The sequence below is a fragment of the Lactuca serriola genome, chromosome 8 (genome assembly GCF_051521515.1).
Source record: "Lactuca serriola cultivar US96UC23 chromosome 8, Lser_US96UC23_V15, whole genome shotgun sequence".
NCBI classification, from domain to species: domain Eukaryota; kingdom Viridiplantae; phylum Streptophyta; class Magnoliopsida; order Asterales; family Asteraceae; genus Lactuca; species Lactuca serriola.
Window position 1 is genome coordinate 113,709,413 of NC_136415.1, and position 70,612 is coordinate 113,780,024.

The 70,612-nt window shown below is 36.2% G+C and overlaps 7 protein-coding genes, 2 non-coding genes and 1 pseudogene across 21 annotated transcripts; 6 read left to right on the top strand and 4 right to left on the bottom strand.

Annotated features, from left to right (window-relative positions):
* Positions 1 to 12,060: 12,060 nt before the first annotated feature.
* On the top strand, positions 12,061 to 14,908 carry LOC145069429 (SEC14 cytosolic factor family protein / phosphoglyceride transfer family protein). Of its 8 annotated transcripts, none has more exons than XM_079016356.1 (7): positions 12,061 to 12,232; positions 12,373 to 12,493; positions 12,910 to 13,312; positions 13,402 to 13,655; positions 13,731 to 13,984; positions 14,074 to 14,291; positions 14,364 to 14,908. In XM_079016356.1, exons 3-7 carry the CDS (start codon positions 12,977 to 12,979, stop codon positions 14,721 to 14,723), a joined length of 1,422 nt encoding a protein of 473 aa, XP_078872482.1. In that variant the 5' UTR covers positions 12,061 to 12,232; positions 12,373 to 12,493; positions 12,910 to 12,976; the 3' UTR covers positions 14,724 to 14,908. The 8 variants fall into 8 exon arrangements, with proteins under 8 accessions (XP_078872482.1, XP_078872483.1, XP_078872484.1 ...); XM_079016357.1 differs by having other exon boundaries at positions 12,913 to 13,312; XM_079016358.1 differs by having other exon boundaries at positions 12,385 to 12,493.
* A 1,824-nt stretch (positions 14,909 to 16,732) lies between these two features.
* TRNAH-GUG (transfer RNA histidin (anticodon GUG)) lies at positions 16,733 to 16,804 on the bottom strand. The gene has a single exon. It is a non-coding gene; the product is annotated as a tRNA-His (tRNA).
* Positions 16,805 to 18,804: 2,000 nt separating this feature from the next.
* LOC145066018 (UDP-glucuronic acid decarboxylase 5) lies at positions 18,805 to 21,996 on the top strand. 4 transcript variants are annotated; one of them, XM_079013163.1, is made up of 14 exons: positions 18,805 to 19,003; positions 19,089 to 19,127; positions 19,245 to 19,303; positions 19,691 to 19,793; positions 19,918 to 20,004; positions 20,112 to 20,199; positions 20,300 to 20,391; positions 20,493 to 20,557; positions 20,647 to 20,735; positions 20,849 to 20,926; positions 21,018 to 21,111; positions 21,220 to 21,286; positions 21,354 to 21,458; positions 21,607 to 21,996. In XM_079013163.1, the coding sequence occupies exons 4-14, from the start codon at positions 19,707 to 19,709 to the stop codon at positions 21,790 to 21,792; spliced, it is 1,038 nt and encodes a 345-aa protein (XP_078869289.1). In that variant the 5' UTR covers positions 18,805 to 19,003; positions 19,089 to 19,127; positions 19,245 to 19,303; positions 19,691 to 19,706; the 3' UTR covers positions 21,793 to 21,996. The 4 variants fall into 4 exon arrangements, with proteins under 4 accessions (XP_078869289.1, XP_078869287.1, XP_078869286.1 ...); XM_079013162.1 differs by having other exon boundaries at positions 18,881 to 19,003; positions 19,076 to 19,127; XM_079013161.1 differs by lacking the exon at positions 19,089 to 19,127 and having other exon boundaries at positions 18,864 to 19,003.
* Positions 21,997 to 27,811: 5,815 nt separating this feature from the next.
* LOC145070251 (ATP synthase small subunit 6, mitochondrial-like) lies at positions 27,812 to 29,653 on the bottom strand. Of its 3 annotated transcripts, XM_079017185.1 has the most exons (6): positions 29,260 to 29,652; positions 29,127 to 29,180; positions 28,926 to 29,008; positions 28,420 to 28,600; positions 28,264 to 28,306; positions 27,812 to 28,015 (listed from the first exon to the last, which is right to left on the bottom strand). In XM_079017185.1, exons 4-6 carry the CDS (start codon positions 28,538 to 28,540, stop codon positions 28,012 to 28,014), a joined length of 168 nt encoding a protein of 55 aa, XP_078873311.1. In that variant the 5' UTR covers positions 28,541 to 28,600; positions 28,926 to 29,008; positions 29,127 to 29,180; positions 29,260 to 29,652; the 3' UTR covers positions 27,812 to 28,011. The 3 variants fall into 3 exon arrangements, with proteins under 3 accessions (XP_078873311.1, XP_078873313.1, XP_078873312.1); XM_079017187.1 differs by having other exon boundaries at positions 28,420 to 28,593; positions 29,127 to 29,653; XM_079017186.1 differs by having other exon boundaries at positions 28,918 to 29,008; positions 29,127 to 29,653.
* Positions 29,654 to 34,939: 5,286 nt separating this feature from the next.
* Positions 34,940 to 35,474, top strand: LOC145066006 (histone H4). The gene has a single exon (XM_079013147.1). It carries the CDS (start codon positions 35,018 to 35,020, stop codon positions 35,327 to 35,329), a length of 312 nt encoding a protein of 103 aa, XP_078869273.1. The 5' UTR covers positions 34,940 to 35,017; the 3' UTR covers positions 35,330 to 35,474.
* Positions 35,475 to 35,858: 384 nt separating this feature from the next.
* LOC145066005 (ACT domain-containing protein ACR9-like) lies at positions 35,859 to 38,302 on the top strand. Its single transcript, XM_079013145.1, has 6 exons — positions 35,859 to 36,228; positions 36,500 to 36,718; positions 36,804 to 36,909; positions 37,217 to 37,568; positions 37,672 to 37,956; positions 38,052 to 38,302. Exons 1-6 carry the CDS (start codon positions 36,075 to 36,077, stop codon positions 38,193 to 38,195), a joined length of 1,260 nt encoding a protein of 419 aa, XP_078869271.1. The 5' UTR covers positions 35,859 to 36,074; the 3' UTR covers positions 38,196 to 38,302.
* Positions 38,303 to 42,255: 3,953 nt separating this feature from the next.
* On the top strand, positions 42,256 to 44,600 carry LOC145071155 (uncharacterized). Its single transcript, XM_079018069.1, has 10 exons — positions 42,256 to 42,686; positions 42,812 to 42,896; positions 42,997 to 43,169; positions 43,248 to 43,330; positions 43,412 to 43,457; positions 43,544 to 43,600; positions 43,716 to 43,770; positions 43,861 to 43,961; positions 44,048 to 44,245; positions 44,356 to 44,600. The coding sequence occupies exons 1-10, from the start codon at positions 42,606 to 42,608 to the stop codon at positions 44,521 to 44,523; spliced, it is 1,047 nt and encodes a 348-aa protein (XP_078874195.1). The 5' UTR covers positions 42,256 to 42,605; the 3' UTR covers positions 44,524 to 44,600.
* Positions 44,601 to 44,882: 282 nt separating this feature from the next.
* LOC145071156 (THO complex subunit 4A-like) lies at positions 44,883 to 47,399 on the bottom strand. The gene is made up of 5 exons (XM_079018071.1): positions 47,093 to 47,399; positions 46,827 to 46,979; positions 46,214 to 46,282; positions 45,955 to 46,139; positions 44,883 to 45,300 (listed from the first exon to the last, which is right to left on the bottom strand). Exons 1-5 carry the CDS (start codon positions 47,267 to 47,269, stop codon positions 45,096 to 45,098), a joined length of 789 nt encoding a protein of 262 aa, XP_078874197.1. The 5' UTR covers positions 47,270 to 47,399; the 3' UTR covers positions 44,883 to 45,095.
* Positions 47,400 to 47,473: 74 nt separating this feature from the next.
* TRNAV-AAC (transfer RNA valine (anticodon AAC)) lies at positions 47,474 to 47,547 on the top strand. The gene has a single exon. It is a non-coding gene; the product is annotated as a tRNA-Val (tRNA).
* A 22,751-nt stretch (positions 47,548 to 70,298) lies between these two features.
* Positions 70,299 to 70,612, bottom strand: part of LOC145067301 (uncharacterized) — a 1,705-nt pseudogene continuing 1,391 nt past the window's right edge.

A 70,612-nucleotide genomic window follows, 5' to 3' on the forward strand; every position in this document is an offset into this window, starting at 1 on the left:
GATAATCTTTTGATAATAGTATATTAATATATTATAAGTTCTAATATATTAATATGGAATCATATTATTTAATTAGTATTGATCAAGAATTAATTAAGTGATCAAAATGAACTAATTAAATATGGACTCTTAGATATATGTGTGTGATGGGCCAAGTTCATTTAGGTTGGGCTAAGCTTTCATGGATAGTCCATGGAGTGTTTAACCCATGGATTATATGAAATGAAAGGTCATGGGTTTAACCCTAGTCTCCACACTATATAAAGACGTCCTTGGTCGGTGAAATTGGCACTAGTGTGGGTACACTAAGAGGGCTAGACAATTTCACTAGAGAGAACCAAAGCATTCTTATTCTCAAGTTCTTCCAAGGTGTTTTGGTGATTTGTGATTCCACTTGAGGCTTCCACACTATTGGGGCTAAGCTCTTAAAGCTTGAAGACATCAAGCTACACCAAAAGGTATGTCATCTAACTAGTCTTTGTAGTATAGTTGCCTAATAGTATGCTAGTTAGGATTAAAGCCTTGGAAAGTTCTTATTTGCATGTATAATATAGAAAACATAGATCCAAGGTTTATAGGGTTGCATGCACACCATAAGAGTGTTAGAATGCTCAAAACCTAACAGCAGGCTCCATCACTCAGTTCCAGGATTTGCTATCATTGCGAACAGATTGGCCATGTGAAGGCCAACTGTCCATTGCTCGCTGCCAGGTCGGCACAGGCTCTAGCGCCAACTACATTGAGAATCACTGACGTGAGTCAGGGCAGGTGTAACGCCCTGATTCTCAGGTATTGATTTAAGTAAGAATTTCTATGGTTTTAAGTCCTACTCGACGATTTAAGGGTGCCTTACTCGTCGAGTAGCAGCGAGGTGGGATCGCACATTTAGTGACCTACTTGCCGAGTCCATAAAGGGACTTGGCGAGTGGGAGCTGGCAGATGAAACCCTAAATTTCGGGGTATTTCACCCTATTTAAAGGATCATTGGCCATCCCCCAGCCTCCCCTTCATTGCTTCTTTCCCCTCTAAAACCCTAATCGTGTGTGAGCTCATTTTGTGCATTCTTAAGCTTGGAGGAGGATTTTCTTGGAGAAAAGTGCTTGGAGATCAAGCATTCAGAAGCAAGGAGCTTGAAGGACCTGAGATCTATTGTAGTTAGCATCTTCTGGAGGGTATAAATCATTAACCTAACCTCATTCATTCTAGATCACCTCTTTGGACACATTTTAGGGTTTTCATAGTGTGATTGGAAGCTATTCTTCCTTGCAACCTCAGATCTGAAGTTGTAACTTCAGAACTAAGCTCCTTTGGGCTTCTTAGTACATAAAGTTTCCAGCTTGTGCAAGAATGAGACTCTCCCAAGGTGTAAAGCTCCATTGGAAGCATAGATTGGTCATTTAGGGCCTTTAGAACCTTACATGCACGTAAAGTTTGCAATTTTACATGATAACCATGCCCTAGAAGCCTGGATCTGTGATTTGGAGCCGCTGCATGGCTCAAAACAAGTCTTTATGGAAAAAGGATTGAATGGACTCGGCGAGTCGCGAGGTTGACTCGGCGAGTCACATGAAGATGGCTGAGAACTCGACGAATTGGATGGACAACTCGCCGAGTCCGATGAAGATTGCCATAAGACTCGACGAGTTGAAGAACAACTCGGTGAGTCGGATGAGTTTTCTCTAGGATATGTATACGTGTGTATTCGTCGAGTTGCAAGGAGGAAACTCGACAGGTGGCGTTAAAGTTTTTTCGAGAATCGAAGGAACTCGATGAGTCACCCCTATGACTCGGCGAGTTGGAATGTGCTTCAAGGAACTCGGCGAGTTGAGGTCAACATGGACTGTTGACCTTGACTGAGGACTTTGACTTTGACCAGGGGGTTAACTAGTTGTTTATGGAGTACTTTGTAAGGATGAGGGCTTATGATTATATTTGTACTATGGTAATAGGTGATGGAGTCCTTGACAAGTGATCGGAGGGTTGGGATTTATCTACCGAGTTGACATCTACGAGGTGAGTTATCCTCACTATACTAAGGGGTCTAAGGCACCAAGGCCGGCCCATCTGATATGTTATCTTGAGTTGTGTTAGATGTTGAGTATGACTTAGTGTTGCATGCTAGTGGTTATGCCTGTTAGGTAGGTCTGTAGGACTACCTGTGATGTTATATGTTTATTGCATGCTTGATTCTTATGATTTATTTGTTTGTTATATGGGATGGGTTGAGGTTGTACTGCTTCGTGCGGTAGCCAACAAACCCTAGGAGCATTCCAGTTACGGGCTAAGGAAGACTCGTACTGTGGGCTCGGGAGAATTCCAGTTACGGGCTAAGGAAGACTCGTACTGTGGGCTCGGGAGAATTCCAGTTACGGGCTAAGGGAGACTCGTACTGTGGGCTCGGGGGCATTCCGGTTACGGGCTAAGGGAGACTCGTACAGTGGGATCATGGGTATTGCAGTCTGTAGGGTTGTGGACCTGTTATGTGCTGTTATGTTTAGTTCGTTATGATATGTTATTGATGACATGGTTATGTGGACTGTATGTGTATCGGTACTTTGGGGGTAACTCACTAAGCTTTCGCGCTTACAGTTTCAGTTTATTGTTTCAGGTACATCAGGGGATCGCGGCAAGGCAAAGGCGTGATCGTACACCTCCTCCTATTATGTTTATGTTTTTGGGAAAACTTTGATAATTAGTATTTTGAAAAAAAAAAGTTGTAATGTTTCAATGAACTTGACATGTCTTTTTAAAGTTTAAATTGGTTTGAAATTTTGGGTGTTACAGTAGGGGGAGGCCCCCTAGGGCTCGAGGTCGCACTTTCCAGCTTACTGCCAAGGAGCCCAAAGCAGCACCATATGTTGTGACGGGTATGTTACTATCTCTTATCTTTTTGATTATGATTGTTTTATGCTCATATGTTTGTACCTCTTTTAGGCACGTTCTTAGTGAACTCTTTGCCTGCTCTTGTATTGTTTGACTCGAGTGCGAGTCATTCTTTCGTCTCTGTGTCCTTTAGTAGGGAGTTTTCTTTGCCCATAGGAGAGTTGGAGTGTTCGTTGTGAGTTTCTATCGCCAACGAACACGGGGTTTCTGTTGTTTCGGTTTATCAGGGTTGCATGTTGGAGATTTTCGGAGTATCTTTCTCGATCGATTTGATTCCTATTCCTATGGTTAAACGCGAAACATCGACAAATCACAACTTCTTTGTTCTAAGTCCGATTTGAGCATTCCTTATATCCTCGGAACCCTCGTTGCGACTACTTCAACTTTAATCAAGGCAATTTATCTTGATTAATATTTTATTTTAATATTTGTTTTAGCCATATTTATTACGTTCTCGCCTAATATTATATATACATAATATAAGCACATAAATCACATATATTTCAAACAATTTCCTTTTATTTATTCATCATATAATTACAAATGTTGACCAACGTCGGTTACATATTCTAATAATGTCTAGCGAGAAACGCTGACACTATAATTCTCCCCCCCCTTAGGATGATTCCATCCCCGAATCATACATCATCAAATAGATGTGGATAGCAACTCCTCATTTTGCTTTTTGTTTCTTAGGTGAGCTTCTGCCCAGACGCATGTTTCCATCACGCGAGCACTAATTCGACCATCTTATGTCGTAACTTCTTTGTTTTTCATTCAACAATGGTTTCAGGTTCTTTAATCAACCGCTTGTTCTCATCAATCCCCATCTCCGAAAGTGGAATCATATCGGGAATGTCTCCCATGAACTTCCTTAAATAACACACATGAAAGGTGTTATGAATACCTTCTAGTTCTTCCGACAACTCCAGCTTGTAAGCTTTGTTTCCAATCCTCTAAAGAACTTTGAATGGTACAATGAACCGTGGACTCAGTTTCCCTCACTTCCCAACCCTTCCATGGAAAGACCTTAAGCAACACTTGATCTCAAACTTCAAACATAATCGGTTGTCTCTTTTTATCTGCACAACTCTTTTGATGATTTTAAGGTGTTAGCATCCTTTCTCTAATCACTTTCAACCTCTCAACAGTCTGATGGATGATCTAAGTGTTGGGTTTTGAGCACTATAACACTCCTATGGTTCACATGCAATCCTAAATGCTTTAGATCTATGTTTGCTCTAATTATACATGCATTTTGTTTTTCCAAAGCATTCTCCCTATCTAGCGTACAATTGAAGCTATATAATATAAAACTTTAGTTTGGATGCTTACCTCTTGAGTAGGGTAGAGTTCTTGACCTTTAAAAGCTTGAGCACCTCAAGTGTGATTCCTTTAATGGTTCACAAACATCAATACGCAAGAGGAGGCTTTAAGAGAATAAGATACTTGACTCCAAGGAGTGTGTAGCTGATTTTGGCTTATGGGGTCACTATTTATAATTTGGCAAATGTTAGGGTTACACTTTGTAACCCCTAATGCTCCATGACTTTTCACATTCTTATGCTCCGTGGGTTAACCTCCATGGACTATCCATGGATTATCTTATTGGTTTAGCCCAACTATATAGTCATGGATCATTAGCCCACATTACAAGAATCATTGATTTACATAATCAATCCTCATATATTTAATTGGTCTCTTTTGATCACAAAATTAATTCCAAATAATTCTTGATCAATACTAACTAAATAATATTAATATATTATACTTGTAATATATTAATAAATTACAAATAACCTTATTCTCAAAAAACTATCCTATCAAATTGCACTGGTGAAGGCAACCTAAAAGGATCATGCTACAATCGGGTCAAGTACATCCCAGTTATAGTTATGGGCTTAGACACCAAATCCAACAGTCTCCCACTTGGATAAGTCTAATAACTATAGCTGCCAATGTAACTTCCTGATCCAACTCAGCAATCGTAAGCTTTCAAAAGTCATTGTCAACTCTGACCTAGATAGTGATGCATCCTTTAGATAAGGGATCATATAATTCTCTGTTCTCAAGATACCAGCCGAAAAAATACACGGAACAATGTCATACTTATTGTCTAGCAGTTTGTTTCCCGATTTCCTATTCGTCTAACAAAGAACATAACTAAACACATCAATTTAGTTCTAACTGGACCTGACACAAAGTCAAAACAGAATCATCGAGGGGCCCAAGATATGGCTTTTAATCCTCTTAGGATAAAAGGGAACATATAAACTTCGACATTATATGTTTGTACTAACTACTCGTTAAATCATGCACAACGATACGTTTTATAACATCGAATTACTGATGCGTTTTTGTATCATCAATGCACAACCAACTTGTAGTCAACAACTCATATATCATGGTTTGGAGACTTCTGTGATATTATCATCCCACAATCACTTGAGATAAATTCCATGAAGTGATTCAAGTGAGCGCGGGTTGATCCAATACTCCAAATCTTATTTCAGAAGTACTCATGAATGGTGCAGCAAACCTGTTGTTATGCCTAACTCCTTAGACAAATCTACAAGCGAACTCATGACAGTCTTCTTTCATACCTACTTCCAAAGTATGATTGACTGTGGATAGTTTGAATAAATCTTATTATTCTGGAAGTCAAAACATGCAAAGTGAAACAATAGTAAATGATTGACATAAGACAGTAACTCTACTTATAAATAAAACTCCTTTTATTCATCCTCAAATGTCAATTACAATTTATCTATTACACGTTTCGGTTTATCGAAGTGCTTAACCCTAGTCAGTCCCTTTGTGAGGGGATCTGTTGGGTTGTCCTCTGACGATATCCTCTTCACCACGAGGTGTCCTTCTTCTACTTGATGTCTTATGAAGTGGTACTTTCTGTCGATATGTCTGGATCTTCCATGTCACACCCCAAAACCATGAATGGCGGAAACATTCTGGGGCGGAGGACGTCATGTACAGTATCACAACAATGAATAGTAGTAAACAAGCAACAACATCATCCATTGCATTAATAATATAATTTCATACATGTGTGTTCTGTCAAAGTTATAGACACCAAAAATATACATATCAAAATAAAAGATGAGTCTTGAACGAACTCCATCTTCTCAAAAGCCTGGCACCTGTACCTGTCTAGTGGTGACCTGAGAATACAAGTTAGTTTGAAAGCGAGTATCAAATTAATGTTGGTGAGATCATAAGTATATTAATGTCTGTCTTTGTATGAAAGCATTTGTAAGATGTTTTGTACAATGTTTTGTAAAATGTTTGAACTCTCCTAGAAAACCCTATGTTTCCTACTAACTGTGGCCTTCTACCAAGGCATCTAGTAACTGTGTGTGTCTCTTGTTAGAGTATGTGTTTTCCCAAGTCTAATATCATCAACCAAAATATAGTTACTACATTTCCATGCATCGTGTGAATATTCACGAAGTGAATGTAATGGGAAAATATCAAAGTACTGTAGTATTTGTAATAAGTGACTACCGTTGTACTAACTACCTTTAAAACAAAAGGTATTCAATGTAACATGTGATCGACCTGTATGCTGCTACCGACTCTAGTAAAACAACGATGTAAGACGCCGTAAGAAATGACATTTGGCACCCGTAGACTTGCAAGTCCCACTGTAGCGAGCAACAAGGTGTAGGATAGTCAATTCAGTATAGATCTATACGCAAACTCATACGCTCCCCAATTAAGGAGATTCGGGATACAAAAACGGTCATGGCAGGAAGTGCCATGCCCCGCTTAATGGTTCACATAACTGCATAAATGTACATGTAATGAAGGTGCTAACTGAAAGGTGTACTCTTTCTCTGTCTAGCTTGTATGTACTGAAATGTTCTACGTGTACTAGCTGTAATGTATGTTCTCTCTATCTAGCATGTATAGTAATGTACTGTGCGTACTAGCTGTAATGTACTGTATGTATTACTAGTACTGACTCCTGAATGAACTGACTCATTGTATGTTTCATTGTTCTAGTAATAGTAATAGTATCCTCCTGTGCTACCCCTATGGTAACTTACTAGTGATGTAACTGGTACGTATGAACATGGAAGTATACCCTTGCTACCCAAGGGTATTCAATGAACTTGAAGAACCTTTATGACTATATATGTACACATGATATATAACTAATATTTAAACGACCTTCGGACGGATACCCGATACCCCACCAGACCACATCTCAACGGCGAAAAGGAAATAAGGCGGGCAACCTTCCTAAGCTTTTTAAACATTGCTTATATAACTATAAATACATAGACATGCAATTGATAATAAGTATAACAGAGCTTAGGTAAATGTATTTGATAAGTATAAGAATTTGTAAAACAGTTTGAAGCAAAACAGTTTGATAAACAGTTTGAACAGTAAGAAAATCATTGGTTTTGTAGTTATTAATCACATGTGATTGATGTAATAACTATAAGTATTTGACTTGTATTCCCCCCCCCCCCATAAAAGCATTTAAAAACATTTAAACCATTGATTAAGGGGTATGAACTCACCTGTAGTGAGTGATACGGATGTACTGAAGATGTAGGATTACTAGGTGTCAAGTGAAGTCTTGAACACACTCTATGATCCTAGTTAACATATAATCACACATATATGTACCCAATTAGCTTTAAACTACTAATTGAAATTTTTTAGACCTCCTAGAACATGTTAAACACCTATAATAATTGTTATTAGCCCTAAGGATTGCATCTAAGTTGTTGTAGGGCACGGCTAGTGAATTTAGGGTTCCAAAGGACCCCATCCTTGAGTTTACTCTCCAAGAATCATCACACAAGGAGTTTACGGTCGTAAAATATTGAGTTTACGGCCGTAAGCTCCTAAGCCTTAGGTTATTTGGTGTTTTGAAGTTCTAAATGTTCCATAGAAGCATTCCTACTTGGTGGTTTAGTCTATGGAAGAGATTAGGTCACCTTTCAACTCCTTAGAGGAGTTTACGGCCCTGGGACCAATTCCATTAGAGATTACGGCCGTAATCTCTCATGTGGATGGGTTTTTGGTGATTTCAAGTCCCTAATTCAACTAGAATTGAATCTAGGCTAGTGTCCAAGGCTTTTGGAGTGTTTAAGGCACCTTTTGGCCCTTGAGTTTGGAGTTCACGGTCCAAGAACTTATTGGGCTGTGAACACCTTACTCTTGGTGTTATTGGGTGTTTTCTAGTCCAACACACACTAAGATACAAGCCTAACATAGTTCCATTGCACAAGGAAAGGACTAGGCACTCATTTGCCTATTAAAGAAGGGTTTACGGTCCAAGAACATCTTGGGCCGTAAACTCTTAAATCTTGATGTTTTGACATGATTTCTAGGTTATTAAGAACTTAATAAGCTATATAATACAACTAGATAGAAGTACTCATGTTTTGGGACGAAAGTCCGAAGATCCGTGAGAGAGAATCTGCTTTTCTCTAGTTGGAAATGGAACTAATGAATAAATATGGCTCAGAATCATATATATACACTCCTGGGATTTTTGGCAGAAAATATTTTATTCAAGAAATGAACTCTAATATCATAGAGTTTTGAAATAACATAGTTGCACATAACCCTAGTGCATCCTCTTTCCTGATATCTCTTTAAGTGTAAATCCTGAAATACTCAAACTTATACTAAAAAGTCTGAAAATTTACTGCAACTGTTCTGACTTCTATTGAAGTGCTATTGTTTGTACAGAATAGAATTTCGGGTTGTCACATCATCCTCTCCTTAGAAGGAATTTCGTCCCGAAATTAGAATTTAAGCAAATAAGTAGTTACAAATAACTAAGTAAAAAGACGAGGATATTTCAGTTTTCATCTGATCCTCACGCTCCCAAGTGAATTCCGGTCCTCGCTTGGCGTTCCAGCGAACCTTCACTATCGGGATACGGCTTTGTTTCGTTTTCTTGACCTCTCGGTCCATGATCTCTACTGGTTCCTCCACGAAGTTGAGGCTCTCGTTGATCTCGATCTCGTCGAGTGGAATAACAAGAGTCTCTTCGGACAGACACTTTTTCAAGTTCGATACGTGGAAGGTAAAATGTACGTTATTGAGTTCGCGCGGTAAGTTAAGTTTGTAAGCTACTGGGCCGATTCTTGTGAGAATCTCGAAAGGCCCTATGTACCTTGGATTTAGCTTTCCACACTTTCCGAAGCGTATCAAGCCCTTCCAGGGTGAGACCTTCAATAGAACACGGTTGCCCACCTGGAATTCCAACGATTTCCTACATTTATCAGCGTAGCTTTTCTGTCGGTCTCTAGAGGCTTTCAATCGCTCACGGATCTGAACGATCTTCTCTGTCGTTTCCCGTATGATTTCCGGACCTATGAGAGTGCTTTCAGGAATTCGTCCTTTAGCTAACTGGGTATCACCTACCTCAGCCCAGCACAGAGGGGATCAGCACTTTCGGCCATAGAGGGCCTCGAATGGAGCAGTCTTTATGCTCGTGTGATAACTGTTGTTGTAGGAAAATTCGACAGGGGGTAAATGACTATCCCATGCTTTCCCGAAGTCTATCACACAGGCTCGCAACATATCTTCCAAGGTTTGGATAGTTCTCTCACTTTTCCCGTCGGTCTGTGGATGGTAGGCTGTACTCATGTCCAGCCTAGTTCCTAGGAAACTTTGTAACAACTGCTAGAACCTCGAAGTGAATCTACTATCTATGTCCGAGATAATGGATAAGGGAACACCGTGCACCCAACTGTCTTTCGACCTGGTACATTGTCAACCAAGTTCCAAACTTGATTTTCATACATGGACTGAATTTCGCTGTATATAGCCTCTTTCCATTTAGCAGACTCGGGGCATGCCATGGCTTCCTTGTAGTTCTTAGGTTCATCCAGATTTACCAATGTGTTATCACTGATAAATGTATCACCTTCTGCAGTAATATGGAAACCATAAAACTCAGGTGGAACTCTAACTCTACTGGAATGCCTCAGAGGTACGGACTCGTCAATTGGCTCAACCGAAGTTTCCTCCTTGGGTTAAGTGCTAGTGTTTGAGGTTCCTTCACCGCTTGAATCTTGAAGCTCTTCAAGGTCAATTTGCCTCCCATTGTCCCTTTGGCATATGAGTTCTCTCTCACTAAAGACTCCTCTCCTCGTGATGAAGACAGCATTGTCACTCGGTCTGTAGAACAAATACCCAAAGGACTTTTGCAGGTATCCGATGAAAATACATCGCTCACTCTGATGTTCAAGCTTGTCATGAGTCTCGCTTATCATGAAAGCCTCGTAAAAAACCTTGATGTGGTTTAATGTGGGAACCTTCCCAATCCACATCTCGTGATGTGTTTTAGAAACCTTTTTTTGTAGGGACTAGATTAAGGATATGGGCGACAGTCTCTAAGGCATACCCCTATAATGAGATAGGTAACGAAGCTCGACTCATCATGGAACGAACCATGTCTAGCAAGTATCTATTGCGCCTCTCAGCCACATAATTAAGTTGTGGTGTCCTAGGTGGCGTTAATTGTGAAACAATTCCACATTCCTTAAGATAGTCAAAGAACTTGATACTAAGATACTCTCTTCCTCGATCGGATCGCAACATCTTTATCTTCCTGCCTAATTGATTCTCCGCTTCTTTTTTAAACTCTTTGGACTTTTCAAAGGTTTCTGACTTATGCTTGATTAAGTAGACATAGCCATATCTACTGTAATCATCAGTAAAAGTCACATATAAGCGATTAACATCCCTTGTGGCGGTTCTGAATGGTCCACATACATCAGTGTGTATGCGATCCAACAGACCTTCACCCCTTTCACAAGTACCAATGAAGGGTGACTTGGTCATCTTTCCAAGTAAACAAGATTCGAAAGTGTCATCCAACTTTAAGTCGAATGACATGTCCAAGACGACAATGCCACAAGCATGTTTTATCCAAATCATTGGAAGAATCAATGTAACACATTATTGAGCAACAAAGCGTGAACCGAAAGCATCGTCGGTAGCGACCCCGAATCTATAAAACTTAAGCTGATCAAATTCACCGATGGATCGGAAACGAATGCAAGAAAGAGGATAGTTTTGGGAAAACAACATACCTGATTAGGACCCTTAAATATTGAGTCATTGACTGCAATTGAAGGTTTGTTGTTGAAAGCCCTAATTTCATAAAGAGGAAGAGGCGACTAATCCGTAAATCGAAGCCTTTGGTCTTGTAGCATCCTAAATATGTTGTTGGTGAAAGCAGATGTAGAGGAAGATGAAGCAGTTTAGTGTTCAGTCCACCTTGATGTAGGTGAGAGAGATGACGAAGAGGTGGGAGCATAACCGAGGAGATTGAGTTACTGAAGCGAGAAATCTTCGATATCTGTGGGGATGAGGGGGAATCAGATGATTGAGGTAAGGGGCCTGATTGGGCGTGGTCAGGTAAGTAGATAAGTAAAAGGAGAAGGCAATTGAGGGAGAAAAGCGGTGGAGGAGGAATAAGCGAAAGAAAAAACGGTGACATCAATCTAATCCCTATTGGGTTACACAGTCGGTGCCATTAAACCATCGTCGGTGGAATAACGTGTGATGTCAATACAAAAGCAACAGAGAAGGACACGTAGATGGTAAGGCCACACTTAACTACACGTGTAATCCACAATAGAATAAAAAAATAGATAAATAAAATAAAACATAGCAGAAAAGAAAAAAAATAATAAATAAAGCCAATGAGAAACGGGTACTCTTAACTAAGGGTCCTCATGATTAATATTTATATAAATGGTATAAGCATCAATTTTTTTTTTATCTAAAACGAACAATCCAACAAACATTTATATATTTGATGAGTTATATTGTATCAAACCCAAAAACATATTCGTTTTAACGAGTCGTATCAAACCTAAAAACATATTAAAATACTAAACCCAAAAACGTATTTATTATAACGAGTTGTATCATATACACTTAAAGTTATAACGGTCCAACAGATACATGAAACGAAAATTTTGGATCTAGACCGATAAGCCTCTTATCAGTCCACTCGAAGATCAATAAAATTCTCTGAAACCCATCCGATCCAAGAGTCCATCCGATCCGATCCAAATTCTCACCCCTAGTTAAAAGTAAAGGTACATGAACCTGGTATTTTTAATAAAATTAACCGAAATAAATAGAACGGTGGTCACCTCCAAGTTTCGAACTGACGTGGATGACTTAACAAACGGACAGCGCCGACACAAATAAACCAAATCCTAACTAATTTGAACACCAAAATCTCTCAGATCAAACTAATGTGATTACGATATCTGTTTCCATTTTTGCAATTGAAGATCGAGTGTTTCGATGGAGGATTCGAGTTGTTCATCAGTTCCAGGTGAACTTTGTGTTTTTTCCGTTTTCGACTTCCGATATCTTTTTTCATATTGTTTGTTGAGCTGAATGTTGTAATGGAAGCTCTTTTCGTAAGAATATTGCTTAGATTTACGATGTTGATACGGAATTTTATGTTTCTAGCATGATTATCAGGTGATTCGGATGGCTTTTAGCTGTGATGATTTAGGGTTTTGCTGTAGCTTCACCTGTATGATTAAGATTTATGACTAAGAATCTAAGATTTATGACACTTATCAATCAGGTTTGTCGTACATACGTGTTCTTTCTTTGTTTCGTCTTCTTGTTATTCCATAATCCAGAAGGCTGCTGCCTACAATTTGGCGTTTATGATTACCCGATCTAATTTTAAAATTCACCTCCATCGAAAATTCTATTATATCACAACTTGCTTTCCTATAACTGGGAAATTTCATATTTCTCCAATGTTTTGTGATCTTTTATTCGGTATAATCAGATAAACAAGTACTACTGAAAAATATTTGTTTTCTGAAAACCTTGTAATCACCATCCAAAACCAGTATATGTATGATAGTTTGTGTTCCTCCATGTGGTTGCTATCAATATCATACCATATAGACGTATATACATACAGTTATACACTACAAGCTACATTCTAATAATTGCTCTTTGCAAATTTTCTTTTCTTTTCCATTTCAGTAGGTTCTACACCTCATATATTGTATAAAAAGTTCTCTAAAGATCAAGCTTGGTAGCTTAAAAAATAATGGGAGACTCATTTCACAATCATGTTCCATGTCCAACAAGCTCTGAACCATCAAATTCCAAATTAACTTTGGTTGCTTCTTGCTCCAAGTCTCTTTCCCACAAATCATTAAAACAAATACCTGTTTTTAACAATGGGAGAATCAGAAAATCACACGTGAATGACATGGCATTGTTTTTACTTAAAGTTGGTGCCCTAGAGACAGTAAGGAGATTATCAAAGCACAGGTGTCCTTTTATATGGTCCAGTTTGCAAACTTTACAAGTTTTCTGCTACCCACCACTTAAATGGCTCCAAAGATGGAAACTTTTTGGGAATTTGATTAAAGGGATGCAGGTTTGTTTTTATATAACATGATCTAAGTTTTCATTTACATTTCTTGAATGTTGATGATGATGGATATGATATGGTTTCCTTGGTTGTAGATGTTGTCAAGACCATTACTAGTGCTCTCTATTGCAACAACTTTCTCAAATCATTCAGAACAAAACAATCTTGATTCAGATGATATAGAAATAGTAGATTCAGATGGAAGCGATTATCATGGTGTTCAAGATTCACATCCTGAATTGCCTCCTCCACAATCCATTAGGGTTGATGATGAAGTTCCATCATCTACAAATTGGTTAATTGATCTTTATAAAGAGCTTGACAACCAGGGTCTTCATTTACCTGAAAGGTATTTAACTATTTATGACTATGATATTAATGCATAAAATAAAACCATTAAACACACAGACTTATGTTTATGCAGAATAAACGAGGATGAGCTTCATAGGTTCCATTATGCAGCAAATGGTGATTTTTCAAGTTTGGTTACATCAGTCAAGAAGTCAATACAATGGAGAAAAACATATAAAATTCTTTCACAAGAAGAACTCGAGGCATGGGCAAATATGGTATTTTGGCATGGAACTGATGTTAAAAACCGCCCATGTCTCATTGTTCGTCTAGTTGCGTGCATCCACTTGCCACCCAGTGAAAGACCCCGTTTCTCACAAGCAATCAGTATGTTCATTTTTCCATTAGTTTTCTCAACATTTTTATTAAAAAAAAAGTAATAATATTTTAACTTTTTTTACTTTTTACCATGTCAGTATCTCAGGTAGAACATGGGATGCTAAATCTAGTAAATGCTGAAAATCCTGAGGTAACAGTATTGGTGGATTGTGAAGGATTATCTCTAAGATTCCCAATGCAACTACTTAGATCATGTTCAATTACTCTTCAAGAAAACTACCCAAATCGTTTGGGCTGTTTGTTTATTATTCGACTTCCTCCTGTTGCTAGAGTTATTGCACAGACTTTCATTCAAGTAAGCTTTTTCTTTTCAAAACTAAATTACATTTTTGGTCCCTGAGCTTACCGAATTATTATTGTTTATTAGGTTTTGAAACCCGCAACGAGACAAAAACTTAAAATAATAGGGCGAATGTACAAAAATGCCCTTGAGGAGTACCTGAGGACATTTCCATCGTATCTAGGTGGCGAATGTGGGTGTTGTAGATGTGTAAAGGTTGGGAACTCGCATTTGGAGATTAATGAATTTAATGAAGAAGGGTTAAATGTGGAGAGAGTGAGAAGTGAAGGGGGGTTTGAGAATAATTATTATGAGTTTGGTGATGTGAATGAAGGTTGTGAGAGGGTGTTGAGATCTGCTGTGGTCGGGATTTTGATGGTGTGGGCGTTAATTGCTCTTATTGCTGGAATACTTGACCCTGAAACTCGTCCTGGTTTACAAGTTTGAGGAATTTGTATTTTTATTAGATGTGAATAAATTGTATTAACTTATAGTATGATTTATATATGTCCTTATTGTAGATTTATGTATACCAATCGAGTGTATCTTCTCAACGAATGTATGTATCCTAACTACAGTTCTTGTTTTGTAAGTGTGTTTATTTAAAATTTAGTATATGGTTTTATCAACAATTCTTATATTTTTGTTATTAGAATGACCAAATTTTAAAATATTTTCATAACGTTTAAGTGTAAAGATTTATATTTGGATGCAAGTAATTTTATACGTTCATGGATATTTATGTTTTGATTACAACTTTAGGGCACGTTTGACAAAAAAAGTATATATATTACAGTGAAAAGTTGTAACTTTTATTTGCTGCAAAAAGTTTAGTCTTTATCTGAAGTTAGAAGTTGTATACTTCTTTTTTTTTTTTTTTTTTTTTTACTTCTAGTTTTTTTGGAAGCTCCTAAGTCCATTTTATATGTTCATGGATATTTATGTTTTGATTACAGTCTTACGGGCACGTTTGATAAAAAAAAATATTATAATGAAAAATTGTAACTTTTATTTGCTGCCAAAAGTTTAGGGGCTGTTTGTTTTTTTTGTGAAGAGCTACGCAACCACTTTTGTCTGCGCCGCGCAGACAACGCGTAGACATATGCCCTCGCAGAGTGTTTGTTTTTTGGAAGTGCGCAGACAAAAAAACGTCTGCGCGAGGTCTTCCTGGCGCAGACATGGGTCATTGTCTTCAAAGGTCTTCAGACCTCATTTTAACCTAAAAAAAAAAAGACCACCCGTTTTTTTTTTCTTTCTCTTTTTACTGAAAATGCATTTTTAATGTTAATGACATGGAATTAAGTTTGAAAAATTAATTTATTTCAACAGCTACAGACGTTAAAAACAAACAGTCTTTTTATTGCAGACTGCAGACATTTGATCCACCTCTTCTGCCGCAGAGACTTGCAGATATGGTCCGCAGACTGCAGACATTTTGGCTTCAAAAAAACAAACAGCACCTAGTCTTTATCTGAAGTTAAAGTTGTATACTTTTTTTTTTCAATTCTAGTTTTTTTGGAAGCTCCAAACTCCTTAAAGACTATTAAAATTCTGATTATGCAAATTTTGGCCCGGAGAATTTTTATTTTTTTATTCTTATTTATTTATTTTATTTTATTTTTTGTGTTAGCATAAATGTCCTCAGCAAATGTAAAAGGGAAAAGTAATTAATTGGGACCAATGTTTTAAAAACCGGTTTTTTAGTTGAACCGGTATGGTGACCGGTTCCCGGTTCAACCGGTTTAACCGGTTCGACCGTCGGGTGAACCGGTTTCTATATTTTTCATGTATTTTTCTATTTTCCTACACATGCATACATATAGAAATTATGAATTTGATATTTACAAGTTCAAACATTAAAAATACATATAAAAATAAGTTGTAGATGAATCCAAATATATTAAAATAATACTTAACCATAAGTTTTAGTGTTTTACATCAATCCATATACGTCAAAAAGAAAATAAAGTATAATACCGAAACGAAATATAGTTTTTGATGAATACAAACACATCAAAAAAATTTATAACATTTACCATATGTTTTTATTTAGAGAAAGCTAAATAGATTTGAAAAAAATTACCAAAGTTTATTATGTAAATGTTTTTTTTTTCATGTGTTTTGATTCGGTTTAACCGGTTTATTTTGACCGGTTCAGAAATCAATGTAAAACCGGTGATAGTTGAACCGCTCCCTCTCCCGGTTCCCGGTCTAACCAGCCGGTTCAAACCGGTTTTTAAAACATTCATTGGGACACAGTGAAACTACCCAATAATGAAAACTTGAAAGTGAATTTCTCTTGTGATGGGACGAAAATTGCACAACTGTTACAAGAAAAGAGAGACGACTTATGTATTTTACTATTTTATCAAAAAAGCAATGTGAAAACAGTTTTTTTCAAGGGACCAAAATGGCACAATTGACAAAAATTAAACAGACAACTTAAAAGGGAAAAGTGTGGCTGCTGGGATTCGAGCCCAGGTCTCCACGGCCACAACGTGGAATTCTTACCACTAAACTACAGCCACTTTTGTTTTATATTTATCAATATAACTATAAAACTACTATTTCAACAAAGTAAACATATATGTAAACGAAGGGAATAATAAATCAACATGGATTTACAAGTAAAATAGTATAAGTTACAGGATAATACAAGCACGTATTTATATTTTTTTTTATCAAAAATATGATTTTTTGATGATTGACAAACGAATGTGGATCATAAATTCCCAAAACGATTTAGTTGGAAAAAAACTTGTTTTCAGGACTACTTTTGAATCATACTAGACTATTTATGCATATCGCTGGTTGAAATTTTGCATAACAGTGAAAAAAATAATCATTTGGAAAATCAAAGGTTATTTTGGCCCTGACATGTTTAATTTTTTTTTTGTACAATGCTTAAATTTCTACGCAATGAACACCTTTTTAAACCATAATGTTGGGACATTTTCATGGAAGCCCATAATATTATTGTTAGTTTTTAATGATATATCCCTATTCAATTTCAGCCCAAAACAATATAGTCCAATCTGTCACGTAGTCCACGAAGGCAGCATCGATCGATCGCAGCAGAAGCAGATCGATCATCGATCATTCACGCTTCAGCGACAACATCGACTAGCGAGGGCCGAGGGTTACTGTGATTCTGTGAAGGGTCGATTTGTGCACTCCTGCAGTCCTGCTATTCTGTTATTGCTAATCAGGTAAGTAATCGGTTAGTTGATGTTATCCAAATCTTCAACTCCTGCGTTGGATAAATTGAATGTCGAAATCAGAATGTCGATTACTGAGTTGAATTATCAGTTTGTAATTGAAATATTGAATGTCGATTATCACTTATCAGTTTGTAATTGAATGTCAATTATCATTATCAGATACAGAAATCACTCAATCAGAATGTCGATTATCAGTTTCTATTTGAATACTTGAGTTGAATTGAACACTTAATGTAATAATGTTGAATCGTTGATTGTTGATTTGTTGAAATCGTCTAATCGATCGTTCATGTATGATGTATTTATGTTATCAGATCAGAATTCAGAAATTCCACTTATCATATTTCTAGTTTTCTTTTTGTTCCTTCCACTGATCAAACAAGGTCAGAAAAGGGTTTAAGGTTAGAAAAAGGATTTCAATAGAATGATAATCAAGGTAGATCACAACTTAATCAACCCAAATTTTATTCCACCTGATTGACAAAGCTTGGATGTCTTATAGCATATACGTTTTCCAAAATTCCAAGTTTCACAAAATCAATAACAGAATAATCCGAAAAGAACACTTCTAGTTTAGGCACAAAACTAAGAAAAAATACATTCATCTAAACATGTTTGTTCTAGGTTCTAGGTTCTAGGTTCTAAGAGAGACTAAAATAACTTAGTGTACACTCATAAATAATGAAAGATCATAAATTTTAACATCCCAAATTTCAGTTTCAAAAGCTCCAAATTGTTGAACATACACAACAAAGAACACCGAGGGGCTGAAACATACATTGATTAAAATAGAAAACATTGCTCAACTTCAACAAGACATTTAAGGTGCATATAACATACATGGATGACTAGTTATCGTCATTTCATTTTTTTTTAAAAACTTTATTTTATATAATTTAACTCATTACACGTTGGTGTGCTATATATTTCACAAAAAAAACTTTATTTTATGTAATTTAACTCATTACACGTTGGTGTGCTATATATTTCACAAAATCTGTTAATAACTAAAACTAATACTTCGTTACTTTTATGTGTAAAATATTACGGAGTATTTGGTAAATATAAATGTAAGTTTCTAAAAGCTATAAAATTTTTGAAATAATGTATTTTTAAGTTGTTCTACAATCTACATCTAAATAAAGTCACGTATTTATTTTTACATATATTTGAAATAATATCTAAATTTAAATCTTTAAAAATAATTTTTATTGAAAATGATATCACAAAAAATAAAGAAAAAAAACAAATTTGGTCCTACCTGAAAAAGAAAAAAGGTCGACCGAAGACGAATACAGTAGTTTCCAAATTCCAAGTCCACGAAACGTCTTTGAATTCACAAGGATCGACTATCGATCGAAAAGCCCAAACAACGAAACTCCTTAAATCCTACGCAATTGCAAACTACAAATTGCCCTTCCATGGCTACCAACTTCATCCAAGAATCCCTCTGGTATCGTCTTCGTTGACTTATTATCCTAAAACCTTGAAGATTTTCAAGTTTGAGTAAGTCTTACTTCTTCACTGAATAATCAATTGTTAATTTAATAATTTATTTTATGTTGTTTTGTTATTGAGGACCCATCATTAGGTTCCTCTGCGTTACCTTGGTTTTGAAGCATTTGATTAGGTGGTATTCCATTTTTTTAATATTAATTTTAATTCGAGTTGGCATCGTTTGGTGAGATTTTGAATTTTTCTCCTTCTTTATATGATTGTTTGTTTGCGTCTGTAAATTCGCACACAGACACAGAAGTAATAGCTCCAACAGCGGCACGTAAACTAGGGTTTTTCTCTAAATCTCAGGTTTCCCTTTCCCCTGATCTTCTTCTGCTTCTTCTCATCTGATCTGATTCGTCTCCGATTTTGATCTTGCGTTTGATTTGCATTGCTTTGATTCTTAGTTGTTGTTAATTTGTTATTGATGCTTGAATCTTACATTGTTAGTCTGCTCTAGAATTTCACTCTTTGAGCTACAAAAGATTTCCATTTGCTTTCGAAATCTCAAACTAATAGCATTCAAATTCATAATCAAAAGTCAAAACCTACACACACACACTTTTAGGTTTGTACATTTGATGATCATCATCTATTATTTTACAATTCTCAATGTCATCTTTAATTAAATTGCCTTGATTTTGATTCAAATTTGTTAAATCATTTGGTTCAATAAATTATCAACACTTGTTATAGATTTCGCCTTTTAACAATGGCAAGTAGTGCTTCAAATGGAGAACACAAGTCTACAAAACCACCTCCAACCCCTTCTCCATTGCGAAACTCCAAATTCTTTCAGGTATTGTGGCTTCATTGATTAATTTATATTTGTTTTATACCCAAAATGCCACTTAACGTTATGTTTTCTTTCTTGTATATATAATCTTTTTTCAAAGTATCCAAACTTATTTCTGGCATTGCAGTCAAATATGAGGATCTTGGTTACTGGTGGTGCTGGATTTATTGGCTCTCACTTAGTCGATAAACTAATGGAAAATGAAAAGAATGAGGTAAATTTTTTTTAACTCATTGTACCAAATCTTTTAGTAGTAGACATTTATGATTTACACCAAAATGACCTTGATATTTTCCTAATGTTTTTTTAATTATTAAATAGGTGATTGTTGCTGATAATTATTTCACTGGATCAAAGGACAATCTTAGAAAATGGATTGGCCATCCAAGATTCGAGCTTATTCGCCATGGTAATTTCTTAACACATTAAAAAAATAGTTTTTGAGTTTTTTTCATATTTATTTTCTGAAATATGTTCATAAATTATATTATATGTATATACTTTTGTAGATGTGACAGAGGCGTTGCTAGTTGAGGTTGATCAAATATACCATCTTGCATGCCCTGCTTCACCAATCTTTTACAAATACAACCCTGTAAAGGTATGTATAAATCAATAAATTATAATTCTATTTATTTATATTTTCTTATCATGACACAATAATTATAAACGGGAACTTATAAAATGTGTAATGTGTAACAGACAATAAAGACAAATGTGATTGGCACGCTAAATATGCTTGGTCTTGCAAAGCGAGTAGGAGCAAGGTTGAAATTTTTACTTTTTCTATTTATAAGAGCTTTTAATTACCTTCATATTATATAATTTAGTATATTAAATTTATTTTTACTTTCAGAATTTTGCTTACATCTACCTCTGAGGTATATGGTGATCCTCTTGTGCATCCACAACCAGAGAGCTACTGGGGTAATGTCAACCCAATTGGTAAGCCCAAATCATTATATAACAACATTTATTTATTTTACCAATATAGGCAATATACTTGAAATTTTTTACCAATAATACTTTCAAATTTTTACCATTTGATGTTTTTACAGGAGTTCGGAGTTGCTATGATGAAGGAAAACGTGTGGCAGAGACTTTGATGTTTGATTATCACAGGCAACATGGCATTGGTAAAATAATAGTTGACCAAGTCAACATAAAATGAGGATTTTTTTTTAAATCTCTAATTCTTTATTTTGTTTATTATGATTGTTATTATAGAAATAAGAATTGCCCGGATTTTCAACACGTATGGACCCCGGATGAATATTGATGATGGGCGTGTTGTGAGTAATTTTATAGCTCAAGCACTTCGGTAAGTCGTAAAAAATTGAAAAGTATATGTATATATTTATTTGAAACTTAGAGTTAATTATTGAAATATAAAGTTACTAATTTTAATTAATGTCATAAATTGTTGCAGTGATGAACCTTTGACTGTTCAATCCCCTGGAACCCAGACTCGCAGTTTTTGTTATGTTTCTGATATGGTAATGTGGCAATTGTTTTAATTTAATTATGTAATGGTGGTGGTCAAACGTTGACTTTTTATTGCAGGTGGATGGGCTTATTAGGCTGATGGAAGGGGAGAATACTGGACCGATTAATATTGGTAATCCAGGTGAATTTACAATGATTGAACTTGCAGAGACAGTCAAGGAGGTTAGTCTTATTTATTTTATTTTTTTTCTGTTTGGAATCACAAAGGGTTGGAATGGAATGGAATGGGTGATTACATTCCATTTCATGTATTATGAGTATGACTTGGAAATTGGAATAGAAAGATTAAAAATGGGGGGTTAAATTGCAGCTTATTAATCCGGGTATAGAGATTAAAATGGTGGAAAATACACCTGATGATCCAAGGCAAAGAAAACCGGATATCACAAATGCAAAGAAGTTGCTCGGGTGGGAGCCCAAGATTAAACTGCGCGATGGTCTTCCTCTTATGGAGGCTGATTTTAGGCTAAGGCTTGGAGTTGCTAAGAAGGTGTAAACAAGAACGACTTTTTTTTTTTTTGTTGTTTTTTAAGGTTGTTGGAAACCTATTGTCACGTGTGTGTTATGTTTTTTGAAGTGTTTACTTTACACTACTCCCGTATAAGTGAAAATAAATGGGGCGAGTCGGAGTCTTTGTGTCGTTTACAACTTTTTTTATAAACTTGTTTATGAATGAAAAGTATTGTTTTTTTTTTTTTAATTTGAAGCTCTTCTACTTGTAATTTTGCCATGTGTTTGTCGTCTTGAATATTTGTTGATTACCTTTATTGTGGTATTCTAATATGAATCGTAAAACTAACTTGTCTTGTGTACCTTGGCTTCAAATTTCAAAACCACATGAACATTATGTAATTTTCTAGCTCCTTATTAGTTTTGGTATATAAATTTTTCAACAGTTAAAAAAAATGTATCGGTTATGCTCTTACAATGTCACCAAAAAGCAAAACAAAAAACTTTGTCTGTGTTCGGCGTCAGGTTTTTAGAGCTTTTAGCTTTTAATTTTCCAAAAAAAAGCCTCAAATTTTTAAAATAAAAATAAAAAAGAGCTTCATTTGGGTACACGTTTAAAGATTTTATTTAAACAAAATAATCATATTCCAAAAGTTAATTATAAGTTTTTCGGAGTATTTAACTTTTAACTTTTATATAATTTTATATTTTTAAAAGTTTTCAACTAGTTTGCGTAATATTTGTATAGAAATAAAAATTATAGCTACTAACTTCTAAACTACAGTTAGTTTTGTCAAACATGTCTTAACTCTCTTTACACTTAATTAATTAAAGGACATTGTAGTGTCGTGGAGGGTAGTATTTTGTGTGGTTATTCATAATTTGCACACACCAATAGTTTAGTGAAATAAATTACAAATGAAATGTTATTGTAAGGGAACAACTGATTTCATATTTCTTACGAAATGAATGGTTATTAGGTGATAGTTTTTTTTGAAATTGAATTCTTGATGGGTGTTTGGGATTGTTTATATAAACCAGTTGGAGGGGGAGGGGAAGGAGGAGGAGGGGGAATATTTACCTTCATCAAATGGATGGAATCAATTCCTTACTAATAAGGACCGTGAACAATTATTATACCTACAAAACACTATCTCACGTGTTAAGCCATCTTTGTCAAAATAGAATTGCAACCAACAACAACAGGACCTCGTCTTCTCCATTTCTTCCCCAACTTTTCATGCTTTCTTCTGCCAAGTAAATCAATCTCGCTATCTCTCACTATCACTCTCTCTCCCCCTCTTAATTTCTTCCATTTCTTCCTCGTCTTTTCTTGTGAAATGCGATGGTTAGTTAAAATCCTTGTTGATGTCAATATATGTTAAAATCAAATCCTATGAAATGCATTTATCTTCCTATAAAATTGATTTATGTGAAAATCGAATTTGTTATGTTTATCAATTTATATTAAAAACGCATGCTTGTTAAAATCAATGTTGGTGTCCATCTCAATCTATGCTTGTTATAATCAAATTTGGTGTTAATCAATGTGATATGAATTGATTGTGATATCTTTCAAAAAATGAATTGAGTGTGTTGTTTACATTCTTCTTTTTCTTGCGTGTTCATAATAGTAGCAACTGTTTTCTATTCTTGTTTTTTTTTCATAGCAGCAAATGTGATCTCTTTCGTATGTTTTATGTTTTGTTCTTGTGTTGTTTTAGATTTACTTGCTGAGAAATACATTACATTCTCAATGTGATATGAACTTCTATGAATTGGAAAATGCCATAGTTTAACAACATACAATCGTGGACAAAGACAAACTTCATTGATTTTGACATGGTGGAACGTGGTGTTGTATATGGTTGTACTCTTGTTGTTAATGATGTTCAAAAACCATATAGACAAACGGTGTATTAAATGGATTTCTTCAAATATACAGCGATACCCGATACTACATAAAATAGTTTATGAGAGTGACACCATGTCTTTATCATGTTGGTAAATAGGTTCATAAAGAAGCAACTAGATGGAAACACAAATCATTTCCTTACTATGAAGATATTTGCATTGATTTTGGAAAAGACGGGGCTCAAGGAAATAGAGCTAGAGATTTCATTGATATGGAGCAAGATGTGAACTTAGAAGAAGAAATCCAAGAGTCGAATGATGATTTCCTTGAATCTGAGGAAATTAGCCATAATACAATGGTGCAAAATAAGGAAACTTTACCAAGTGTTCGCTCTAATAAGAGGAAACGTCATACCGATGATGTTTTCCATAATGTGGTTGGTTTGATTGCCGAAAGTCTTATAGAAATATTAAAGGAATTGAATCAAGGTATTAGATTTAACATGAAGATCAACGAACTGAGCGACAAAATTCATCAGAAGATTTTAAAGATGAATTCATTAAGTCAAATCGAGAAGTTCAAAGCTTTGACCAAGATAAGAAGTGTGACAACCCGAAATTTATTCCGTCACGATATTCCATTTCCGTTAGTAAAACCGTTCGTATTTCAATTTTTCCGTTAACTTTCGATTTAAATTAATTAAAGTGGGACTTTTATTATGACCTCATGAGTATCCAAACCCATTAGAAACACATGAAAACATCCTAAATTATTATTTAGAAAATTTTTAGTTACGACTACGTCGGGTTACAACAATTAAATCGGGTACGACCAAAAACCTCGTTTAACGTCGGTATCGGGTAGATTTCCATCGGGACATAAACTCAACCCATATATAAGGGATTGAGTGACCACATTTTGAAGCTTTTCACTCTCTTAAAACACTTTCTCTCTCTACTCTCTCTCTAAAACTCGACTTTGATCCAAAATCATCCATTTCAAGCTCCAATTTGGTAAGAAATCCATCCTAGCTCATAGTATAACATGTTTGGTTTTCAAATTCGTGTTTAAATCATGAATTAGGACCAAGAATTTGTGTTTGCGGTCTAGGAACCCTCCCAAAACCGTGAACTCCTTTAAATGGGGTTTTGAAGCCCCAAAACTCTTCCAAACCACTTCTAGTGCTTAGTAATGACCTTTGGACTTGCAGGAATGGACTTAGAGCACCAAAATCTTACCATTTAGGGGGTAAACTTGAGTTTACGGTCCAAGAACATGCTTGTACCATAAACCCTCATTCATAGACCATAAACACCTTTTAAGGTGTTAAATTGCCCCTTAAACACCTCCAAAAGCTTCTATGAGCTTCCATGAGTGCATAGAACCTCATATTCCTTCATGAGATGCACCAAAACATACACAAATGAATCACACTTGAGTTTACAGCCCAAGAACATTCTTGGACCATAAACACCCCTTCTTATACCATAAACTCCTCCAAAGGGTGTTAAAGTGCCCATAACACCTTGTATGGCTTAGAATTGGACCTAGAACTTTGTATGCTTAACCTACAACCACCAAAACACATGATTCATGGAAAAACATGAGTTTACGGTTGTAAAATCATGTGTTTAAGGTATTAAACTCACCAAGAACATCTTCTTAGACCGTAAACTCCTTTTCCAAGGTCAATTCAAGTCCCGGTCACTTCCTAAGCCATGGAATCAACCCTAGAACCTTCCTTTGTGCATTGTAAGACCATTTAGCACCCAAGAACACACCACCCATGAGTTTACGGCCGTAAACTCATGGGGATATGGTCATTGGACCGTAAACTCCTCTAAGAGTTTACTATTGAAGAGTAAACTCCATGCCTAAGCCATACACCCCCTTAGATGCCACCTGGGTCACTCCAAACACTTGAATTGAAGTGTTTTCACATCTCGAAGTGTTTATCCATATTTGATTAGTGGTTCAGGGTCTAATTAGATACAAATGTGTATCTCTTCATATTACATAGGAACCTCGCGTGCATTCAAGCCCCGAACTGATGTTTAACATCCAAACCGACACAATTCTCGTCCGGTGAGTTCATACCCCTACACCTTTTTCCGTGTTTTTCAATGTTTTTAGGGGGGAATACAAGCAAAAGTACAAGGATATCTTGTACTCAAACTTATTATTTCATTTGAAATGTTTCATATTCCACATGCTTTTAACAATCGAAAACGTATTAACCAACAGTTTGACTTGCAGAGTTAGTTTTCAAATATTATTATATATTGTTATAATATATGTTTCTCACCTGATTTTCCACTTTATTATTGTTAAAGGCATTAATTTAGTACTTTTGATTTGTCCTCTGTAACACTCCACAAAGATACGCGAGTGGAGGGCCGCCCTTTGTAATTAGAATCTAAAACAGGATTTTCCGCATTATTACTTATAAATTCGTTAATCTTAATAATTGGAGACACGTGCTCTGTAACAATCCACAAAGATACGCGAGTGGAGGACCGCCCCCGTAACCAGAATCTCCTGGAGGGAGAGCGTGATTTGAGTGTATAGATCTATATGGGGCTGACTACCCCGCATCCGGCTGCTAGCTACAGCTGAACCGAAAGGTTCAAGGGTGACGAAAGTCATAAAATGATTTGGACTTCTTATTGCCATATCTAGTCTATCGTATGGTTATGGAACTCGCAATTTAGATAACGGATATTTACTTGTTGGTAATAATGAATTTAGTAAGCTAATAACCTTAAGAATTAGTTTACTTTTCACACAATAGTTTTATATACGTGTTAAAACTAACATACATTTCAAGGATAACCAGGCTTTCAGGAAACTTCACACAAACATTTTAAGTATGGTAGATACTTGTACATTACACTTGGATTCGATAACCAAACACAATCTTTTAGGAAAATAAGGGTTTTTTCCTGGGATAACTGAATTGTTCTTAACTAGACCGTGTAACTAATGGATAGCTAAACTTTACTTATAAGAAAATATGGGATTTTCTTGAATTCATAACTTTTTCAGAAACCCAAAGGAAACTAGTTCATTTTCAGAAAAACAAATCGCTTATGAACTCACCAGCTTTATGCTGATTTTTAAACTGCTTGTATTCTCAGGTTCTCCTTAGACAAGTATCATGCGTTCTTTTGCAAAAGACAGAGTGTATGGAAGTCTTGTCTTACTTTTGATTAAACTTATGTATCTACAAAACTTGTATTACTTTACTTTCAAGCAAATGTAATGAATTTATGTAATGTAATGTTTTGTGTTTACTATGTACATTGGTTGCGATACTTCATGACGTCCTCCGCCCCATAACGTTTCCGCCTTTCGGTTTCGGGATGTGATAAGAAGTGATCCTATAAACGTACAAAAGTTTTGGCAAATTGAAGAAGACGATAGAGAGATTTTGGTTTTGGAAGGGTGATATTATTAATTTGGATGTTTATTAGGATGTAATATGTATTTTGGATTTTTAAGTTCTTTTGGTTTGTTTATTAGGATGTTACTTGGTATTTTGGATTTGTAAGTTTTTGGTATATTCAATAGGAATGTATCAAAATATTGTTATGCTTTTTGGTAACGTTGTTATGATGAGAAATGGAATGACTTAAAGTTATGATGTTTATTAACATGATTTTCGTAATATGTTGACATGAATGTTCCATCAATAAATTAATTTTTTACTATTTTAATAATTTATGTAATACATGTTTACATATAACTTAGAAAACAAAGTAAAGTTAAAGAAAACAGACAAAATGACAATTATATCATTTTATATGAATTCTAATTTCATTTCCTGTGAACCAAACAGAGTCTCAAACTAATTTCAATTTCATTTTCTGCCACCCAAACAACACATAGAATTAAATTCAAATTCTTGACATATTTTTTTTTCCAATTCAAATTCCTGCAAACCAAACAACACCTAGGTTTTCGGACTACATAATGTGTTTGTTTGTGGAATACACCACAAAATTCATATGTGGAATCTAAAAACCGAAAAAGAACACCTAAAAGCCTTCATAAACTTTGTCCATAAGTTACAATAAAAACAATAGAATGGAAATCATTATTTGGACTTTTGTAATTTGTAATTTATATTTTACAATACATGATGTTTCATTTTTATAAAATTTTTCAAGGAAGACGTAACAACTTTATGTTAAGCGAAGAACAAACCAAATTTAAATTAAACTCAGATACTTTTATAGCTTTACAGCAATTGGTGTACTCAAAACTTTGTTATCTTTCAGCACAGTTTACATCTCGAACAAAGCCTTCCAACAAAAAGCTCAACGAAATAGAAATATTGTATCTTTCAACAATTTCAACAATCCTTTATTACTATTGAAAAACACTTCACCTCTATAGATTAGAGCATCTTCAACTGCAAGACACAAACAACACAAACACAGAAAGATTACATCATTACTCGACCCTTTCCAATGTTGGAATCCATTATACAATATTTGATTTTAGTTAAAATTCTATAATGGAGATCTAAGTATATGGATCAGAGAAAGTATAGTAAAATACAAGGCTAAACATAAATACAGAAACCATGGAGCAATTATTCGAATCTAGGGTTACGAAGGTTGAATAGAATTAGGTCAGATTGAAGGTGTTGTGACGTACCTCTTGTGTCTTTGGGCAAAAACTGAGTTTTTCCTGTTTTCCTCTGTCGCATAAGGAAAAACGTACGATTAGTATATCGGAATTTAAGGGTGACTGATCGGATCAACATTGAATGTGTTAGAAATAAGAAATTAAAAAGGAAAAAAGCATACGAACCAGTGAGACCAAGGGAAAACTTTGTGATCAAGGTTCCGGTGATGGCAAATCCGACGAGGAAGGGCCAGTTACGGTTGAACTCCCTCTTGAAGAAAACGGGCCACGGATCGAACTTCCTCATTCTTATGTATCTGTTTTTTTAGCTACGGTGCTTCAAAATTCAAATCTTCTGTGCTGCAATCTTTTTCAACCAGTGAAATATAAGATGGGAATTTGGGGCTTCAAATTTTTTTATTTTGTTATGAATTTGATTCAATTTTGAACTTTTTTATAATCACGTATTTTTCTTTTATTATTTTATTTTTCATTTTTGTTTTATTATAACAATTAAAAACACTTAAAAATAAAATTTTTCTCTCCAGATGAACACACCTTCTCTCCAGATGAACACACAAACAATAAATCTAACATACAAAATAAAAATTTCCTAAATCCTAAACTTGTAACCATGAAAGAGATCGAATTCAGTGGTTTAGAATGGAACCAAGATATACACACATCATCACCTGAACACATGAAATCTCTCTTTCTCCGTCTTCGAGATCTGATGAATCGTCCAATGTGTCTCTCCTTCTCCGGCGACACCAATCTGATGAGCATCAAGGGGTGACTATAAGAAAACTCTAAATGTTCAGATGAACACACACACACACGAAAAATGTTGAACACTCAAACCCATATTTGAAGGCATGAAGGGGTTAAGAAACCTTAGGGTCACCATCTCCATTTTTTTTCGTCTTCAAGATCTGAGGGTAGTGACGCTGGAGAAGAAGGGTAAACCAACAAATAAAGAGAGATGACGGATCCTCAAACCACAGATCTGAAAATCGAGCCATATACCTGAACAATATGAAGACGACAGGCATGGTAACGGGGTGTAGCAGTGGTCGGAGGTGAGGGTCTAGCAGTGATCGGAGACGGGTGAAGACGACGATGACTAGATGGAGTTGTGTGTTTATCTACTTGCAGACCAAGGACACACATGATATCATTTTTCGATTTTTAGAACACAAGAACACACACAAACTCAAATTTTTTCAAGAAAAAAACTAGAAATCTAAAACCCATAAATCGATTTCTAACGAACAAATCTATAAACAAAATGAGTTTTGTGTGTTACGAGTATGTGTTCCAAAAAATAAATTGGTTGTTTTTTGTATGTTTCATAGTGGATGTTGTGTTCTCTCTCTCTCTCTCTCTCTCTTCTCTCTCTCTCTCTCTCTCTTCTCTCTCTCTCTCTCTCTCTCTCTCTCTCTCTCTCTCTATATATATATATATATATATATATATATATATATATATATATATATATATAAGCTAGTTCAAATGTTTCTAACAACTATTGTGTGCATGAATGCACCAATAGGAATTTACGAATAAATTAATAAGGGTAAATTAGTAAATCATGACTCTAAATTTATGGTAATCGAGATAAATTGGGGATTTGATTTTAAAATCACCAAAATAAAAGGAGGAATAATGACCTGCTTTCATCTTCTGCTCCGCTTCTTCACAACCCAACCCTAAATCACGAAAGTCATCGGACACCACGACCATCACAGCGACAATAAACCCTAAAATCACCATCTGATTATGAAGATTCTAAGTTCAAACGATTATGAAGATTGACTGCTAATCATAATGAAGGAGATGATGAATAGGTTTCACAAGCGCAATTCCTCTTCAGCATCGTATGTTGATTTTAAATCAAGCGAAAAACTCGATTTCAAGTTCTCTACCCTTCAAGCTCTTCGGGTTTATCTCTTTCATTTTTCATACACATAATTGTTATCTGTCCCTCTTTGTCACTTTAGATGGATTGTCAAACGATTCTTCAATTGGTGTTGTTTAATTTAGATTTTTTTTTCTTTATTTGTGATTGAAAGCCAAACCACACTCATAGTACATAGAAATCTTTCACTTGTTGGATGTTTGTTTTTTTATACTTTGAGCTTTGATTCTCTATTATTTATATATGTTGCACGAAAGGTGTTTGTGGAAATGCCTACAAAATAATGTATTCTGTCAAAAATCTTATAATGACTATTATTCTGACATAATTCAATTTCAATCTCTCTTTATTTGTCAATATAAGAAAAGTAAAAAACATTGCAAGATATGAAAAATGAAACAAATTTTGTTAGAATCTGGTCATGTGGTATGTATTATGTCAAAACTCTTAGAATGTCTATTATTCTGACAGAATTCAATTTCAATCTCCTTATTTGTCAAGATAGGAAAAGTAAAAAACATTGCAAAATAGGAAAAATGAAATACATTCTGTTAGAATATGCTATCATTCTCTATTATATAGTTTCTATTAAATAAGTAATGCTTGTATTCTGTCATAATTTATTTGTATAAATGCATTATGTTAAAATGTCTTTGAGAATGTTTGTTAACAACAAGTACATTAGCTTCACTGGTAATACTAACGAATAATGCATCTTATTTTTTCGGAATGGCTTGAAGAAGGAATTCAATATTGATCATACAAGGGAAAGATTTGGAATCGAGTTCAACAACAAGTATATTTTGCGAATAATTATATTCTTACGATGATATATCACACTTTCATCATAGTTTGAATCAAGTGCATTATTTGGACCATTGATGAAGATCATGTGTATTTGCTTAGTAATTGTATATTTAAAAATGTTATTTCTTAATATTTTTATTCATTTTGATGATATTTTGTTAAAATATGTATAACTATATTAAATTGTATAAGACTACTAGTTTGTAAGAATATGTATGATTTTGTATTCACGTTATAATGTATATGAAGAATATATGTTGAATTATTAAATCAGGTTAATTATCAAAAATATATGCATTGGAAATATATTCCGCAAGAATAAAATCGAAAATATCTTTACTAATTGATGTCTGATGACATTCTGATAGAATATAATCAGATTTTTAAATTTGAATTAATTTAAAATATTCATATTTTAAAAACAAAGGAATTAATTATCCCTAAAAATCATAAAATTTCCTTTTTTAATATAGGTTAATTGACTAAATTGCCCTTATATTGGAATTTGTGTGATTATATGGTACATGTTATCCTATTGTGATATCATAGACCCCCAGATCATGATCTTTGATTCTATTCCATCTGGTGGTCCAGATTTGTGCATTCTGACACACAATAGTTAGTAAAAACAAAATAACTTAAGCCATATATATATATATATATATATATATATATATATATATAGAGAGAGAGAGAGAGAGAGGGAGAGAGAGTTAAAGTTTCTCCTCCGGATAGATTGCAAAAGAAGATAAACTTCTGGATCTACAAGCTCCCCTCCGGGTGGTGATCCTTCAATAAGCTCCAAACTCTTCAAGGTACACAAGAATACTCGAAGATTACTCACAATGGCTTAAAGGCTCCAAGATAAAAGGTCAGGGTCAACTACTAGGGTGTAGAAGGCTTAGAGGCTGATAAACGACAAGGCTCATGAAGGAAATGAGGTTTAAATAGGGTCAAGGTCCAAAAGCTAGGGTTTCGTGGCTGAAGGGAGTACGCCCTGCATACCCCTTTAGTATGCTCGGCGTACTCAAAAGAACCTGCGACCAAAATAGCTCATTACGCCCAGCGTACTTGGTGGGTACGCCCCGCTTACTCGGCCAAACTCCAAAATGTTGAAACCTTGTTTGGCCATAACTCCTTCGATCCAAGCCCATTTCCGACAAACTTTATATCCACGAAAAGGTGACGAGAATACTTACACTTCTAACAACTCATTTTTTCCTTAAAACTCCCCGAACCAAACCCAAAATTCATAAAGGACTGAGTTAACAAATGACAATTATACCCTTGGGCTCCGAAACACCATCGAGCACACAAATCTCTTAAACTACAACACCCACATCCAAAAATGGCCAAATCCTTTCTCCCTTATCGGGCACTCAGATCTCTTAAACTACATCCATTTTTGTCAACCCCTTATTCAGACCAATCTCTATTTATCACGGGTTTAATAATCGGTGTGGTGATTTCTCTTCTATCTCCTTGGAGTAATTGTATGGTTCCTTCTGCTGGTATTACCCGAATCATAGCTTGAACTCTTGTCGTTATGATGGGTTCAGCTACTGGTACAACTTCTGGTGTCCACTAAATCACACGAGGCTCTGTCTATTGGTTTCCATTACCATTCCCCAATCTGTTACTCGTTCTCACCATGACGTTCCTTACATCAAATTAGACATTCAGTGTACTGAAAGGCGAGTTTATTATGATATGAAAGGTTTTATTATTGTTTAGATGTGTAGATCCGCTTTATTTTCCCGAAACGTTACATGCCAATTCTAATACAGTAAGTATTGTTTAGAAGCATGAACACATAAAATTTACTTTCTTACATCCAAGGTTGGCAATAGACCTTAAGTTTCCATTAGTAGCAACCTAGGTAAGCATTTAAGGCATATTATGTCATATATTAGTTAACATATAAGACATCTCTTCCTAAAGTATGTCAGGGCATACTGTAGCAGGTAGGATATTCAACCTAAGTTATTCTATATAAATATTTCATATTTAGCATATAATGTTATTTAAGGCATCTACCCTAAATTATTCTAGTACGTGTGTCTATTTAGGTATACAATCTAAGATGTTTTAGACAACTTTTTTACCATCATCGCTTAACATTCTAAGTTTAAGTCTATAAATAAATCGTTATTCATAGTTCACTTAAACTAATGCTCTTATACCAACCGTGACATCCTCTAATTTTCAGAACCAAATAATTTTTTTTCACTCTTATATTATCATTAATGCAGAATTTCCCAGTACATTTGATAACTTTTGAGTACAAGTGATTGTCTCAGTTTAATAAAACATTAAGGATATCATAATCGATACATAACTAAGTTACAACGTAAATACATATTGGTCCTGAACTTTATTGCATATTGTCTTATAATCACTCAACATCCTAATCAAGTTTTACTTGCTTAAGTCTCGATACATATAAACTGAGTGAGTCAGGCTAGTAAACCTGGTGAGATCCACAAAGATTTCAATCCCATATTTTTGTTATGACAATATTCCTTAATTACCATACTTGTAAAATCAACCGTAGCCATACAATATCCATATAGGTTTATATTCCTACATATTTGTTCCTACCGATCCTTACAAATTATCAGGGATAAATTATCTCACCTGATGAACAATTAAAAAGCTTCACTACTCAGATAAGGGCTTCCTTGCATGGGACAATCATAAATGCATATGAGTCACTAGAGTATTTGATGAATATGATATCCCATTTCATTTACGTCTGTGCGTAATAAGCTAACTCCACCAACGTAATTTACAAGACTATGTAGAATGATCAAATGTTGTCACAAACTCTTGGAGGTGACCTGACATACCGTTACAATTGTTTGATATGTACCCACCATTCTTGGTCATCTAAGAGGAATATTATAATATACTTCTGTACAAAACTACAATACATCGACACCTGAAAGTGTCACCGCAGGGTTCGAAACTCGGGAGTAAAAATGACTAATGGTGGAAAGCGTTCCAAATAGAATATGGGAAAATGGTGTGAGGAAATATATGATTTTCGAAGGTTTATACAGGTTAAATTGGAGTGCGCGCCGCGCATAGATAAGGTGAGGACCGCACATCTAGCCGGAAGAGAGTGACATGACGCTTTCTGCATGGTGCCACATGTCGCATTTTGGTGTGACAGTGCGCATTGAGCATGCTGTCGTGCGCGCGGGAATTTATGTTTTTTTAGAAAATTTATATGTTTATCACATAAATATATTAAAAAAAGAATTTTATAATTAGACTAAAAATTAAAAACTCTTATAAACTTGTAGAAGAAAAAAAGAATGTTAAAAAAGCAACAAGACACCAACACATAAAGACTTTACACACATTAGGAAAAAATATGAATAATGCAAGTTTAAATAAACAATTTTTTACTAGTCCATCTATAAAGATGAAAAAAATACGAATAATGCAAGTTTAAATAAACAATTTTTTACCAGTCCACTTGATAAAAATGAATTTTTTTTAGATTGATTGTCTGAGATTCAAAACATAGGAGTAAACAAATTAAATAACCTGATGAATTTAACTTTGTAACCACTAATCAGTATTATTTTGTTTACTGTTAATTATTTTTCATTCTTCTACACATCTATCTCACATATGTTAAAAGTTATTTTGGATAATGTAGTTTGTAAAATAACAACCGTAAAAATATACTACTATTTTTCTTTCCACGAGGTTAACTTAACTCACTATTAAATAAAGATAACTAATTTAAATTTCGAAAATTAACATGCGCCAATGGTCAATGGACACTTAGGCAGAAAGCACATCACACGGATCGGGATCCGCAATATGCATCACCGTCCATTTGATTCACAATCAAACGGCTCCAATTATCTCACAACATTTCATCCGCCAACGCTCGCTCCATCACCACTAACTCAAAACTTTCAAATCCCGCCCTTCTTCAAAACCCACATCTATAAACTCCCCCATCATTCATCAACAAAGTCATCTCATTCCTCACTCAATCACAACTCAAATTCAGCATCTCTCCTTGAGCTTGTTCCAACAATGTCAGGACGTGGAAAGGGAGGCAAGGGACTCGGAAAGGGAGGAGCAAAGAGACACAGGAAGGTTCTTCGTGATAACATCCAGGGAATCACCAAGCCCGCCATCCGAAGATTGGCTCGTCGAGGAGGTGTCAAGCGTATCAGTGGCTTGATCTATGAAGAGACTCGTGGTGTTCTCAAGATCTTTCTTGAGAATGTCATCAGAGATGCCGTAACCTACACTGAACACGCTCGCCGCAAGACTGTTACTGCAATGGATGTCGTCTATGCTTTGAAACGACAGGGCCGTACCCTATATGGGTTTGGTGGTTAGGTCTAGGGTTTTGGTTGTGTGTTAGTGTGTATTCACTGTAGATCGTATCTAATTTCCCCTTTCGTTGTATCCTGTTTCAATATCGTTGTCAAACCCCATCTCGGGGTTTGAATTTATGTTATGAAAATCCTCCTATTTTATACAATCGTCTGAGTTTCATCGTCTAAATCTATAATCTTTGATTTACTGTTTGTGTTTGAATTTATGATCGTCTGAGTTTCATTCATCATCTAAATCTATAAGCTTTTAATTACTGTTTGTATTTTACATACAATTAATTTCACCATATGTGACAAATCTCAGGAGGCTCTGAATATTCATTATCTTTCAAGTTTGTTCTAAGGTTTGTTGTCTTTTTTGAGTGGTTTGTAATTATTGAAAGGATATTGTTTACAATTCCAATCAATTTTAATATTGAAAGTGGCAATGAGTGATTGGTACTTTGTTCTTCCATCAACGGTAGATCTAGTTTCTCTCCATGTGGGTCCAAAACATCATCAAATAATATATCAGTTTGCTGGGGCACGTGTAGATTCTTACAAACATACATATTACATAGCATTAGCTTTGTATATTTTACCAGATTCCTCTGCGAGCTCCAGAACAAAAACCCTTTTCTGAGCGAGTTGGGTTTTGAATTTCATTCAAGCTGGCGAAGTATTTCACTCAACGCGACGTAACTCCGGCCAACGGCCGAGGGGATTCCGGATGCTGGTCGTTTCAGGCTGCCGGTGCCGTCCCCGACATGGGTATGCCGAGTGATGATGCGGTGGTGATTCAGAAAGGGAAGAAACAAGGGGACCCATTTGTAATTACGGTCAATTGCCCCGATAAAACTGGCCTCGGTTGCGATATCTGTTGGATTATTCTTGATTTCGGGCTATATATCGTTAAAGGAGGTTAGTACTTTTCCTTAACATATCTTATACGATTTCTCATATATATATATCATCCCCCAAAATCCAATGTGTATTTCTCATTCAATCAATTTGTGTATGTTCTATAGGATTCGGGTATTGCTGAATCTATCGTTTTTCATGTTCTTGTGTTTTTTCTTTAGTTAATACCATGCGATGCCACATTATGTTATTTCATAACCCTAGAGGTTCTTTTGAGTTGGAGAATCTATTCTTTTCCTGTTTGATTATGAAATTTGTGTATTTTGATTAGATTTTACAACCGATGGAATATGGTGCTACATAGTATTATGGGTGTTTCCTCATCCAACTTCACCAACTGTAAGATGGTCAACCCTAAAAGAGCGTCTCCTTTCTATATGCCCAACATTTTCTGTATCAGCTTACTTAAATGAAACACCCCCAAAACCATCACCTTCTCCAGTCTACCTATTAACATTCTGCAGCACTGATCGAAAGGGATTATTAAATGGTATTTTTTTTTTCTCATTGTGTAGTTTACTTTTGTATTATATTCATTTCACAGTCTGATGTGTTGTTATTTGTTTTTCATTTAGATGTGACTCGAGTGCTTTTTGAGCTTGAGCTTATGATCCAAAGAGTTAAAGTGACAACAACACCAGATGGACGTGTCATGGATCTATTCTTTATTACCGATAACTTGTGAGGGTTTGTTTCTTAATACTCCTTTGCACTTTGTCTACAGTTATTTCAATCTGGGTATTATAAAAATTGAGGCTTTTTTGAATTCTTCCTGCCTCTTTCTTTCCCCTAAGTGCTGTATACATAAAAAAAAATGGATAAATGATGAGTGTTATATACATAAATATTGTTTCTTGTTTGGACTTTGGACTCTATCTGGATGTGAGTAAAATGACCATTTTACACTTCTATTGTGCAAGCAGAGTAGTTAAAGATTTGTTTAAATTTCTTGAATGTATACCTTTTTTTTGCTGCTATATTACTTCAGGGAGCTGTTACACACGAAAAAGAGGAGAGATGATGCATGTGATAGATTGCATGATGTGTTAGGCGAATCATGTACAAATGTTGATATCCGGTCAGCAGGTTATAAAAATGACAGCATCCCATCCATCTCTTCTCTTTCAGAAGAAGCTGCCCGAGAATTATTCCGGTCAGAATTATCAGAAACAGAAGAACGTTCACAAGCTCTGAGTACAGATGTAAAGAAGTTAAAACGAGCCAATGTCATAATCGATAACTCCTTAAGTCCAGCTCATTCCCTCCTTCAAATCAACTGTGTTGATCACAAAGGTTTTCTCTATGACATCATGCGAGTGTTAAAAGATTTTGATATACAGGTTACAATTTATATACATCATACATGTTACATTTTGTTTAATGTGTTTCTTTTGTGTTTGATAAATGATAAATGTTGTTGTGTTGTTTTTGAGTTTTTGACAGATAGCTTATGGGAGATTTTCGCCTGTTAACAAGGGGCAACGTGATTTGGATCTTTTTATCAGACAAAGAGATGGAATAAAGATTTTGAATGTTGAGATGCAAGATGAAATCATTTCGCGTTTGAAATTGCAAATGCTACACCCGTTGCGGGTGATTATAACCAATCGTGGGCCCGATATGGAACTTGTGGTTGCTAATCCGGTGGAATTATCTGGTAGGGGTAGGCCACAGGTGTTTTATGATGCAACTCTTGCGCTCAAGGTTCTTGGGATATGTGTGTTCTCGGTAAGTAATATATGTTATTTCATGGGGTGGGGGGTAAAAATGTAAATATACATGGTTTTGTTGCATAATGAGTGATGGTTTTGTATGTTTTGTAGGCTGAGATTGGAAGGAGGCATTCAACAAGAGAGAATGGTGTATGGGAAGTGTATAGGTTCCTTTTAGAGGAGAAAAGCAAATACAAAACGGGGGTGAAGAACCAAATTGTTGACAAGGTTAGAAGAGCACTCATGGGATGGTGAGGTATTAATTTGTTAAAATTTGTGTCAAATGTGTCATAAGAATCTCCAAACTCTCAATACTTGTAATACTTCATGTTTGTTCTACTTAGTTGGGAGATTGTGATTTATGTTTCCTCTGTTAGTTGTACACTAATTTGATTTGATTTGGTAGGGTAGATAGAAGATGATGTTTGCCCTTTTTCTCTCCAATATATTTTCATTAATAAAAGATGTTTATAGAAGCTTAGCCAAACAAAACTTTTTTATTTTATTTTTGTTATAATCCGTAATGGTTTTGTATTTAAGTGATTTGCATATTATAATTAATAAGTTGTGTTATAAATTGAAAATCTCACGACTAAACTTGATCCAGTATAATTTTATTTCGTAAATGAAACATAAACTTTGAGAAAACCCATAGTAACGAGAAATGGGTTAGATTGGGCTCACATTAATTAAAGGTGGAAGTTAATAAAATCCAATTGGCTTAGGGGCTATTTGATGCCATCAATATAGCCTCTAGTTCGGTCCACAAGCATCTGAAATCCTCCAACTCAATCCAAGGGGAAAAAAACGTCTCGGTCAAGATGACCCTTTTTCCCTTTGCCGGCAGATCGACATTGCTTCCTACCTTTTATCTATTCCAGACGCTTCCTCCCACCTCTGCCAAGGGCTTTCAAGCCGCCTCCTCCCACGTCCACCCTACGCCGCCTCTGACCCTCTTCCATTGGTAATACTTCAAAATTAAATACATTAGATCGAAGGTCTTTCAAAATTACGCCCTCCACCTCCATAACCGATTTTTGATATAAACCTAACTACCTACGTTTATATACAAAATTGTGTCTTCACAAATTATGCTATAATTTCCGCACTTGCTGCGTTCGCTCTAGATCAATCGATTAAGGTCTTCATATGATTGGTAGTGGCTTTGCGCCGAATTTTTAATACAAAAGGGAATGAGTTCATTGTCATTTTTTATAATCAAGCCAATTTATATGGTTAATTTTATGTTAAAAACCTCAAGCAAGAATGTGTGACATTCTTTTTGAATTTGGTATGTTTTTATTTGGGTTTGAAATGACTATGTTTAATTTGGATTTTGTATGACATTTTATATTTTTTATAACTATTTAGCAACTTTATTCGTATAGTTTTTCAAACAAATATATTATATCCAACACAACAATATATAACATAAGGATAAAATAGTGATTTTATTATTCAACACAATGAGTTACAAAGATAATCAAACAACATAGTTTCAGTGAGAAGTTTAACTCAATCAACATTAACACAGTCAACAACTATCAAACTATCAAACGACCCCTTAATTAGATTTTAGCTTAAACTAGAGTAAATGATACCCATGTTTTGCAGGGGATTTGATATGAACTATTTTTGTAATTTTTTGAACATATGAACCGTTTTTGTAAAAAAAAATATGCACAAGGACATTTTCTGTAAATTATGGGGATAATTTTTATAATTTATTTTCTACACATAGACCAAACCTGCCAAAATACAAAAGTATTAAATATATGGACCGTTTCTGTGATTTTTTTTGTATAAGGACATTTTCTGTAAATTATAGGGACAACTTTTGTAATTTTTTTTCACACAAGGGCCAAACTTGCTAGCATATAAAAGTGTTGTGGCCAAAATGAATATTACACATAGAAGGACCAAATGTTGTAATATTCTAAAATCATGTGACACAAATCAAAAGCACTGTTCTTTTTGCAATTGAAATTAATATATATATAATAATGCGTAATTTGCTTATTTTTACAATAACATATAGACAAAATCGTAAAAACGGTTTTCATGATTGTAGAAAATATGTGGTTTTATTTTAAAGTTTTTGCATTTGTTCCAATGGTCTAATTTTAGATATTTTATATGGTTTTGGTTCATTGTTGTTATTTTTTGTAGGTTTCGTACATACACAACCTGAAATGACAATATGCTCATAAATTAGTTTTCTTAATTATTCCTTTAATTAAAAATACAAAAAAATCCACCCCATCCCATCTAAGTCATCACCCCTACCCTCTCTTTCATTCTTTCTCTCTCTGTTGGACATCATCCTCCTAACACCATCACCCATTTCATGACGATCAATACCCACCCTACCTAAAACTTAAAATACCACCACTACCACCACATCTGCACTTAAAACCATAACTTCACGGATGCCAACTTCACCAGAGTACCCTTTTTCGATGGAGGACTTCGTCGGAGTACCCTTCAGTTGGATCTTCTAATCAACATGTCACTTCTTCGCTACATCTCCCAAAGTGCTTCTTTTTTGCACTTCTCACACCATTTTGCTTCCTTGTTACCCCCAAACTTCTTGTCGTTGGTGTCAGTCTTCGAAAATCTACTCTTCATGTTGGATCTTGAAGATCCTTCAAATTTCTTATTTTCTCCTTACTCAACTCTCTTCATACCCTTTTCTCTTATCCGGGTTTCAACATTCTTAGCTGGCGAGACAGTTGCCTTCAGAGTAGTTGCTAGCTTTACCATTGGTCTGAAATCCATTGATATTCCACTAGCAAACTTGTTTATCTTGGAGAGTTCAGTATGAACCAAGAAAGGAAGTAGCTTCATTTTCTCAGTAAAACTTGCAACAAACTCACTGACACTCATCTTTCCCTTCTTCATATTTTGGAATTCATTGTTGATCTCCACAAGGTCTTGCTTAAAACAATACTGCCTCTTCAGTTTCTCAAAGAAGTTCTCCCATGACATCTTTCTTGTTTCTCCCTTGGGCATGGAACCAACCAACAATTTCCACAAACTCAGTACACTAATCTTCAATTGTCTCGCAGCGAAGATTGTTTTATGCCTCTCACTGCAGTCACAACTCTCGAATACCATCTCTATTTCGGAGATCCATTCTATGACTACCACTGGTGTTGGACTTCCAAAAAGACTTGGTGGTTTAGATTCCATAAAGTCTTTATACTTACATTTATTCCTTGCATTTCCTCCATCTAGGTTGTTCTCCTTACTACTTGTGGTTCTACTTGACTAACAGTTCTGCTATAGTTTCCTTCTTTTGACTGTTCCTCATCCAGTTCAGGTTGTACAACTGGTGCAGTAGGTTCATCCCTATTTCCCCTTGGATTCGTCTAGTCTTCTCTATTTTTTTGGTCTTGCATGGCTTGTATCATTGTCTGAACTCCTGCCATAAAAATAGGTCCAGGTGCAGAGGAAATGACCAGTGCACACTCCACTATACGAGGCTCATGCTGCTGATTTCCGTTACCATCCCCAATCCGCTATGTGTTCTCACCATGACGATCTGCACACCAAAGCAGGTGTTCAGTGTAACGAGATAAAAGTTTATTATGATAGGGAATGTTTTATTTATGTTTGACGCATAATACTTCTTATCGCTATAAAAAGTTACATGCTAGTTCTAATACATTAATTATATGTTTAGAATCCTAAACACATAAAGTTTCCAAATCAAGGTCAGCAATAGACCTTATATCTAGTCAAGTAATAGCAATTTATGTAGGAAACCTAAGACATGCTATAATATAAATCATTTAGCACATAAAAACAAATTAGCTATCTTATACTAAAGTAAGATATTTCTAATGTCGATTCAGGTATATTACCTAAAGTATAATAGACTTGCAACGGAAGAACCGTTTCAAGGTTCGGTTGGACAGGATAGAGGTAAACGAGTTGTTTCGTCTTCGGGAAAAAACCCTAAATAATCAAATGACTTGCAATATTTCAAATAAAACAAAAGTTGACTTTCAAATGTAACCAACTGATATGCAAGTATCAGCACGATGGTAAGGGATCTCGAAATGATGCTTGTAGTTAAAAGGATGATTCGGAGAAAATATAAAAATAATACGTAACAGTTATTTTGTGATGAATGATACTTGATAGGTATTTTTGTAATTTTCTCAATTCTAAATTGCTTTCGATATGAAAATCAGCTGATTAACGTGCACTTTATGTTACTAAATCTGAATTATCTACTTTTAACTTTTAAGTGTTTAATGTGAATTTCGTGTTTTCAATGTGAATGGACATTTATGGGTGAAACTTGCAGATTGTTCTAGTGTCGTAGCATCGCATCATTACTAATTATGGATTCCTTTGAGTATCCGTTTTAACAAAAGTCCTGATCTCTTGAAAGATACGTCACCTGGTGTCATCATCAATTTTGATTATTTGCACCGGTGTTCCCTTCCTACGCGTGTGGCGTTTCTTTGCTGCCACGCCGCATCCCACCACCGTTGCTACGCCATTGAATCATTTCCAAGGTTTTGTCGGTACTCCACCCATTGCTAACTGTTCCTCGGAGAACATCTTCAACACATCATCAAAATCAGAGTTAGGGTTACGCTTTTAACACTTTCTTCTGTTTGATTCCAAATTAAATGCTCTGTTATTAGAAGAATGGGACCATTAGCCTATACTCAAAGAAGCTCTGCTTATTTCTCTGCTCTCACCCAAGAGATCGACAAAAAGCTTCAGAGGGTTTGCCTTTGCCTTTGCCTTTGCCTTTTTGTTTACGTCTTTTCGTTATTGGTTTTCTTCAACTGTGTTATAAGTTGAATTGGTATGGTGATTTTGAGGTCTTGTTTCTCCTGTGTGTTCCTCAGGCACTTGCTTCACCAACTCAAAGACGCGATTTATTACAACAGCTATTTGCAGACGTAGCTTTACAAGTTGACGATCGAGCTAGAGGTAATCAGTAACCGACACCATTAATTATATGCTTATTTACTTTGGATCTCAGAAATTCACACTGTTGATCATTTTTGAACGGGATTGAAATTTGAAACAGATATAATCCTTGAGGATGCGTTACAGATTAAGGGTTCTTTATGTTTTTACGATGTTCTTGCTGACCATTTTGCGAATGAACTTGAGCGAGGGAAACCAATCATTGATTTGATCGTTCAACTATGGAGCCAGCCTTTTGCCTCTCATATATTTGCATTATTGTTCCATAAATGGGTATGTAAAGGAACACCTTACTTGTTTATTCAATTTATGTTAATATTCATTTAAATCCTCAAAAAATCTATTTTGCAGTTGTTTGAGGTTGAAGTTGATAGTCCAGATCTCCTCCTTCGCTACTCTTCAGCTCTTGTCCAAGGTGCTATGAATGTTTTCTGGTATGGGGTTTGCAATATCAGAGATTTTGTTTGATTTAATGAAGTAGGTTTTGTTGATACATGTATTATGTTTATTGGTAGGATTGACATCCAGACAAACACCACCCATTTCCAAAGTCTTTTTAGGGTAAGACACGTTGTTACTTCTTGTTTTATTTATTGTTTGTGCATATACTAATTTGAGACTTTTTCCATTTTTAAATTGATTATTAGTATCTTCTTGAGGATGTTGCATTGGTGCCCGAGAAGTTGAAGAAAATCCCTTTGCAGGTTAAGTAGCGATATCAAAATGACTCCACAATGTATATAATAAATGTTACACAATAAAACAAGTTAAAAACATTGAAAAATTAAAACCCCTTTTTTTAATTCTTTCCTCTGTCAGGCTCAAAGAGATCTGTTTCTTCTTCTTTCAAGATTTATATTCCTTTATAATCTAGGTAGGTATATACCTTAAAACCGCTAGTAAATCTCTCCCTTTTACCACTTTAGATACTAGTTATAATCTAAAAAAAAAACGCTTGTTACAGATGAAAAGCTTGAATCCTTATTTCACCACTTCCCGGAGTTCCCAAATGCTTTCTTGATAGGAGGGCCCGCGGATGTTTTTGTTATCGAACTAACTAATCAGGTGAGAGCTACAATGCAATAATAAAAAAAATCCGGTCTAATTCAGATATTTTTAATTTTTATGTAACATTATCCATATTTGTGAAGCTTCAAAAATTAAAAGTGGAGCCAGTGTTGTTACATTACCTTTCACGCATTAAAGTTCTTCAAGGTTTGGAGCTTCGAATGACGACAAGTACCAGACTTAAAACATGCTTGTACAGCTTCACGTCTCCTGGTGGGCCCATGTATCCAACACGAGCCGTTCGTCATGCAGCCTGGGATGCTCTTGATTTTCTTTTTCCGGTGAGTAATTCTTTTTTTTTTATATATAATTTTATCATCCGATGATAAAAATATATGATTGAATAATAAATGGGTTTTTTTTTTTTTTTTTTTTTTTTAATGTTAATAAGGTTGGGCAATATCCTCGACATGTTATAAGTTTGTTTTTCCGGCTGTTATATCCATGGTACTGGCCATCCTCTTGTTGGAATTTTGTGTTGGCATGCATACACGCCATATTGTATTCGATTGAGAGGCTCATTTTCCCAACGCATAAGTTGAGGGAGCCCCACATGTAGCTGTTGTGGAATTATGTTTGTTGTATTACGGTTGATTGTACTTGAAACTATATTTTGTATACCCTTTTTTCAAGTTACATTGGCTTGTGAATCTCTTTAAATTGTTGTAGTTGATAGATACACAAAAGTCTCAACCCAACCATGTCCACCAAGTAAAAAACTGAGCAGCTACAACCTGTTTGTCCACATTGGCAACATGTTAACTAAAGTTACAACCATATTATTGAATGAAACACAGAGAAAACTACCTTGAATTCCTCATACATCTTCCAAAAAGTAGTTATTTCTGGCAATTGATGTAGACTTTGATGCTTTTCCATGTCTTGAAGGATGCACAGATAAAAAGAAGATGATAGACATACCACAAACTGAGTATCATAATAATCAATACAATACAATGGTCTAACATCTATAGTAATAACGATAAAGCTCCATAAAAAGAAACTAAGTTTCTACAATCCTCCCACCCTACCACCAGTTTTAGCCTAGAGAGTTGGGTATGTGTTCAGTTGACAAAAAACAAAATACAAACAAGGTTTTGGTGCACAACTGTCAACTGATGATTGATGATCTCAGTTGGTTTGCATTGATTCCTGATGGTACTTCTCCAAATCAGCATCAAGATCATCTGCAGATATCTTCTCTCCACCTCCACCACCACCACCACCACGCCCTCCTCCTCCTCCTCTTCCACGTCCACCACGGCCCCTTCCAAATCCTCCACCACCACCACCACCACCTGATCTTCCACCAAATCCACCAACTCTTCCTTGTCCGCTGTTCATAACATGCACCACAACAAAACTAGTAAGACATCCAATATTCATCTAAATGCTCTCTTATTATGTAAACATTCTCAACATGCATACTACAAATGCACTTCATTTCCTATTAAATTGGGTGAGATTACACATTCAGCTTTACCTAAAAAGGACAAGATTTGAAGACCTATATACCATTTTTGTAATTTGTCTAAACTTTTGACAGTTAATACATGTTATGAGGAAGTTAAACACTAATTAGTTATTACCTTACAATACAATACAACAACATTGTTTATTTGTATCTTTGAGGAATAAACTAGCTACCAATATCCAAATTATAACTAAATAAAACATAAGAATTTAGCTAAAGCTATGCCTCAATAAGTCTAACAATATTTACCCTTTAAAACATTGGACATCCCAAATACATGCAGTGAAATTCTTGTTAAGAATAATACTTATGCAAATGAACAAAAAAAGGTGATTATCAATGCATTTAACCCAAACGAGATACCATGAAGTCAAACCTACCAAGAACCTATTTTACTATTTACTAGATGACATTTATGTAACCTACAAGCTATCACCAAACAATTTAATGTCATTCGATATTCAAGTTTCGCAGCTTATTGCAACCAAAGATTCAAATTACAAGAAAAAACCATACCTTCTTGGAAAACCATTCATGTTTCCAAAAGAGTTGTTTGGCAATGGTAGACCAGCAACAGGAGCTACAATGTTTAATCCCACAATCTCTATCTTCATTGGCTTCCCATCAAGCTGGACATTGTTATACCTTTTGACAGCTGCTAATGCATCTTGCCTTCTTGAATACACAATCTCAGCCGTCCCCTGAGAGAAAATTTAGTTACAACAGAATCACAAACATGAAACTTTACAAAAGGTACTAAAACCTTGAAAATTACCTTTGATCTCCCACTTCTATCATAATGTATAGAATACTTTTTCAGGTCACCAACTTCTGCAAAAAGCTCCTGCACATATTGAAGTGGTTTCAACCATGTAAGATTTTTACCCAAGAACTTCTATGATTTTCCAGTAAACAAAATAGAAAGCATAGTGTGCACAAAATACAGTTTCATCCACAATTCGACCAAAACAGTCTTCAGATACATCAACTACACTTCACACTTTTCTTGTTACTTTTAGGGTTTGCCTAACTACAGTACTACACGCAACCATTAATCTCTACTATAACTTAGATTGGCTATGCACCATTTAATTTTTTCTCTTGCACATGAGTAAAAGAATCTGGAAACAGATTTATACATCTTCAAAGAATCTTTATGATGTATTGTAATTTATACTAACTTTGCCTTCTACCAAGTACCAAACTTAGAAGTACAAAGATTTCAATTTCGCGTTTATTAGATCATCAATAGACAAGAAACAAACAAATCAGTTTGATTTTTTGAAATATTCAAGTCTGATTTTTTTTGGTTAATCCAAACATGGGAGTACGGTACCCAGATCTAGCCAAAGTTAGCTATCAGAAGTAAAAAAGAAAGTAGCAATCACCTTAATATCGTCATTCGAGACACCGTAATCAAGGTTTGATATGTAAAGCTTCGTCCCAGTTTCAATCGCAGATGGACGGCCGCCAGGTCCAACGTTCCCCATGACCTGATCCGGAACACCGAACATATCATGCCTCCAAGCCGCATCTGGTGCCTAAATCAGACACGGAAACCCTTTACAAACATACTTTAATCATCACCTACATCTACATACCAACCTAATAAACACGACAAGCATCAAATCTACCCGATCTAAAACTAATCAACCTTAGGTCCGCCGTAAGGAGTCGCTCGGTTAGCTCCGCGATTATTGAAGCGACGTGCAGGTCCAGGTCCAGCTCCTCGACCCCGACCACGACCACGACCACCGCCATCGCCGCCGCCGGATTTCTTATTGTTCTTGATGAGATCGTCAAGCGACATATCTAAAGCAGCACCGGCCATTACTCCAAATACACCGTCGATTAGCGAAAAGAAGACGAGTTTAGAGTGAATTCGTGGCTGTAGCTGAGATGAATAAATTAGGGTTTGGAATCGAGAGGGAAATTTTCAGGATTCGGGTTGAATGATTCGCACCAGACCGCAGATATTTAAACCTGGATATTTATTGATTGTTGATAAACCATTTTAAATATATAAAGATCAATTGGTTTCGTGGTGTAGTTGGTTATCACGTCAGTCTAACACACTGAAGGTCTCCGGTTCGAACCCGGGCGAAGCCATTTTAAATTCACTTTTTATTATCCAGAATCATTGCTCTTTTTGTATTTCCCCTCACCTTCAAATACAAATACTTTCTTGTAAAATATTTATCACCTTCAAATACAAATACTTTCTTGTAAAATATTTAAAATTTACTGGACTTTTTTTTTTCCCTAAGGAACTAAAACGAAAACAAAATAAATCGCATACACATAAATTTATGAACTCTTTGTTCTAAGAAAATGTAATGAAAACACATTTAAAGTTTTCTGAACTTTGTTTTGTTACAAGAAAAGATAATGAAAACAAATTTAAAATTGCATACGAACAAAATTTAACATTTTGCTTTTTAAACATCCTGAATCTGTTTTTATTGTATTTCTCGCCATCTAATTCGTACCTGCAATTTGGCAAGGTCATATTTGTTTTCATCTTTTATCTTTATCTTTACTATATTATTAAACATATTGTCAATTTCTTAAAAATTAAAATGTACATCTATTATAACATTGTGTACAAATCTATTAAACATAATGAAAACTACCATCTCCCTATCTCTAAACGTCCATATGTATGGAAAACCCTAATATCATCTACATACCATCATTTCTCCCAAATCTCTTTTGTCTCTCTACTTGCTCTCTTGAATCTTCAGCGGGCCTTCGTTACCACGACCCTCATGACGTCGTCGCTACAACCCATAAGTATCTCACCGGTCACCCTGTTCTTCCCTCTCAACTAGGTGATCAACCCCTTGTAAGTCCCACCTTTTTTGCCACCGCCCTTCACCACCTCTTAGAAGTCCACCTTTTTTGCCACCACCCCTTCTGTCGAGCCGAGAAACCCTAGCCCTATCCCGTCGTCCCCATCAACACCAATGTCACACACCCCTAACCCCTAACCTTAAGTTGTGATGAACCACACAACAAGAAAACGAAATTTTGGTATCTCAACTCTCGGGTGCTTCTTCTTTATTTTTCCATTAGTCACAATTGCGAATTCTTTGTTTTTTTCCTGTTGTTCCAATTAGGGTTTTATTTTTCTGATTTGGTACCGTCACGAGATTTAGTTGCAAGAAAATATGTCTCTTAAATATCTTTCCAATGCTGACTTCGCTGCATGTTCCTTTATTATCTATGTGTTATTGATTGTTGATCTTCTCCAAACTCCAATCAAGTAAATCGATAATTACTTCACCTTTCTTGAATCTTGATTTTTTCACTAATCATCTGGCGTTTATAAAATCATATGTCTAACTGTTGATATATTCAATTGATTTTAAGTTAAGGTCGGTTGGGGGTGCACCCACTTCTCTTGTTGTCATTCTTTGTTCTCATTCTCCTACAATCTTCAATTCTAGTTATCTTAAATTTTAACAGGAAGAGGTAAAAGTTCTTGATCATTCCATTTACTGCTAACTATATTATGTTTTGTCTTCTTATTATTGTATGACTAATTCGTGGAAGTATGACTAATTATGTTTTGTGGTTAGTTTCATAGCTTTCATCTGCTAAAATTCTATTTCTATCAAGTTAATGTTTTTCTGTTTTGTTGTAATTTCAATTATTTTCACTATTTATACCTTATGTAAGTGAATTGTGATTGCATGAGTTCGCATTTTTTAATATTGGAAATTAATTTTTAGCAACCTCTGCCCTTCATTTTGTCATACCAATTTGGCCTATTAGGTCCGTTGGTTGTATTTTATTTGTCTAAATTGCCCAATTTACCCTCCATTTTGTTGTTGAAGTGACATATTTGCCCTTTACTGGCCTATTAGGTTGGAAGCAAAAGAAAAGTATGTGGATAGTTTTAATCTAGATTTTACTGGTATGTGGCACGTATAACATTGCTATTTCTTTCGGTTTGTGTTATAATTATCACAGGATTAATTAAAGTGATTATCTTTCTTTCAGTTTGGAAGTAAAAGAAAAAAAGAATGCTTATCATGTATCGAAAAGATTTCAGGGGTTGCAGGCTTCCATAAGTTGACCATCTTTCTTTTTCACAATCACTAATGATCCAAAATCACATTCAGTTGGGTATTAAATCATATTGGTCTGATATGGAGTTTTTTTTTTGTAATATTTAACATAGAATTTTGGAGAAAATGGTGAATAGAATGAGAGTTTCCATCTAGATTTGTCTCACTCATATACACATTATTTTATAACAGATCTTGATGTATTTGTATGTATGCGTGTGTATTTGTATGTGTAAGTGTGTTTGTGTGTCCTCTTAACATCCTTTGTAAGACCAGGCGATAATTTTGAACTTATTATAGCAATTAATTTCATTGTTTTGTCTATTTAAAAGAAATGGAAGTAGGATGCCAAAATTGTTAAATTAACATAAGCACAATGCTATTTCATGTTGTGTGTGACAACCCGAAATTTTCATTTGTATAATTTCAACAGTCAAACGCTTCAAATATTAGTCAAAAACATTTTAGTACATTTTTGGCCGGATTTAAGTTTGTTTGGTGTTTTATTTTATTTTTCGTCAAACGATTAAATAAAAGGAAGTGTCGTTATTAGTGAGGTGTAACAAGCAAAACAATCCAACACCTTAGCTAGGTGTTTACGGCCAAACAATAGGAGTTTGGGCCGTAAACACCATTTTCCCAAGACTCAAGCATATAACATGAGTTTACACTTCTTGTCCTCATTTTTTCCACTTCCCACTCAAGAACACCAGGTTTTTCTCTCAAGTATCATAAGTTCATTCTTCCAAATCCGCCAAAAATGTAAGTTTTCCTTCCTAGATTCTTTCCTACAACACTTAATCTAGTGTTTATACATCATTTCATCCATGGATTTTCAATTTTTACATAGATCTTCAAGTGATCTTCAAAACACCAAGAACACACTAGTGTTCTTGGGTCCTAAACACTCTTACAAGCTTCATATAAGTAAGTATACTCCTCCTAGCTAATTGTTTGCTTAGTATACTTGATAATCCATGGACTAAACACCAAAAACCCCCAAGAACATGAGTTTACGGTTTGGGGATCTCCCAAAACCGTAAACACCCCTAAAGGGTGTTTTGATGCCCCTAACACCTTCTAATGCTTGGACAAGAGGCTAGAACCTTGCATGCATGAACTAGAAACACCAAAACACGAAATGGTTGGAGTAACCATGATTTTACGGTCGTAAACTCATGGGTTTACGACCATAAATTCTCAAAGGTGGTCCAAGGACCGTAAACCCCAAAAAGTGTGCCAATTTGAGCCTTAACCACTTCCTAAGCCTTTGATTCAACCCTAGGACACTTTTTGTGAAGCATGAGACCTTGAAGCACACAAATACACCATTCCCATGATTTTACGGCCGTAAACTCATGGGGGAAATGGTCCAGAAACCGTAAACTCCCTTAAGGGCTACCATTTGAGGAGTAAACTCCAAGGTGAGGCCATACTCTCCTTAGATACAACCCCTAACACTCCTAGCACTTGAAACAAAGGGTTTTCATGCATTAGAGTGTCTTTACTTACTAAATTAGTGATTAAATAACTAACTAGATACATTTATGTATCACTACATGTTACATAGGATCCGTGTGTGTGTTCAAGTCCTCACTTGACACCTAGCATCCTACCCGACACTTCCATCAAATCCACTCAGTGCAGGTGAGTTCATACCCTTTAATTGACCTTTTAAATGTTTTTAAATGCTTTTATGGGGAGGGGGGAATACAAGTTGAATCCAAAAAGTTATAGTATCAATCACATGTGATTTATAACTTGCAACCAAAAAGGATTTTCTATACTTTTAACTGCTTTGCAAACAAAACTGCTTTAAATGTTTATCAAACTCATTTTTCATGCTAAATTGTTATAAAACTATTTCCAAACTCTTTTAAACTTCTTTTGTTCCCAAACCATATCTACACTAATATATTTATATAAGTAAGACTTGAAGGACTTAGGACTGATAGCTCACCTTACTTCCTGTTCTTGTTTGATTGTGGACTTGGGGTATATTGTTATCTTGCCGACTGTCGTTGAATTCTTAGTTATGTATATTATATATATTTGTGTTGGATATAAAAGTCTTCACTTTAGTTCAATACCTTTGTGTATCAAAGGCATGCAACTGTGACATCCCTAAAATCTCGGCTAGAAAAGACCGATTTCATTTATGCTTTTTAAATAATTTTAGAGTAAATCCTTATGATTTAAAAGAGTTGCGGAATTTGTTCCCAAAACAAAACATGATAAAATAATATTTATCAAAGCACTTCATCAAGAGATGCATTTTCATTATATAATCAAAACTCAGGATGTCATGTTCCGATACAGACCATAAAGCATAAACGATAACATTACAAGTCATTCAACAAATATATACATATACAGACTTGTAAACAAAACAACTCGATGATTCATCCATCTTACGCCCTTGCGCCACTTCCTGTAATACAAATAAAACTGAGTGGGTCAGGCTTGGGAGTCTGGTGAGCATATAGGGTTTTCAACCCACAATAAATAAATTATATTTAATTTCACCAACCAATCACTATCCCGATTACCCATTCCCGTTATCCTCACTTTACATCCCTAAAAACAACATCTATCTCAAGGGACCTAATCTAGGATTTTCATTGGGACGGACATTACTGCTAAGGGGTTTCCTCAACAATAGATATCCTAAAGGCAACCATGAGGGGGATAGAGTACACCGGTGAACACATCGTTCACAACACCTACAGGTTATGAACCTGCTAGCGTTCCACAGGACTGTCTAGAAAGAGTCTGTGGTCGTTATCCATACTCCGCTGAATAACTAGATCAACAACAACAATAACATCGAGGCCTCTCATCTGTTTATTACACACCAACTATCTACCCATGTTCTACCCAACATATTAGTAGATAAAAATATATATTTTTATACATAGTTTAAAACCTGTATATCATTTTCATTCAATACATATTCCACATAACAGATGAGGCACACCGACATAACACGTATTTCATAGAAAATAAATCAGATCTATGAGATAGAAGAGAATGAATATACATTCACACATATAACAACAAAATTATACACATAACACGTATTTCGTATAAAATACTTCATAATTATGCGTTAGAAGAAAGTAACTACACACTCACGCATATAAACAACAATATACTTAATACACTCAAACCATACTTGTATTATTATCGTGTTTATGAAAGGTAGTATACACTCACTTGATCAGAAGATGATCAGACAGCACTACGGCTTGTAGAAGTAGTATCTCTCCGCAGATCTGGAAGATCTTCACAAAAATCGAACTTCTCGCGGGCAGAGCTTCGGCTCAGGAATCACGCTCTTCGGGATTCTCGGGGCTTCGGATCTTGCTTCGGGACTCGGGAATGATACCGGGGCTTCGGGGTACTTCTGGCACGCAAATCGATGCAAAACGGGAGAGAGGAGAGAGAAAAAGAGCAATTGAGTCGGCTGCCCTCGCATCCTATTTATAGGAGGCTGGAGCCTCGGAGTACGCGGGGCGTACGGCGTTACGCGGGGCGTACTGGTCCATAATCGTCATTGCTTACGTATCCGAAGTCACTTGAGTGCGAGGTGCGTCATGCTTCGCGGTACGCGGGGCGTACAGCAGTACGCTGGGCGTACTTCGAAGGAGTCCGATGACTCCTCTTCGGATAATACCAAGATTTAGAATTAAATTTAAATATTAAATATTTAATAAACTTCGGAAATTCATATCTTCTTCATACGAACTCCGTTTTCGACGTTCTTTATATCCACGCGTAGGTGAGACTACGCTTTACAACTTTCGTTTAGACTTCGTCGGCTAATTTTGACTTTATTTTTATTATTTATTTTTAGTAGGCCGGGACAGAAAAACTTCGTTATAAATTCATAACTTCTTCGTTTGACGTCCGTTCTCACCTAACTTTTCATCGCTTCGATACCAACAACAAGATCTTCGATTATATCAACATTATATCAACAAACAAATGCGGATAGCGACCCATCATGTCACTCTCCGTCTCCCAGGTGAGATTCGGCCCATTCGTGTGTTTCCATCGGACAAGCACTAACTCGACCATCTTGCGTCGCAACTTCTTAGTCTTTCGGTCAACAATTGCCTCTGGTTCTTCAATCAACCTTTTGTTCTCATTGATTCTCACTCCGAAAGTGGAATCATGTCGGGAACTTCTCCCGTGAACTTCCTCAAATAACACACATGAAAAGTGTTATGAATTCCATTCAGTTCTTCTGGTAGTTTGAGCTTGTAAGCTTGGTTCCCAATCCTCTGAAGAACTTTAAACGGTCCAATAAACCTTGGACTCAACTTTCCCCTTTTACCAAATCTTATAAGTCCCTTCCACAACGAGACTTTAAGCAAAACCGAATCTCCAATTTCAAAAGTCATCGGTCTTCGCTTTTTGTCAGCATCGCTCTTTTGACGATCCTGAGCTGCTAACATTCTTTTGACGAGCCTTAATCCAACAAGACGGCATACGACACTTCTGTCCATACATAGCTTGGTAAGGTGCCATCTTAATGCTCGAGTGGAAACTATTATTGTAGGAAAATTCTACCAAAGGTAAATGTTCATCCCAGTTACCTAGGAATTCCAGAGTACATGCTCTCAGCATATCTTCAAGCGTTTGTATCGTTCGTTCGCTCTGACCATCAGTCTGCGGATGGTAAGCTGTACTTAAACACAACATGGTACTCAATTCCTCTTGTAGACTTTTCCAAAATCGCGAGGTGAAACGGCTATCACGATCCGATACAATCGTTAACGGAACACCGTGAAGCCTCACAATTTCCTTCACGTAAGAATTCGCAAGCTTTTCCATAGACCATTTCTCCTTGGCTGCTATGAAATGCGCACTCTTAGTGAATCGATCAACGACCACCCAAATCATGTTGTGACCATTCTTTGTTCTGGGCATTTTAGTGACAAAATCCATAGCAATGTCTTCCCACTTACCCATAGGCACAGGCAATGGTTCTAAACTCCCGTACGGTTTCTGATGTTGTGTCTTTACTCTCGCACAAGTCACACACTCAGCTACATACTTTGCAACGTCAAGCTTCATCGTCGGCCACCAGTAGTAGGGTTTTAGGTCCCTATACATTTTAGTGCTACCGGGATGAATCGAGTACATGGTCTTGTGAGATTCTTCCATCAGAAGATCTCTGATTCCTCCTGTCTTAGGTATCCAAATCCGATCTTGGAACACCTTCAGTCCATGACTGTTTACACCGAACACCAACGTTTTGCCCAAACGTTCCTCCTTTCGGTCATTCTTCTCAGAAGCTTCCTCTTGAGCTTTCTTTATACTTTCCACAATGGTCGAGACAACTTCAATTCTCAACGCTCTTGGCCTTTTCCTTTCAAGATTGACTTTCCGACTGAGAGCATCAGCAACAACATTAGCTTTACTGGGGTGGTAAAGTATCTCGCAGTCGTAGTCCTTGAGTAACTCCAGCCAGCGTCGTTGCCTCATATTCAATTCTTTCTGATTAAAGAGATATTGGAGACTCTTATGATCAGTGAAAAGTTTGCACTTCGTGCCATAGAGGTAATGCCTCCATATTTTCAGAGCGAAAACTACCGCTGCCAACTCCAAATCATGATTCGGGTAATTCTTTTCATGCTCCTTCAGCTGTCGAGACGCATATGCTATCACCTTTTCTCTTTGGGTCAAAACACAACCCAATCCAACCCCAGACGCATCGCTATAAACAACGAAGTCTTCAACTCCATCGGGTAAAGAAAGTATCGGTGCCTCGCATAGTTTCTTCTTTAGCTTCTCGAATGCTTCTTTATGCTTATCATTCCAAGCATAAGTAGATCCTTTGTGGGTCAAAGCTATCAACGGAGTAGCGATCGAAGAAAAGCCTTGGATAAACCTTCGGTAATATCCGGCTAATCAGAAAAAGCTTCGGATCTCCGTGGGACTTTTCGGTGGTTCCCACTTCATCACATCTTCGATCTTCGCTGGATCAACCATTATCCCTTCTTGGTTGACCACGTGACCCAAGAATTGGACTTCACGAATCCAAAAATCACATTTGGAGAACTTTGCATACAGCTTCTCCTACTTCAAAACTTCTAACACTTCTTGCAAGTCGACATATTCCCAGAAGAACTTCCCGGTTTACCACCACAACGCCAAGTCGAGTTCAGAATCGACTTAGTGCCAGGGGCTACCCCCGTAGCCAAATCTCCTTATCATATGGCACCGGTTGAAATGCAGGAACTTTCCAGTCAACTTAACGAACTTCTCAAGAAGGGATTCATTCGACCAAGCTTCTCACCATGGGGAGCACCGGTCTTGTTCGTCAAGAAGAAAGATGGATCGTTTCGCATGTGCATCGACTATAGAGAAATCAACAAACTTACCATTAAAAATCGTTATCCCTTGCCCCGCATTGACGATTTATTTGATCAACTTCAAGGAGCCAACTACTTCTCGAAGATAGATCTGCGATCCGGATATCACCAACTACGAGTATTAGAGGAGGATGTTCCCAAGACAGCCTTCCGAACTCGTTATGGGCACTACGAGTTTGTAGTAATGCCATTCGGATTAACTAACGCGCCCGCAGTATTCATGGATATGATGAATAGGGTGTGTCGTCCTTACTTGGATCAGTTCTTCATCATCTTCATTGATGACATACTCATCTACTCTCGAAGTAAGGAGGAGCATAGTCAACATCTCCGTAAAATCTTAGAAACATTGCGATCGGAGAAGCTCTACGCGAAGTTCTCAAAGTGCGAATTTTGGATTCGGCGAGTCAAATTCTTGGGCCATGTAGTTAGCGAAGAAGGTATGCACGTGGACCCTTCCAAAATTAAAGCCATCGAGAACTGGTCAGCACCAAAGACACCTACTGAAATTTGTCAATTTCTAGGTCTAGCTGGCTACTATCGCAGGTTCATTCAGAACTTCTCCAGCATAGCGAAACCTCTTACAACCCTGACCCAGAAAGGCGTGGCCTTTGACTGGGAAGAGAAACAAGAAAGAGCGTTCCAAACGCTCAAACGAGCCTTGTGCACCGCCCCGATACTGTCCCTTCCTAAAGGGATAGAAGACTTCATTGTCTATTGTGATGCATCCAATCAAGGACTCGGATGTGTTCTGATGCAGCGAGGTAAAGTCATAGCCTATGCCTCGAGACAGCTGAAGACACATGAGGTTAACTACACAACCCACGATCTCGAACTAGGAGCAGTTGTGTTTGTTCTGAAGATCTGGCGACATTACCTATACGGTACAAAAAGCACGATCTTTACAGACCATAAGAGTCTACAACACATTTTCGACCAGAAAGAGCTCAACATGAGACAACGACGGTGGGTCGATCTACTTAGTGATTACGAGTGCGAAATTCGTTATCATCCGGGCAAAGCCAATGTAGTAGCCGACGCCCTAAGCCGGAAAGAATATACTGGTCGTAGAGTCAAATCTTTGACTCTAACTATCCATTCACACTTGTCCACGCAAATAAAGGAGGCTCAGCTCGACGCTTTGAAACCTGAAAACGTGGCGGGTGAATCCCTTAGAGGGATGGATAAGAACTTGGAAGTCAAGGGTGGCGGAGCCTTATACCTCATGGATCGGATCTGGACACCGAAACACGGTGGCTTCAGAGACTTGGTCATGACTGAAGCTCACAACACTCGTTATTCCGTCCACCCGGGTTCAGATAAGATGTATCTGGATCTTAAAAAGTTATACTGGTGGCCTAACATGAAAGCAGATATTGCTACCTTCGTGAGTAAATGCCTTACTTGCGCAAAGGTCAAGGTCGAATACCAGAAACCCTCCGGTCTTCTACAACAACCGGAGATACCAGAATGGAAGTGGGAGCAGATCACTATGGACTTCATAACCAAGTTGCCCAAGACGACGGGTGGACTTGATTCCATATGGGTCATCGTCGATAGACTGACCAAGTCTGCACACTTCCTACCGATCAAAGAAATAGACAAGATGGAGAAACTTACCAGAACTTACATTAGGGAGATTGTAAGGTTGCACGGTGTTCCTTTATCTATCATCTCGGACCGAGATAGTAGATTCACTTCGAGGTTCTGGCAGTCATTACAAAGTTCCCTAGGAACTAGGCTGGATATGAGTACAGCCTACCATCCACAGACCGACGGGCAAAGTGAGAGAACTATCCAAACCTTAGAAGATATGTTGCGTGCCTGTGTGATTGACTTTGGAAAAGCTTGGGATACTCATTTACCCCTTGTTGAATTTTCCTACAACAACAGTTATCATACGAGCATAAAGGCAGCTCCATTCGAGGCCCTCTATGGCCGAAAGTGCAGATCCCCTCTGTGCTGGGCTGAGGTGGGTGATACCCAGTTAGCTAAGGGACGAGTTCCCGAAAGCACTCTCACGGGTCTGGAGATCATTCGGGAAACGACAGAGAAGATCGTTCAAATTCGTGAACGATTAAAAGCCTCTAGAGACCGACAGAAAAGCTACGCTGACAAGCGTAGGAAACCATTGGAGTTCCAGGTGGGCGACCGAGTCCTACTGAAGGTCTCACCCTGGAAGGGCTTAATACGCTTTGGAAAGCATGGGAAGCTCAATCCAAGATACATAGGGCCTTTCGAGATTCTGGTAAGAATCAGCCCTGTGGCTTACAAACTCAATCTACCGCACGAACTCAGTAACGTACATCCTACCTTCCACGTGTCAAACTTGAAAAAGTGTATATCCGACGAGACTCTTGTTATTCCACTCGACGAGATCGAGATCAACGAGAGCCTCAACTTCGTGGAGGAACCAGTAGAGATCATGGACCGAGAGGTCAAGCAAACAAAGCAGAGCCGTATCCCGATAGTGAAGGTGCGCTGGAACGCAAAGCGTGGACCGGAATTCACTTGGGAACGTGAGGATCAGATGAAAGTGAAATACCCTCACCTTTTTGCTTAGTTATTTGTAATTTCTTACTTGCTTAAATTCTAATTTCGGGACGAAATTCCTTCTAACGGGGGAATGATGTGACAACTCGAAATTTCCATTCTGTACAAACTATATCACTTCAATAGAAGTTATAGCAGTCACAGTTAACTTTCAGACTTTCTGCGTAAGTTTGAGTAATTCAGGGTTTACACTGCAGGAAATATCAGGAGAGTGGGTGCACTAGGGTTTTGTGCAACACTGTTATTCCAACACTCTATTATATTAGAGATCATTTCAGGAATAAAAATATTTTCTGCCAAAAATATTTCAGGACTATAAATAGATTTCTGAACCAAATTCATTCATTATTCACATTTCCAACTAGAGAAAAGCCATTTTCTCTCTCACGGATCTTCGGGTTTTTATACCAAAACGTGAGTAACTCTTTCTAGTAGTGTTAGAATGCTTATTATGTGCTTATAACATGATTTAGATGGATAAATCATTAGATCTAGGAGTTTACTCCCCAAGGTGTTCTTGGGCGGTAAACTCCCGAAACAAAGCCAAAACCGACCTTTGTGTTATACAACTACTTTAGACTATTATGTATGTGTGTTAGGGACAAGAAAACAACCATAAATCACCCAAGTTTGGGAGTTCACGGCCCAAGAGTTGCATAGGCCGTAAACTCCCTTTTCAACCTCAAAATGGTGTTTTAAGTCCACTAAAGCTTTAAGGCTTTTATCAAGACTAGTAACCATTAAATCTAAGGCCTTAAGCACATCAAAGAACACAAACAAATGAGAGTTTACGGCCCAAGTGTATCTTAGGCCGTAAACTCCATAGAAATGGACCAAAGGGGGGTTTTTAAGGCTCCTAAAGCCTTAGACAATTACCTAGACTTGTTCCCATTTAATCAAGGGCTTGAATCACATCAAAATCACTTAACAAAGTGAGTTTATGGCCAAGACATGGTTCTTGGGCTGTAAACTCCTAAAAAGGGCACCAAAGTGTGCCTAATGCCTTCATATGCTTGGAATAAAAGTCTAGAACCTATACCACAAATGCAAAGGACTTGAAAGCATCAAAAACACACCATACTTAGAGTTTACGGCCGTAAACTCTAAGGGGAATGGCCTCAGGGCCGTAAACTCCTAATTGGAGTATTTCTAGACCTTAAACTCTTCCAAGGATTTAACCACCAAGTTGAATAATTCTAGGAATCATTTGGGACTTCAAAACACACCAAACCCCCAAGGTTGGGAGTTTACGGCCGTAGACTCAAGAGTTTACAACCGTAAACTCCATGTGTGATGGTTTACGGGGAGTAAACTCACATGTAGGGTCCTTTGGAACCCTAAACACAAATACCTTGTCCCACAATAGCTTAGATGCAATCCTTAAGGCTTAAAACACTTATGTAAAGTGTTTATTATGTCTAGGATGTCTTAACATTATCAATTAGTGATTTGAGTCTAATTGAGTGCATATATGTGTGATTATATGTTCGTTAGGATCGTAGTGCGTGTACAAGTCCTCGCTTAACACCTAGCCATCCTATACCGTTCAGTTCATCCCAATCACCAACTACAGGTGAGTTCATACCCCTAATCAATGTTTTAAATGATTTTAAATGCTTTAATGGGGGGGGGGGGGGGAATACAAGTAGAAACAAACATGTTATTTAATCATTGATATGTATTTTATAACTGTGTTTGTCATTTAACAGATTTCACATGCTACAAAATGTGATGCATGAAATGGTTTTACATCTTAAAAACACATTGTTACCAAATGCTTTACCTTTGAAATGTTTATTAAAATGACATCAAATCATTGTTAATTATTGTTCAAAACCCATAAGATGTCTTACAAAACCATTTTTCATTCTTGAACTAAACTATGCATATACACTTATATTCTTATATATGTATTGATGTTATAGTTTACATCTTTCATTTAGTTTCCCACACCCTTGAGTAGTAAGAGTGTATAAACCTACATGATCAACCAGTTATATTACAGTAAATTATCATAGGGATAATTTGAAGATATCAAACATTACTTCTATTACAAGGAATCACACAAGAGTCGGTTCATTCATGAGTCTATACTAGTACATTACCTGATACATGAGTACTTACAGATGTTTACCTGATACATGAATATGTTTACATATACTTACCTGTTACATGGACACACATACATGAATACCATACATGAACACTTTTACATAGGTGCATTATCCTGTATTCACTTACCTGGATACTTGTACTTAGGACTACGAGGATGATTTATTAGTACTTACTGTGTAAATTGTCTTTCCTATCTCGGTTCAATGGGATAGCTAGGCGTGACTTACCATTCCGAACCCCACTGATTAGCACCAGTGGTCGATGACCATCTACGGAGGTCTAAGGTTACTATTTATATTAGGTAGATCGATTGGGACTAACCCTTCCACCCACCTGCTGCTGCTACAGAGGACAATTGGACAATCTTCGGATGTTCATTAGGTTATACCTTTCGCTTATTGCGATGATTGTGTTACTCCTAGTACCCAGCGATGACACTTACATTAATACTTGTTTTGGACAATCTTCGGATGCTCATTAGGTTACATATTTCGCTTAATGCGATGTTGTGTTAGTCCTAGTACCCAGTGACAACACTTACAGTAGTACATTTTCCTGTTTACTTTATTTTGTGATACATTCACATAAACGATGAGTTAGACTAAGCACTTTTAGTACTAGTCAATACAAAGGAAAAACTATCATTTTACAAACAAAACATTCGGGTCTTGGTAGAAGACTATATCTCAAACTGATAGAAAATAAGGGATTTTCTAGGGTTTTTCATACGTACATCAACATTTTCATTTAACGTTTTACATGGCCTTCATAACAGATTTTCACAAACAAGGCAATGACACTTATATACTTATGAATTCACCAGCTTTAAAGTTGATACTCGCTTTCAAAATAACTTGTATTCTCAGGTCATCAGTAGACAGGTACGGAGGCCAGGTTTTGAGAAGACGGAGCAGACAAGTCTCGTCTTTTATTTTGATTGTATATTTTTGGTGTCTTATTACAATGAAAGAACACACATGTATTAAAATTTACTTATAATTCAATGGATGATGTTGTTGCTTGTTTATTATATTACACTGTTGTGATACTGTACATGACGTCCTCCACCCCTGAACGTTTCCGCCGTTCGTGGTTTTGGGGTGTGACATGAATGCAGTATTCTCGATATCTTGTTCTCTTACTTTTAGCTGATGATATCCTGACCTTAGATCGATCTTTGAAAAATAACTTGAACCTTGTAGTTGATCGAACGGGTCATCAATCCTCGGCAACGGATATCTATTCTTTATTGTTGCCTTGTTCAGCTCTCTGTAATCGATGCACATTCTCATACTTCCATCTTTCTTCTTCACGAATAACACCGGAGCTCCCCAGGGCGATGAACTAGGTCTAATGAAACCTTTGTCCAATAACTCCTGAAGTTGCATCATCAGCTCCTTCATCTCCGTCGGTGCTAATCGATAAGGTGATTTTGCAATTGGTGTTGTTCCGGGCAACAAGTCGATACGAAATTCTACTTGCCGATCGGGTGGTAATCCAGGAAGATCTTCGGGAAATACTTCCGGATAATCACACACAACAGGAATATTCTACATCACCTTCTTTTCCTTTTTAGCATCGATCACGAATGCTAAGTATGATGTACACCCTTTGGTCAAACATTTTCTGGCTTTCATTAGGGAAATGATTCCAGAATTTACTCTGCGTTTATCTCCATGCACCATAAACGACTCTTTCCCTGGCGGGTTTACTTTGACTATTTTCTTCTTGCATAAAATTTCGGCGTCATTGGCGCTAAGCCAATCCATTCCCAACACGATGTCGAAACCATTAAGTTCGATAGGCAATAATTCCTCGTGGAACTTATTCCCATTCAGATCAATTAAGATGTTTTTCATACGATGGCTAACAGGTACAAACTTGCCACTAGCAACTTCGACTAATAAGGCATTATCTAGTCTATCAACAGGCAAAGCTAGTTTTCTACCAAATTCATGCGATATAAAGGAGTAGTTGGCTCCAGAATCAAATAAAATTTGGGCAGGCAATTCGTTAACGAGAAAGGTACCTGAAGCGACATCAGCTTCATCTTTGGCAGCTTCCAGTGTCATCTGGAATGCTCTCGCCTTTGGCTTTGGCAGAATGTTGGGTCTAGCTGCCTCCTTCTTCTTCAGGCAGTCCCTCGCCATGTGTCCCTCCTCACCACAACCATAGCAAACCTTCTTAGAGAGGGTACATTCATTGGCATAGTGACCTGGCTTTCCACACTTGTAGCATGTGGCCACTACCTCACATTTTCCATGATGCTTCTTCTTACATTTGTCACACCATTTCGCTTCACCTCCACTTCCTCTCGAACCAGACTTCGAGAATTTGTTTTTCTGATTGGACCCTGAAGTTCCATCGAACTTCCTCTTTTCACCAACTTCTATCCTTTCCAGACCCTTTTCCTTTTGCTGGGCCTCCACATTCTTAGCTGCACGAACAACCGTTTTCAGAGTAGTTGCCATCTTGACTGTCGGACCAAAGTCGGCAGGCAGTCCATTAGCAAACCTCTCAGTCTTGGAGAGTTCTGTTGGCACTAGGTACGGAAATAACTTCATTTTCTCAGTGAATGCAGTAGCATAGTCATCTATGCTCATCCTCCCCTTCTTCAAGTTTTGGAACTCATTGTTTAGATCAATCAGATCTATCTCTGAACAATACTGCACCCTTAGTTGTTATAAGAACTCCTCCCATGACATTTTCAGGGCTTCTCCTCGTGGCATAGTATCTGCCAACAACTTCCACCAACTCAAGACTCCAGTCTTCAGTTGTCTAACTGCAAAGACGGTCTTCTGTTTGTTGCTACATTCGCAACTTTCAAATACCATCTCCATTTCGGAGATCCAATCCATTATCTCAACAGGTTTTGGGCTTCCAGAAAGACTTGGCGGCTTGGCGCCCAAGAAGTTCTTGTACATTCGCCCATCCTTGTTGTTTCTCCTTTCCGGATCGTTCCTTCGTTCTCCTTGAGTCCCAACTTGACTCATAATGCGACTATTGTTCCCATCCTCCGATTGCTCGGGAATCAATTCGGGTTCCTCAATAGGTATGATAGGTTCGTCCCTATTATCATGCAACATCTGTCGCATCTCATCCCTTTGTTCGACTAACATAGCCCGAATCATGGCTTGCACCCCAACAGGTATTTGCTCAATTACTGGCGGTTGATTCCTGTTTTCATCCGCGTTTCCAACGCCACTCCTTGTTCTCACCATTTTTGATCTACACACCGAATAAGGTGAAATTTAGATCTTCATTCACGATAGATTTCAAATCATCCTTATCACTCCGAAACGATTATTTGCTAGTTCTAATATCGTATACATACGCTTAGAATCCTAAACACATAGACCTTCAGATCCAGTTGGCAACAAACTGTAGATCCGAACAAATAATATCATATAAGGCAACATATAACATTTAGCACATAAAAGCATTTTAGGCAACTTTCCTAAAAATAAACTAGTGCTCGTGTCTAAAATCCAATAGACACACATCTCAAAATTCCACTTAGCATTCTAAGTTTAAGTCTAGAAATCCTACAAATTCCTAGTTCGCTTAAACTAATGCTCTGATCCCAACTGTGACATCCCCAAAATCTCGGCCAGAAAAGACCGATTTCATTTATGCTTTTTAAATAATTTCATAGTAAATCCTTTTGATTTAAAAGAGTTGCGGAATTTGTTCCCAAAACAAAACATGATAAAATAATATTTATCAAAGCATTTCATCAAGAGATGCATTTTCATTATATAATCAAAACTCGGGATGTCATGTTCCGATACAGACCATAAAGCATAAACGATAACATTACAAGTCATTCAACAAATATATACATATACAGACCTGTAAACAAAACAACTCGATGATTCATCCATCTTACGCCCTTGCGCCACTTCCTGTAATACAAATAAAACTGAGTGGGTCAGGCTTGGGAGCCTGGTGAGCATATAGGGTTTTCAACCCACAATAAATAAATTATATTTAATTTCACCAACCAATCACTATCCCGATTACCCATTCCCGTTATCCTCACTTTACGTCCCTAAAAACAACATCTATCTCAAGGGACCTAATCTAGGATTTTCATTGGGACGGACATTACTGCTAAAGGGTTTCCTCAACAATAGATATCCTAAAGGCAACCATGAGGGGGATAGAGTACACCGGTGAACACATCGTTCACAACACCTACAGGTTATAAACCTGCTAGCGTTCCACAGGACTGTCTAGAAAGAGTCTGTGGTCGTTATCCATACTCCGCTGAATAACTAGATCAACAACAACAACAACATCGAGGCCTCTCATCTGTTTATTACACACCAACTATCTACCCATGTTCTACCCAACATATTAGTAGATAAAAATATATTTATTTTTATACATAGTTTAAAACCTATATATCATTTTCATTCAATACATATTCCACATAACAGATGAGGCACACCCACATAACATGTATTTCATAGAAAATAAATTAGATCTATGAGATAGAAGAGAATGAATATACATTCACACATATAACAACAAAATTATACACATAACACATATTTCGTATAAAATACTTCATAATTATGCGTTAGAAGAAAGTAACTACACACTCACGCATATAAACAACTATATACTTAATACACTCAAACTATACTTGTATTATTATCGTGTTTATGAAAGGTAGTATACACTCACTTGATCAGAAGATGATCAGACAACACTACAGCTTGTAGAAGTAGTATCTCTCCGCAGATCTAGAAGATCTTCACAAAAATCGAACTTCTCGCGGGCAGAGCTTCGGCTCGGGAATCACGCTCTTCGGGATTCTCGGGGCTTCGGATCTTGCTTCGGGACTCGGGAATGATATCGGGGCTCCGGGGTACTTCTGGCACGCAAATCGATGCAAAACGGGAGAGAGAAGAGAGAAAAAGAGCAATTGAGTCGGCTGCCCTCGCATCCTATTTATAGGAGGCTAGAGCCTCGGAGTACGCGGGGCGTACTGGTCCATAATCGTCATTGCTTACGTATCCGAAGTCACTTGAGTGCGAGGTGCGTCATGCTTCGCGGTACGCGGGGCGTACAGCAGTACGCTGGGCGTGCTTCGGATGAGTCCGATGACTCCTCTTCGGATAATACCAAGATTTAGAATTAAATTTAAATATTAAATATTTAATAAACTTTGGAAATTCATATCTTCTTCATACGAACTTCGTTTTTGACGTTCTTTATATCCACGCGTAGGTGAGACTACGTTCTACAACTTTCGTTTAGACTTCGTCGGCTAATTTTGACTTTATTTTTATTATTTATTTTTAGTAGGCCGGGACAGAAAAACTTCGTTATAAATTCATAACTTCTTCGTTTGACGTCCGTTCTCGCCTAACTTTTCATCGCTTCGATACCAACAACAAGATCTTCGATTCTCGTTTAGATTGTTTCGGCTAAAAACCGCTCGATCTCAAATCGAGTATTTCAGGCTGCATACCGTTAAGTCGAAACTTCAATAAATCATAATTTCCTCATACGAAGTCAGATTTGGGCGTTCTATATATATTCAGAAACCTCGTTTCAACTACTACAACATTATCCAAAGATATCAAGTTTATTTTACACTTAGATTTTGACGCTTATTTTTATTCTTAATTAATCGAACCACATAATTAAGCAATTAAGCACAAAACACATAATACTCAAATAATATACTTCTATTATTTCAAAACGGGTTACAAAGGTTAACCTAGACTATTACATCAAAGATAATGCCTAGCCTGGAAACGCGGGCGTTACACAACCAACATTCTATTTAACTATAATAGGTATAGTTAGGGATTAACGCTCATTACTACTATTATCATGACACTTACTATAGTTAGTACAGTTATGAGTCAATACATGTTAAATACTATGCAAAGAGAATACTATATACTATACAAGAGAACACTTTATACATTATACCAAGAAGTACATTATACTCTAATACAAGAGAATATACTAAAATAGAATGTGACATACTACTTCTTGATACGACACTTCACTGTGTTATCACCGTGTAACCAGAGTCTCCTAGAGGGAGAACGGGCATTATGTGTATAGATCTATACGAGACAGACATTCCCACATCCCGACTGCTAGCTACAGTCCGAGCCGACTAGGCCTAGGGGTGGCAAAATGTCACCATACTACGTATGACCTGGAGGGTCACCAGTTATTCGATCGTCAAACAACATGGTTACATACAAGTTCACATTCGGACCTTTAATTAACACATTAAGAATTAAAGGCGAAACAGACTCCCCTAGGTGTACTGTACATTTAATACTACCTGGAGTCTGCATTTTTATTACATTCAGCCGGCAGTGACACTGCTGGGGTAAAACATTATTTTCTCAATTACTTTACATGAATGAAATCTAAAACTATATTTCCATACTGATAGCTTCACTGGGGAAACTTTTACATTTTCAAAGGATCAAACATACCAATAACTGAGTCTTGGTAGAAGACTACTTTTGCTGGAAAATATAGGATTTTCTAGGGATCATACTATTTTCAAACATTGATAACGGTTATTATATTACATGATTGTAAACACTTTTATACAAGCAACGACACTAAATACTTATGAACTCACCAGCTTTATGCTGATACTCATTTTCAAAATAACTTGTATTCTCAGGTCATTAGTAGACATGTACATATGCAGCTTTTGAGAAGATGGAGCACATACAAGACTCATCTTTTATTTTGATTATACTTTTGGTGTCTAACAAACTGTACAGAACACGCTTGTATTACAATTGTTATATTAATACAATGGATGTTGTTGCTTGTCTTTACTATTATGAATTTTTATGATACTGTATATGACGTCCTCCACCCTATAATGTATTACGTCGTTCTCGGTTTTGGGACGTGACATTGTGTGTGTGGAAATATCAAGGTATTATAACTACTTCTGTGATTTAAGTCAATATAACAAATATGGGACAAAATGATGGGATGAATGTAAATGTGGTAGGGTAATTTTTGTAAGTTTTGTCATGTTTCTAGGAATTTGTAGGCCTTTCCAATATAAATAGATAAGTTTTTATTCAATCTGTTGCAATATTGCTTTTTATAACTTCTGTCATGTTCCTGTGAGAAGTGATATTAAAATAGTCATAAATTATCGTATTTTTTTCTTTATTATAGCTTAATATAAATATATTTAACTCTTTGGACCATTTTTTTTTGCATTGCAGGTGATTTCAGAGTTAGTTTGCACCAAAAAAGTAACATATTGGTGATTTCAAAGTCTAATGTTTTTTCTGTGTATGACATGAAAGTACATCCCCCCTTTTAAGGTAATGCGTTTCACTACAACCCACCTCCTACCAATTTCTTCAAGACATTTTACTTTGTTGTTTGTTCTTTCCAAAAATGTTGTCGACGATGCTCTTTTTTGGAACAAATGGTTGCAAATAGTTTCATCCTCTTGGATGATTCCATTTTAAACAATGGTATGAAATTTACCTTTTTTGTGTTGTACATGTTCTTTACACGTAGTTGATTCTTTGTTTTATATATCTCCAGGCTCTCTTTTGTTAACAGGAAAAACAAGTTTCAATGACACCTAATAATCTTATGAATTTTGATATGAGTTTTCTCATTGATGTTACATGTTTTTTCTAAATCTTATTTTAATACAAGTTATTGAGGAGGCAAAAGAAAGAGGCATATGTATTCGTGTGTTTATTCATGTTTTTAAGTTTGTGCACCTATGTGCATTTTTGTGTGTGTCTTCATGTGTATTTGTTCAATATTAGCTTAAATTTGTGTTAAGTTGCATGTGTTGCAGATATGAAAGAGGCTTGTATTGCTAAAATAGACATTAGCTTCATTCAAGCAATCAACCATGTAAATAACAATAAAAAATACTTTATTTGTAATTTCTTTTAAGTTATTTCTATTTAATAGTGTTTTGTATTTGTTCTGTAGGTTTCTAATGATCTGTAACATCTTTTATGGTTTAAGTTCTGGAAGTTTTGTTAGACTTAGTAGGCCAATAACTCTTATTGTATGTATAAACTTATTATGATTGTGTTGTATTGTCTATAAAAAAAAGTTTATACATTGTTTTTGTAATATACAAGTATTGGATATATTACAATAAATATTCCTCCAAATTTCCACATTTCTTCATTTCCTACTTATTGCATGTAATTTTCGTCCATTACAAATACAGTAACTCGAGATCAGGAGCTATCTAGTTAATAAAAATTATTATAAAATATTTAAATAGTAAAAGATAAATTTTGAAATTTTTGTAGAGGGGTAACCAAAAACTTTATGATTACGAATCATACCAAACATTTGGAAATGATTAAATTTTTATGATAAATATTTAATAACTAGAGAAGAATCCCCGCTTTGCGGGGTTGGAAACGCCAAAGAAAGCAACATGATCGGAAATGAAAGTATGTTGCTACATCTTGCAAGTAGATCTTTTACTTTATGTATTAATCCAAGAATAAAGATGGATTTCTCCCATTAAAAACACCAAAATATGAAATCAAAAAGAATCATTTAAGCACCATAAAACGAAGAAACACAGGCATATGAAATAATCATTACATAATTAGATTGATTCTTCCTCTGTTTAAAAAAATACCCAAAGGAAAAGGTTTAAAAAATGACAAAATTCAAGAAACACAACAAAAGTTTTCATTATCAAGTGTTGATGTCGAGCGCTGAGCATCGGATTGCAGAAACAGCTGGTGGTGGGGCAGGGAGCTGGTGATCAAAAGCTGATGTTAAATATTACACGGTCAACGTATTATCCCCAAAATCTGAAACGTTTGAACACAGAAGAGAACGAAAGAAGACGTACAAAAGGAGAAGAGTGAATTTTAAAGGTGAAAATTAAAAATCATTTGATTTTGCATCCATCTGTAATTCATAATAAACCGTGAGGTTTAACTCATAAATCAGGTTTTCAATGGAATCATTAGAATTTTTCACAAAAAACATTTCTTTTCTTTTACCAACTAAAGCTAGTGACTAAGTTCATATGCATTACACCACCTGTAGGTAAAATACATGATTTGGTTAAAACACTCACTTCTAAGGTTGGTAGCTGCGTTCCCTTTGTTGGCATTGGCAGGCTTGGTTCCCTGACCATCACCCATGTCTTTTAACTTTCAGCTGAAATAAAATTCTAAACATTTACAAACCAATAACTTAAACTGAGAGAACAACAATCGAATTCAAATCCAAGCACAATCTTCGGTTACCAGATTTAGAGCAACTCTTTGTTCTAAATCTTTAATACCACATAATAACTTTTGAATAACCCACAAGTTTTTTTTTTTTTTTTTTTTTTTTTGTTGTAACCCTACAATATTTTTTTAGTACCTGATTGTAGAGGTGATAGAACATTCCCACCGAAAAGAGACCAGTCACAAACTTAGTCATACACCTGCATTGCATTTGGAGAGTTGATTTTTAACTTTTGATTCTATAAATTTACCTCTTGATTTCATGGAATCATAATTAGAATGGAATCACTCATTCCATTAATTTGTAATGTGACTCCTTCCATTTTGTTAATCCTTCATTTCATTCTAGAATGGAATGAAAAGCTGTAACTTAACCGATTTTTATTCATAAATTTTGAATTCCATCATACCAAACACATTCCTCACTTTTATATAACAAATAATTACAACGAAATGAGTTTGTTCTTAACATTCGTAATGGCTCATTCCATTCCATCAGAGAAAACAAACATGACTTCCTCACTTCTATGGAATGAGCCATTCCATTCCTCCCCCAATTCTATGACAACAAACACTATCTAAAGGAATTCCAAATAAGAACCAAAAAAAAACACACACACACACACACATTGACTGGCCTAGGAAAGCGGAAGTGATTCACAAGCTAAAATCCCTCCATGTCCTGTTCTCTCACACCACAATCATTAATTGATGCCATTAAATGCATTCCACCACTACAAACCACCACATTTATCAAAATATCAACAAACACGTTTTCAAAAATATATTTTATAAC

Coding starts and splice junctions, on each gene's coding strand:
- LOC145069429 (XM_079016356.1), top strand. CDS start 12,977: ATGGGAGACTCATTTCACAATCATGTTCCATGTCCAACAAGCTCTGAA. Junction 13,656..13,730: donor GGTCTTCATTTACCTGAAAG/GTATTTAACTAT, acceptor ATGTTTATGCAG/AATAAACGAGGATGAGCTTC. Junction 14,292..14,363: donor TTGCACAGACTTTCATTCAA/GTAAGCTTTTTC, acceptor ATTGTTTATTAG/GTTTTGAAACCCGCAACGAG.
- LOC145066018 (XM_079013163.1), top strand. CDS start 19,707: ATGGCAAGTAGTGCTTCAAATGGAGAACACAAGTCTACAAAACCACCT. Junction 20,200..20,299: donor ATTCGAGCTTATTCGCCATG/GTAATTTCTTAA, acceptor ATACTTTTGTAG/ATGTGACAGAGGCGTTGCTA. Junction 21,112..21,219: donor TTTATAGCTCAAGCACTTCG/GTAAGTCGTAAA, acceptor AAATTGTTGCAG/TGATGAACCTTTGACTGTTC.
- LOC145070251 (XM_079017187.1), bottom strand. CDS start 28,540: ATGAGGAAGTTCGATCCGTGGCCCGTTTTCTTCAAGAGGGAGTTCAAC. Junction 28,307..28,419: donor GTTTTCCCTTGGTCTCACTG/GTTCGTATGCTT, acceptor CTTATGCGACAG/AGGAAAACAGGAAAAACTCA.
- LOC145066006 (XM_079013147.1), top strand. CDS start 35,018: ATGTCAGGACGTGGAAAGGGAGGCAAGGGACTCGGAAAGGGAGGAGCA.
- LOC145066005 (XM_079013145.1), top strand. CDS start 36,075: ATGGGTATGCCGAGTGATGATGCGGTGGTGATTCAGAAAGGGAAGAAA. Junction 36,229..36,499: donor GCTATATATCGTTAAAGGAG/GTTAGTACTTTT, acceptor TATTTTGATTAG/ATTTTACAACCGATGGAATA. Junction 37,957..38,051: donor TTGGGATATGTGTGTTCTCG/GTAAGTAATATA, acceptor TATGTTTTGTAG/GCTGAGATTGGAAGGAGGCA.
- LOC145071155 (XM_079018069.1), top strand. CDS start 42,606: ATGGGACCATTAGCCTATACTCAAAGAAGCTCTGCTTATTTCTCTGCT. Junction 42,897..42,996: donor AGTTGACGATCGAGCTAGAG/GTAATCAGTAAC, acceptor AATTTGAAACAG/ATATAATCCTTGAGGATGCG. Junction 43,962..44,047: donor TTATCGAACTAACTAATCAG/GTGAGAGCTACA, acceptor ATATTTGTGAAG/CTTCAAAAATTAAAAGTGGA.
- LOC145071156 (XM_079018071.1), bottom strand. CDS start 47,269: ATGGCCGGTGCTGCTTTAGATATGTCGCTTGACGATCTCATCAAGAAC. Junction 46,283..46,826: donor TCTCGAATGACGATATTAAG/GTGATTGCTACT, acceptor CAATATGTGCAG/GAGCTTTTTGCAGAAGTTGG. Junction 46,140..46,213: donor ATAGAAGTGGGAGATCAAAG/GTAATTTTCAAG, acceptor ATTTTCTCTCAG/GGGACGGCTGAGATTGTGTA.